The sequence below is a fragment of the Marmota marmota genome, unplaced genomic scaffold (genome assembly GCF_001458135.2).
Source record: "Marmota marmota marmota unplaced genomic scaffold, marMar, whole genome shotgun sequence".
In the NCBI taxonomy this organism is placed as follows: Eukaryota; Metazoa; Chordata; class Mammalia; order Rodentia; family Sciuridae; genus Marmota; species Marmota marmota.
In genome coordinates this window covers 20,837,364-20,909,452 of record NW_026000019.1, presented here as the reverse complement: position 1 = coordinate 20,909,452, position 72,089 = coordinate 20,837,364, and the positions used below count along the sequence as shown (strand labels likewise).

Below are 72,089 nucleotides of genomic sequence, written 5' to 3'. Positions count from 1 at the left end.
TGTCTCACTATACAGACATACAGGGTCTTGCATTTAAATAAAAGGTAAGAACAAAAGGAAGGATTAAACTTCAAATGCAAATCTCTTTTTCCTTCAAAATTGTGGCTGAGCTGAACCACAAGCAAAACCTCCCACCTCTACTACCACTTTTACTACAAATTACCTGAATTGTTGGATAAAATATAATTAAAAATTTTAAATACATTCTTGTGCATAAAAAAATGGATATTTTGGCAACAGAAACCAAAAAGGAACTCAAAGCCACTAAAAGTTGGAACTCATACCACAGCACCTCATAGAATTATCAGATGACTGTGTAGAGACTAGTAACCAAGGGATGGGCTTTTAAAGTCCTGACAACTATGTGGTCTGGTACAGAGGCCAAGCAAATGGATCCTAGAACTAGATCCTGCCTGGATGAAAACACCTAGTCCTGAAACTTATTAGCTCTGTGACCTTGGGCACACTGTATAACCTCTCCATGGCTCAGGTATTTAAGTCTATAAAATGAGGATTTAAAAAATAACTTCTCAAAGAGGTTCTGTGAATGGACTTGGTATATATGAAGTGCATAGACTGGTGCCTGGAGCGATTTTGGTACCATAGAAGGGCTTGCTTATTATTAACCTTGAGATGCCCATAAAAATGGATTAGCAAAAATTTTAAAGGATCACAAGTTTAAACCAGAACATGGGGGAACTGAAACTATCACCCTGCTGCTGGAGAAATGCATGCCGCTGTGCTGAAAAGCAGCTTCGCAGCATGCAGGAAAGAAGTGGATGTCTGTAGTTATCCACTTTGGGATGGTTGCTCTGGAGTCCTTCTCGTACATGGAGCTGAAGACCTTGAAAAGGATGTTCTTAGCTTTGCAAGCCTGGAAGCCACCCAAATGTCTATCCATAGGAAAAGATAAAAGGCAGTGTAGTTTTACAATAGACTACTCTATTGTGGTTAGAAGGAATACTGTGTGTGTGTGTGTGTGTGTGTGTGTGTGAGAGAGAGAGAGAGAGAGAGAGAGAGAGATCCCGCCCTTTCTCCATGGTGTGTGCTGACACTTGTAACAACATGAATAACAGATCAGAAGCATATTGGTGACTGAGTAAAGTGAATTCCAGAACACCAACTTGAGCACATTTACAAATGTACAGGCCAATTTGAATCTTATTTCTGGAAAGTGCTCACATACTAACATTTTTTAAAAATGAAGATAGGAAAGATATATTGTTAGAATTGGTAGTATTTTCTGAGGAAGGCAATAGAGCATTGGGATGGAAAGGAAGTTCTCAATTGTATTTGTAACAACAATTTAATTCTTAAAAAGAAAAAAGATCCAAAGCTCATGTAGCATAATGTTAACTGTTGTCAATATTGGATGCTGGGCTGGGGTTATGGCTCAGTGGTACAGCATTTGCCTAGCACGAGTGAGGCATGGGGTTCAATCCTTAGCACCACATAAAAAAATTAATAAAATTAAAAAAAAAATTGGATGCTAACATAAATGCTTGTATTATTAATCTCTGAAAGTCTGGAATATTTCATGATTTTTCAAAACACAGTTTATAAATAATTTTTCAAAACAAGTAGAGAAGAAAGCCTGTACTTTCCAATTTTTTGGTCAGAACAAATCAGCATCCCAGAAGTTTTTGATGCTGGCCATGTGAAGTTAACACTTTGAGAAACATTCTCTTCAATGTGTTATCTTGATATTAATATGGAATCCATGTTTCTAGCCCAAATCTGGGGAGGGGAGAAAAAGAGAAGGGAGATGAAAAAAGAAACAGAATGAATAATTGGGAGGTCAGTTTCAAAACACAAATTATATCTGGTCCTGATATAGGTTCAGTTTCAACTGAATATTGGAAGTCAGTTTAAATACCAAACTTGACCAAATCTGGTTTGCTAAATGTGCACTGGAGAAAACATGGAAAAGACCCAAGAAAAAAAAATAGGTTTAGGACAAGTCCAGAGACAGCGGAATAGAGCCAGGACAGTGGGTAGAGGGAATGCCTGGCGAGAGAGAGGCAAAGGACTTGTGATCCAGTGAAATCCTATGCAGAGTTCCTGAATAGGAAGGTTCAAGTGTGGTCCTCTAGCTTCCGGGGGAGTGAGAAGGGCAAGCCCACCTGCTGCTGCATGGCCTTCAGTCTGTAAAGACCTGTTGGTTCTAGAAGGTGGAGTTTGTTCACATTCCAATCCACCTCTCCACTCAGTCTTCCTCCAGAATGACTTGTTATTAAAGTGGGAAACAGACTTGGTACATGGAAGAGAAATGACATTTGAGGATTTCAATATGACACTTTAACATACTTCTTAATTTTTAGGATGAATACAAGAAGTAAAATTTAATTTTCTTTACCAATAATTGTCTAATACTTTCTCTCAGGGAAAACATGAAAAGATGAATATATATATATATATATATATATATATATATATATAGATCGTGTTCTATGTGCTATCATCTGTCTGAAGTCGTATTAAATATTAATTTAGATATTATATGAAATAAAAAATTTTAAAGTGTTTATTTACCTATATATGCATATATATTATTTTTTGGTACTAGGGATTGAACCCAGATGTGCTTTACCACTGACCTTCGTTCGGCTAGCCTGGAACTTCCAATCCTCCTGCCTCAGCCTCCCAAGTTGCTGGGATTACAAATGCACACCAACAGCACTGTAAAATTTTAAAGTAGAGTTTCATGTGAACTTGAACATTTAATAATGTCTTGAGTTGACTTTAATGAAGGAAATGAGTGAAGTTCACACTTGCGTGTGCACACACATACATATGCAAACATGCCAACAGATATTTTAGGCAGGCACATTATTCCTTTTATTCAAAATTTGGATGTATTTTTAAAAAATTTTGGAATGGTTGGGGAATCAAGTTCCTAATGAGAACCAAGCAGCCCAGTTGAACTCTTCTACCCACTAAGACAGGAAGAACCTTTCAAGAGCCTTTTAAGTTGAATGATTTAACCTGAAAATTATGGGTTTAAATATTTCTTCAGCTAAAAAGGGTCATTTGCCGCAGGCCTCATCTTCTCTTGGTGATGATTATGGAGTTGAAACCTGACTGCTGACCTCAGTCTGCTTGGCTCCCATACCCGATGGACAGCCTTCTGTAGTCCATGAAGCGCGACAGGGGATGAAAACACCATTTAAACTCCGAGCACGTGCAGGGTAATGGGCTTGGCTAATGACTTCAAGTTATGCTCAGGCATAGCCTTGACTCCCTGTCTGTTTCTTACACAAAATAAGACAAAGAAACAGCAAGCGCCCCACTTGCGATGGTTTGTGTGAGTCTCTGTGAAGCCTGTTGGCACTGTTTTCATACTCTTCTTTCCTTCTAAAGCCTACTTAAATGTACATTTTAGCACAACCACACATGAAGTTTATTAAGCAAGAATTATCCATACGGTAGTCTATTTATTTTCACTAAAACCTGCATACAGGAAAATACATCGATGATTTTTATCTTAAATTTAATTTCTTGATTTTGATCTTATTATTTTAATCTTCTTAATCTACCTCCCTGAGTATTCAGGAATCCCAACTCAGCTCTCAAAATGTTACTTTTATCTCAGCCTTGTTTAGGCACAAACTCTAGAAATATTTGGTCCATATCCTCTTAAGGCCATTAAGGGAAATGTCAGGCAGCTATTAGCCAAGGCAAAAGTTCATCCCTGAAGATCCCGAAGATAGACTAATGTTGGAAAAGCAGGGGTGTGAGGTGAGATGGTGCCTAAGGTCCCCCCACATCATCTCCCAAAGACACTTTGAACCAAACCAACTTCACCAGTGCTAAATGCACATGCAGCTCCCTAGACCCGTGCCCCATGTCCCAGGGGACAGACTTGCATTTCTATCCACATCAGTCAGCCTTGGAGTGGGCCTGGGAAACCCTCCTTTCTCCCCACCACCAAGACCGTGCCAAGTTCCTGTGGTTATGAGATCCAGGTGTGATCCACCTTAGCATAGCCTTGGTGGCCAAAGGGACTATCTCAACACATCACCCCCAACTTTGGGCAGCACAGTCATCTTTAGATCAGCAGAGACCTACGCCCTATGCCCTGCTGGGTCAGACTTTGTTTCAGCCTGTGTCACCATCATCTGTGGGCATGGGTGTATTCTTGAGGCTGTGCAGGTCCTTGTAGCTGTAAGACTTAGGTGTAACCCAGCTTAGCATTAGTCTTGGTGTCCAAGGAACTGCCTTCAACTTCACCACCCTGACTAACCCTGGGCAGCACATCATGGAGGAAGACCCCATTCACTAAGGATAGGACAGGGCAGTTGGCACAGGCCTTAGTCTTGGAACTCAGTGCTGAACTTATGAATGCTAACACTGAGCAGATCCTAATGGTCCCCATTTCTGGGCTTCTGCCCACATACAGAGGCTCAGGCACAGGTCCCGTGCTAGAAAGAGATGCATGTCTTCACCCTTTCAGACTCCTACTGTGGCCAACATCACCTGGTTATGGCTGGTTAGGGCAGTCTTAGCTCATGAACCTGGGTTTTACCCGAGTGAGACACTGGTCTCAGTGGACTGTGGGTTCAGGGTATGACACAGCAATGAAGCACTGGAGACCATAGGCATGGCACAGGACCTCAGGGCCAATTTGTGTGTGTGTGTGTGTGTGTGTGTGTGTGTGTGGCAATTCTACCCAGAGTTGCACAGAGCCTTGCAGTACCTGACACTGGTTGGTGACTGGGTAAAAAGTATGGGTCTACCCTGCCATCAGGAGGAGGCTTAGGATAATGGGTTACTCTTTTTAGATACACCCTCAGTTCATGCTGACACTATATAACTATGGATTTGAGACAAACCTGGGCTTAGATCACCCTCTAGTGCTAAAACAGTGACAACACACCAACAAAGAACTTGTGGCAAATCTGGACTGTGGGTGCCATCTGGTGCTGATATGGCAGAAGTAAACAGATTCAGAGAAAATAAGCATGCTTAGAATTTCTGGAAAGACAGGCAGAAACAAAGCCAAATTATGAATACCGAAATAGATACCTAATCCTTCAATGCCCAAATGATGTCAAACACAAACAAGTACCTAAAACTTTCAGGAAACTTTGATCTCATCTAATGGTCATAATAAGGTGCCAGAAACTGGTTGTATAATAACCACTAAAGGAAAACTCTCAGATGGAGAGTTCCACACAACTATTTTAAGGGAACTCAAAGAAATTCAAGGAAACACAGAAAATTATTTCAATACTCTAACAGGAAAATTTTATAGAGAGATGAGAGAGGGAAGCATTTTAAAATATCAAATTGAGTTCCTCAATTAGAAGAAATAACGAAGTGAAATTGGAAACAAGATAGAATAGCAGAAGAAATTCAACAGAAGGAAGACTTAGTGAGCGCAAAGGCAGATCCTTTTGAAACCAGAGTTTTGAGATGAAACTCCTCTGCTGGCAGGTGGGGTCTGCACGAGCTATAAGCCTCTGCAGCAGAGAAGTGCTGCAGCTCTGAATGGTGGGCTGTGCCCTCACCATCAAGTTCTTCTGTGCAGGTTTTTGTCTCATGAATTTGAAGAATGAAATCCAGAGAGCAGGCTGAGTAAACGTAAGAGTAGGATTTATTCATAGAGACAGAAGTCTCGCAGGAGGAGAGGGAACCCGACAGGAGTCGTGGGTGAAATGTGCTAGTCTAGGGGTTTATATTGCACTTGGGTCAACACTATCAGTCTAAATTTATGCTGATTTGGGCTTGGAAAAGTAATAACGCTACTGGTTTGCCCTGATTCCCATTCAGGTTTTTCTTACTTCCCTTTCTCCCTGTTGGGGAAAGGGAGGGAGTGAAGCCATTGAATTGCATGTGCTCAGTGTGCGTGGGGGAGGGGGCAGGAGCTGCTGGGATGGTAGGAGCCCTGGAGAGATGACAGGCAGGGCAGCTTGGCGGGTCCACCCTGCCTCAGGCCCGGGCTTGCCACTCCTACTCTAGCCCATCCAGGTCATTGCTTCTCTGCTCTGCTGCTGCTTCTTGGTGGTGACCAGCGGGCCGGCTGTGCGGCTTGGTGGCCAGGGAGCCGTGTCAATTTGAAAATACAAAGTCAGAGGAGAAAGAAGATAAAGAAGAATGAAGAAAAGTTATGGGAACTTTGGGGAAGTATTAAAAGAGCAAATATTGGGGTGATGGGATTCAAGAGGACCCGAGAATGTCAAGAGGTAGACAGCTTCTTCAGAGATAGTAAGGAAAACGCCTAAACCTAGGGAAGGACACAGGAATCCAGACACTGGAAAGCCAAAGGTCTCAACCAGTCTTTCCCAGACATTGTATGAAGCCCTCAAAGGGAAAGATAAAAAAGGTTCTGAAAGAAGTAAGAGAAAAGAAACAAATAATCCATATGTGTGTCCTGGTCCGCCCAACAGCAGACTTCTAAGCAGAAGTCTTACAGGCCAGAAGAGAGTGACACAGGATTTTTACAGTTTTGAAGGAAGAAAAAAGAAAAAAAAAAGTTCGACCAAAGAAACTACTTGGCAAAGCTATCCTTAGAAGGAGAAATAAAGACATTCCCCAATAAACAAAGCCACAGGAATATATCTCCACCAGACCTGTCCTGTAAGAAGTGCTCAAGGAAATTCTTTGAACTAACACAAAGAAATATTAATGAGTAAGAAGAAAATGTGAGAAGGCATAAAATAGGTAAAAGTAATGATACAAATTCAGAATGCTCTAGTATGGGGAACATGGTGAACAAACCATTTGTATCTTTAATATGAAGACCAATCCGAACTCAGGTTTGTCCCAAATACACGTTGGTGTGAGGTTCAGAGAGAACCAGGAGACACCTCGAGAGTACAAGGAGAGCACCTGGAGATAGTAGTGTGTCCTCATAAGACCCCCCTGGGTCTCCTGGTTGGAGTGGGCCCAGATGTCTCAGCCATAGTCGTCAGCTTGTGATCAGGCCCTATGGGATTCTACCCAACTCTGGGTAGATCAGTTACCATGAATGGATCAGGCCCCTGTGTTACATCTGTAACCACAAGTGCTGCCAGGCTGTGTTGTGCCCTGAGCCCACAGCCTGCCAAGACTAGCACCACCCTGGGCTAGGACCAAGGCCCACACTGCTGTGGGCTGCCTACTACTGAGGTGGACTTTTGGCCTGAGATCCCTGCAACCAGCTGGAGTAGGTCTGAGAGACTGGAGCTACGCATCTTCCCTGTCACGGGAGCTATTCCCGAGGCTCTACCTCCTGGTCGGCCTGGTGATGGAGACCATTAGGACCTGCCTAGTGTTAGGTTCCATCAACCCAGCAATAAGTTCCTGGGAAAGTCCTGCACTTACTACAAGGTCCTAGCCCCACCAAACACTATCTTGTGCCGTCTATGGTACTCAGGGTTGGGGTAATGCCAGTGACGGCAGTTCCTTGGCCGTGTCGGCAATGTTCAGCTGCTCATGCCTGAGTCTCACAGGACCTGCAGAGTCTTGGGGTGTACCGGTGACCTCCCTGCAGTTGGCAGTTATGCAGGCTGAGGAACAGGCCCATCCCCCTGAGGTGCAGGTCTACCTACTGCTGAGACAGCTCTAGGATCCTGTCTAGAAGCACTGGCCTGATAATAGCTGTGCTGCCCAAGGTTAGGGGACAGGCAATGAAGATAGTCCCTTGGCCAAAGCTGAGGCTAACAGGTGGGATCAGAGTTTCACAGCCTTCACAGTCTTGGAAGGGGGTTGGGTGTATCCCATGCCCATTACAAAACTCGGAATGATGCTGGCTGAAACTTGAGTCTGTCCCCCTGGTGCACAAGTCTCTGCCTGATGCCAACTTGGTCTAAAGGCTCAGTCTGTGAGCCCTGGCTGATGTAGGGGGCTTCAGTTTCTACCAGGTGCTGGTTCTCACCATGGTGGGCCTGCCCTGGCTCCAAGATAAAGCTCTGTGCTAGCTTTCTTATTCAGCTCTTGCCCTGATCTCCACTTGGTAGATAGAATCTTCTTCCATGCTCTGCTGCCTTAGGTTGGAAGAGGAATGATGGACGCAATCAGGTGATTGGCCTCATGGGACCTCTGCACAATCCTTGGCCACTGGCCTAGAGGTAGGGGTCGTGAGACTTAGCCCAGCGTTGGGTTTCATCTTGGTGGACATGGTACTGGATCTGAAATCTAAGACCTGGCTTTAATTCTTTCTCCTTCCCCTAAGGAGGAGGAGTCTCTGCAGGCTGGGCTGCTTGGAATTGGGGGAGAGATATTGCTGGCAACTCTTTTCTTCCTGTCTTGTTCAATGCTTCTTTTTGTTTTGATCTACTGAAAGCAGCTGCAATGGTCTCTCACTTGGTTTCTTTAGCTCTTGTGAAGGTATTTTGGTGCGTAAATAGCTGTTCAACTTGGTGAGTCTGTGGGGAGAGGATCACCAGTGGATCTTACTCAGCTGCCATCTTGCTCCATTTCCCAGTACTTTTTGGTTTTTTGCCATACTGAGGATTGAACCCAGGGCATTGTACATGTGAGGCTAGACCTTTGCTGATGAGCTACACCCCAGGCCTCCAATTCTTTTTAACTCTGTAGCTTATGCTCCCTCCACTCTAGCATAGGAATAATTTAAGAGTATGGACTTTGGAACCAAACAGGACAAAATTAAACTGCTGGCTATAATTTCTTGGCTGTGTGGCTTTGAGCTTAAACTATCTAACCTTTATTTTCTGCATGTGTAAAATAGGAATATCATTGTCCTACCAGGATTGTTCAAAGGATTAAACAGGCATTATTTAGAGCACTTTGCCATTATTATAATGAAAGTATCAGCAAGTTAATATCATTGTATCAGCCACAAAATAATACTTGATTTTTCACGAGGAGTCTAATACAGTACCATGTATGAGAGCGATGGGATCATTGGTTGGGTTGAAAATCAGGCACTCACAATTCCTTATGAAAAAAGAATTCTCCAAGAAGGAAAAAGATTGTGGACAAGGTAAGCTGTTGGTGAGTAGAGGCTTGCCTGGAAGTCATCTTACTCCCAAGTCTCTAACGAGTCCTGCCACAATTTTATCTGATCCTAAAGGAAGCTGAGTCAAAGAAGTGGAAGCCCCTAACCTCTATGACTTTCTACACTGGATTAATGGCTGTGGCCTGATATAGTGGTTATAGAGTAGAAGAGCAGAAGAGGAAGAAAAAGTTTGAATGTCACATGTTTCATATGATAGCCATTGAAGAATTTTATACAGGAAGGTGGGAAAAATTCTGATTCATAGGTATTATAACCAAGTAGCATTCGGCTTATAGAACATTGGTGTTTATATTATTGCGACTTATTTCCACATGTGAAGGTTAGCTTGCTCAAGCAATCTCCTGAAGACTGATCTCCCAGAAGAAGAGCTGACCTTTTTTAAAGCTCCATGTGATCAATATGGTACAGTTTTTTGCTTTTATTTTTTCTCTTTCTTTCTCTCCACCCCCTACCCCTACCTCCCTGCTGCCTAGTAGGGGGGATTGAAGCAGAGGTGCTCTACCACTGAGCTATATCCCCAGCCTTCTTTTGTGTTTTTCTTTTTAGATTTTGAGACAGGATCTCACTAAGTTGCCTGGAACCTGCTGTCCTCCGCCTCAGCCTCTCGAGTAGCTGGAATTACAGGGTTGCATTACCACACCTGACTGGCCCAGTTCTTAAGGTGATAGGGCCTAGCCAACAACAGGCATAGACCCTCAGCCTCAGGCATGCTTAGGACTATGGCTGCCCCAGCTATGAATATTAACCAGGCAAATCCTGCAGCTGGCTTACCACACCTTATAGCTGCAACCATAAGACTAGGATCACAGTTTCTGATTATGGCAGGAGAGGGGCTAATAGCACCCCTCAAAGAAAAAATTAAACTGGAGTCAAGCTTCTATAATGTCATGTTGCCATTTTGTTTTCCCTGATGAGGCCATAGCATGAGCTGCTGCTTCTCTAATCATGCAGCTTAAAATCTCTCCAATCCAAGGGTTAGTGGGGCTCCCCAGAATATAACATCCAGCCCAGACAGGTGGCTGTGCTCTGCTTTAGAAAGGAGAAGCAACGGGAAGCTGTATTCCTGTTATTGTTATTGCTTCCGTGCATTTTTTCCAAAAAGCACTGCTCCAGCAGGTCTGGGTGGGGGTTTATGACATTGGTCCATTTACCTGTGTTTGCATGATTATTTAATACAAACCACTATATTAATGTACAAAACTAATAAAATGAATATATTTGTGTTCCCAGCTTAGATGAGGATGTAAACATTGCCAATCCATCAAAGTACCATTGCATTCCGCTCCAGATGCATCCTCTTCCTGTATCTCACAGTTGATCAGAACTATCTTCATTGTATTTATGAGTCTTTTAAAATCTTACTGCCTAGTTTTCTGTTTGAACTTTTATACAAGCAGTATATGAAGTTTACCCAGAAAGTTACGTAACAGAGAGTCAATACACTCTTGCAACTTGCTTTTCATGTACAATTGGTTTCTGGGATCTGTCTACATTTGCAGTGTTGGCAGCAGCCATTAAGCACATATGACAGGACAAAGCCAAGCTGATTCAGTCACTTGAGACATAAGGAGCCGTTTGGCTCAGTTTGGCTGTGGTTCCAGCCTGTGTGGCATATGTAGATTCTCCAAGGGGGCTGGTGTATTTTAGTCAGCTTATTTGCTGTTCTAACCAAAAGATCTGACAAGAACAGTTCTAGATGAGGAATATTTATTTGATATTCATGGTTTCAAAAGTCTCGGTCCATAGACGGCCGACTCCATTGTTCTGGCCCTGAGATGAGGCAACATGGTGGAGGAGCATGGAGGAGGAAAGAAGCTCAGGATGCAGAAAACAGGAAGCAGAGAGACTACGCCCCACTCATCAGGACAAAATATAACCCCAATTACCAACTTCCTTTCACCACACCTGCCTGCCTACAGTTATCTTCTAGTAAATTCATTCTAGGGATTGATGCACTGATTAGGTTAAGACTTGCATAACCCAATAATTTCACCTCTACACTTTCTTTATTGTCTCATGTGATCTTTTGGGGAACACTTCATATCTAAATCATAATATGGCATTTAACAGCTGAGCCGTTCCCTAACAGCAGTTCATTAATTTTTGTTGCCGTGTTTTGACTTTGTATTCTATAAATATGTTATTTATCAATTTTGATGTTGTTGGACATCTGGATTGCCATAGAGTTTTTGCTTGTATGTTTGGTATCATAAATAAGACCATTCCAAACATTCTTGTACATATTTGCTGGTTCAGATGTGTGAGAGTTATTTTAAGGAATATGCCTACAAATGGAATTGTTTGGTCTAGGATACAGACATCCTTAACTCTACAGGATAATTCTAAATTGTTTTGCAAATTGTTTGTGTGAGATTTCATTAAAATACACAGTTTGTAATTACTTCTGCTGCTCCATATTATTAGCTACTTAGCCTTAATTTTTGCCCATCTTGTGGGGCATCTAGTTACGAGGAAAATGTGTACACCCCAGATGATAAATGAGTGAAAATTTTTCAAGTGTTTAATTAGCATTTACATTTACATTTCTGTATGTATATTTTCTCTATTTTTCTATAGGCTTTTCTGTATTCATATTCATCTGTAGGAATCACTCATGTATGCAGCATGCTCATTTTTGGTTGATTATTGAGGCCACAAATATTTCTTATGAATTTGTTTTGCTTTTTACTTTATGGTTTCTTTTGATGAACAAAATTTCATTATTCTAATTTTAAATCGTCAAATTGATTACTCTTTATGGCTTTTGTTTTCTCATATTAAGAAAGACTATACATTTTTTTACATAAAGATATTTCTTTAAATGTGTTCAAAGAGTTTTGGAATTTGACTTCTCATATTTAAATCTCGAATCTACCTGGGATAGGGTTGTGAATGACGTGATGTCAGTCAGGAATCCCAGTATGCCAACACCAAGACCATTATTGAGAATATCTTGTCTCTGTCTTCTATCACGTTACAACATGTGAATAGATTTATTTGGGGGCTCTGTGCTCTGTGTTGTTAATCTTTTAACCTATTCTTCTGTCTCAATTTTTTTCCCTGAAGTGGGTTTTGCAGTCATTCTTCCAGTGAGCCTCTGAAGTGGTAAATTCTCTTTGTCTGAAAATACCCTTATTTCCTCCTGTTCGTTGAATTTCTGTTTAAAGCCTTATGAAATTTTAATTGATGTGTATTTCACACCGAGTGAATTTCCACAAATATTTATCTTATCACATCGCCTGAGGAGTATGCTTTTTACACAGCCTTTCTTCCCTATTCTCCTTACTTCTGAGTCTCTCTCCCTGATCATTGGTTTTTAACAGTTGTCACCCCCCACCCAGGGATCCACTGTGAGAAGGCAAACCAGGATTGGTAAATTCAGAGTTTCTACTTTGTTCGGCTGCATCGTTTTTCTTTCTCCTGCATTCATTGTTTTCCTATCCTGCCTGGAAATGGGATGCTTGTGTTAGACTTGAGATCTCTATCACCTCACTTGGCATGAATGTGGCCAAGAATGGTGCAGGGAGGCAGCAAATAGAGCATTTCAGTGTGAGAGAAAAATTATAGTCTTAAGGAAACAAATGCAATGAGCCAGAAACTGGTTCAGACCATGTCGCTATGAGAAAGAGTCGCAAAATCTAATGTGACCTACAGAAACAAACACAATTTGACAAAGCCGTTTTGTATCAACCAGTCTTTCACCCCTGTCAGGAATTATAGGCCTGAAATGTAAAGATTGTAGAACACTTAATAATCCTTGTCCAAACACAAATAATTAATGTCCAATTTATAGTGGAGGAAAATTAGTTGCGTAAAAACTGAGAAACATGCCAATATCAATTGCCAAATAAGCAGTACTGAGTAGCGGGAGTCAGTCAGTCCTCTCCTAGGACCAAACATCCTGACCCTTCCCCATAGGAGGGGTTATCAAAACATAGCTAAGTCATTGGGGTTAAGAACCAGCCTCCCGTTAGGCACAAGGAGAATACCAAGCCATCTTCTACTTAGCTTTCCCACAAGACAGAAAACGCCAAAGGGCAGAAGCATGGGCTCCAACAGCTCACTTCCTTTAGATGTCTTTCCTTTCCATTCTTTAATGCACAGAGTACAATTAAAATTTCATAAGGCTTTAAACAGAAATTCAACGAACAGGAGGAAATAAGGGTATTTTCAGAAAGAGAATTTACCACTCCTGGATATGTTGTGAATGGAGAGCCTGTAATTTGTTATCATCAGCTTTCTTCCAAAGATTGGAATGACACTAGCCAGCACTTGCTGGCCATGTGCTGTGTGCTAGGCACGGGGTGGTGTCTCACATGGAGTATTTTATTTAATTCTCACAACAGTCAGACAAGATACAACAACATTTTCATTTTACAGAAGAGGAAAGTGAGGCCAGATGGACTAGGAAATTAATTTATCAAGGTTACCCCAGATATACATGGTAGAAATGCATTTCTAACTCAGTCACATCTGTTTCATTCCAGCTAAGAGCCAGCCTTCTTACACTATGAAATAATCCCACTTGAAATTTCTATTCAGTTTGATATCTATTCAATTTCTATTCTTATGAGAATTTCCTGAGTAAATATGATGCTGGATATTATTTGCATTAGACATTACTCTGTGTTGTTAGCACAAAACAAAACAAAACCCAATTCAAGCTGACATTAGCAATAACAGACTTAGATGATGTGCCCACTCGAGCCAGGAGAAGAGACTGTGTTGATTGGCTCAGGCCTGAGGGATGCATCTATCCATGAACCACAAACGGACAGAGGAAAGTTGATGACTCACTTTATAACCTGGGCAATTCTTGAGGCCAAAGATGGGGACATTTCCACTAAAATTGAATGGCTGTCCCTTCTTCTGGGAACAGGAGCAAATGGGAATACAGAAGCTTAGAAAAATGAAGGAAAATAAATCAGAGTCAAACAGACTCTCTACTCCCCTTTCCAGGAAAAGATTAACACATATGTGAAACTTAAGGAAAGATTATGGTTAGATGTCACATCTTAAAAATATTTCAAGGATGATAGATAAATTAGGTATCCGTGGGTGCATTGTGCCAAATTATCCTCAAATTTAACTGCTTTAAAGAATAAAAACAGCTTGGTGGGTTAGTAAATTGGGTGTGGCTTAGCTGGCTCAGGGTCTCTCATCAGGTTGTTGCTGAACAATTGGTTGGGGAGGGATTTGCTTCTGAGCTCACTCACATGGTCGTTGGTAGATTCAGTTCCACTCAGGCTGTTCCATGAGGAAGGCAGATCCTTGACATGTGGCTCTTTGTGGGGCATTAACAGGCAGCCAGCTTTCCTGAGAGCAAATAAGAGAGAAGGCGAGATGGTGGTGTGAGGACAGGGGGAGGGAAATAAGATGCTGAAGGCAGTCTTTATATAACCTCATCTGGAAAGCCACATCCTGTCACTTGTGCCATTTATTATCCTTTAGAGTTGAGCCAGTCCGTCCAGCTGGACTTTCTTCAAGGAGGGGGTGGCAGAAAGGCATGAACAAAGAGGCAGGAGGAAGCAAGGGTTTTTAGGTGGGGATGAAGACTTCCTACATTGAAAATCTAACCCCTAATGTGATGGGATGTGGAGATGATGCCTTGGGAAGAAATTAAAGAGATAAGGATGGAGCCATTATGGGTGGGCTTTTAGAGAGACCAGAGCTTGATTTCACTCTGTTCTCCGCCATGTGAACATACAACAAGAGGAGGGCCATTTGTAAACCAAGAAGAAGGCACTCGCTAAACATGGGATCTGCCTCCACCTTGGTCTTGGACTTCCCAGCTTTCAGAAATGTGAGAAATAAATGTTTGCTGTTTAAGTCCCCCAGACTCTTGTGATATGTTACAGGAGCCTGAACTGACTATATAGGGGTCGTCTTAGAAGATGCTGACAATAATGTGTGATTTATATGGCTTGTACACGTGTACATTCAGAGAGTCGGAGAGTGCACAGGGTACGGTGCTAACAGCACCTTTTCTACTAGGAACATTACAGGAGTAAAACAGTAGTCATGGTCCCTGCAGGCAGCAAATGACAATCACAAGTAGGTAATGTGAGCTGGATCACCAAGAACTACTTCCAAAGAAAGGGGAAAGTCTAGGTAAATCACAAGACATTGAGTTCCTAACAGCCTGATACAAGAATTTTTGAGATAAAACTCGATTCTCTACTTCTGCTGGCACGTGGGGTCTGTGTAAGTTTGGAGACCTCTAGCAGCTAAGAAGTGTTATAGCTGTCAAGAGTAGGCCCCAACAGCTCACCGTCAACTTCTTTTTTGGGTTCTTACCTCCTGGAACAAGATGATGAGTGTAACCGAAGGATTTACTGAAAAACGGAAGCAGGAACAGAACTCTTGCAGTGCAAAACAGAGTCCCAACAGCTGCTTTCTCCATCCACGGTGCGCTAGGAATTTATATAGCAATTGGATTACTGCTATTGGTGCAAACCTATGCTAATTAGAGTTTAGAAAGGTGCTAATGCCGTTGGCCAATTCTTGAGTCCCGACTTCCATTCAGCCCCACTTCCATTTTCTCCACGCAGGTCAGGAAGTGGGAGGTTGAGGTGGCCGGGTGGTCTGTGCTCCCGGGTTCCGGGCTGCAGCGCTGCGTGGAGCAGGCTTCTGCAGCAGGCGACTGTACAGCGCCCAGGCCTGGTAGCCCAAGGGTGACAGGTCGGCGCATCTTGGCTGGCCTGGGCTCTGGGCTGCGAGCTCCACAGGCCAGGGCGTGCTCGCGCCTGTGTTCCAACCCACCCGGCCGCCCCTCTCGCTGCTCCAGTCTCCTGCGCTCCTCTGCATCTTCTCCGCAGGGAGCAGAGGCCTGCTCTGCGGCTTGCAGGTGGACAGCCATGTCACTGACACTCAAGCAATAAGGAGAAAGGATCGGAACCAGGAGAGAGTATTTGCATGAGCAGACCCCAGCAGGAGATAGCTATGCCTTTCTGTTAAAGCATGTGGTGAGCCTATGGCCTCTCTGCAGGAAAGGTGCCAAGGGGACTGTCTACGGCTGAACCCAGCTAGGAGGCAGAGTAGGGTGTCCGCTGATGTAGTCTGAAGGTCAGCCTCCTGGGCACAGAGTGAAGTGAAGGGTGGAGAGTAGGTATGGAGGGACAGAGAAGGCAGTCCAGAAAACAAATGCACTCTGGAGGAAATCATACCCACATTGGGCAGAGAGGCCTGTGGGTAGGGTTGTTTAGAATAAATGCAAGAGCTTGCTGATAGAGCAGGGTATCTGACATCAAAACAGGCTTTCAAATAATTGCATCTCTTGAAGAGCCTTAAAAATATGAAACACATATCCATCTCTATGAAGTGATTTGGGGAAAATTGTACTGATGAAAGGAATCTGAGTGGCTAAGATGACTTTGAAAGGGACCTTGTAACTTGAGGACGCAGTGTTCCAGAAGGAGCAATGGAAATCAGGGAATAGGATCTCCTGCAAAATATTCACAACTCTTTGAAATGGAAATTAGGCTATTTCAATTTAGGAATCAAATTAAAGCAAATATTCAGGGTGTTGGCAGGCTGTACTGGAGCCTGTTTGAAGCAGCAGCTAACGAAGGGAAGCGTGCTTTTCCCCAGATGGAGCAGGATCTCATGCAGCCTGTTTTCATCTTAGCACCTGCTGGCTTGGAGTGGTGTCGCCCAAGCAATCAGAGGGAGTCTGTGCCAGGAGCCTGACCTCCCCACGTTTGCTGCCCTTCCCCCACACCCCATGACAGACTGTCCTGATATAGATGGACAGGGGACTGGTTTAAAATGACAGTCTCGAGTTCTTTTAGGAAGAGAAGGCTAATTCAAAGAAACAGTCAGACAAGCTTTCTTTCTCTTCAGAAGTCGTCATTGCCCCGCTCCTCCATGGCCCATCTGGGAGCCCATTTTGCCTTTAGATCCCGCTGGCAGAAGACCGATGGTGAACTCTGCCGGCACAGCATGTCCTTCATCCTTCACCGAGCCATTCGCAATGACTTCTTTCAGAGCTACCTCTACCTGCTGGAGAAAATTCCCCTGGGTAAGTGAGTCAGAGCTGCCAGATAAGGGACAAGGAATGACTGAAGGGACAATATGAGGTTGTGGGACACCTGGAAGAGACACTAGAAGGAGGAAAGAATTGCAGCCAGTGTCCAAGGGATGACACGTTTCAATGACATTCTTGTACAGAGAGGCAAAGATCAAGTGCCGGTTGATAAGCAGGACTCTATTTTGGGCTTTCCGTGCACCTTCAGGCACAGTGATATGCTTCTGTCGGTGTCAGCTGCCTGTACTCCAGGCTCATAGAAACTCACTTCTTGAGTTTTGACAGGTCATTTTAATATTTGCAAAAGTTTTGAGGGAGACAAACTTGGTAACTCAAAGATGAGAGTGTATTTATATATGTATATGCACACATATATTCAAGAGTATATACAGTAAGAATTAAAAAGAGACTAAACAATAATAGATGAAAATGTGCTTGGTGTGTGTGCATGTGTGCGTGCGTGTGTGTGTGTGTGTGTGTGAGTGTGTGTGTGTAATCCACTCTGGTCTTCCTGAGTCTCATTGGAGAGCCTAACAGGAGAACATTTTAGATTGGTCTTTGAATATTAAGAAGAAAACCTGGGCAGTCATCTGATTCCATTTTCGTGATTTCCTCCAAGTTTCAGGGATTCTGAGAGTGGAGCAGTAAAGAGCTTATCTGCTTCATCGAGGCTCCTGTTGGCAGCCTCTGTGCAGGTGGTTACTTCAGGGCACTCCAAACTGCCTGGAGGAGGAAACAGCTTACAATTAGAGTGAAGGGCCACCCCCCACCCACGCCCCTTCCTTGGTTTATATTTTCTCCCAAAGAAAGCAGGAGCACTGTGTCTCAGCCCCAGTCTGTTTTCTTAAGGTTGTGTGAAAGCCCCATTGTGCACGGGATGTGGTCAGGGTTTCCAGCTATGGAAAGGGCTACATAATTCTTTGTATTACATTCAATAAACTACATGTTGGTAGTCGACCAAAGTCTCCTTTTATACCCCCGTTTCTGAGGAATCATTAATTCTAGACATATAAATACCTTCATCTCGTATTTATAGAGCTTTCTCATCAAAGTGTTTACTCATCTGACTTCATTTGATTATCATAGCTATACATAGATAGGGTAAATATTACTATTTTTTCTTCTCATTTTCCCATCTCCTTCTCCAATTTTATTTTATTTTTCCAGCAAGGGAAAGAAAGTTCAGAGATGATAAGGTCTAATCTGGAGAGAGCAATACCAAAGCAAAATCTGAAGCCCAGGGCTCTTTCTGCTAGATCACCCTGCCACAAGTATTATTATTATTATTTTACACATATAATATATCTCATCTGTATCCAAATGGGAAGACGAGAAGGTGATTATGTCCTGGTCCCTCTATATATTGACAGCATTGCTTTCCTGGGGCTGTACCCCAGTAAAAGCAGTTTGGTAGCTGTGGTTGTGTTAGAATGGATAAAGCTATCAATTATAACCAAGAAGAGACTCACTAGAGGGCAGGTGATGGCCACACTTTAAAAATAATTACTAGAGAGAAAAAGAACCTGTTTTTGCAAGTAATGGAAGGTGACTTAAGAACAGAACAATCTCTAGGAAAAATTGGATGACGATTAATTTGGGACAAGTAGATTGTAATTTGTATTTGGCCCTCATCCTTTTTACCCAATATAATCCTTTTGATTTTATGGTAATTTTGATTTTGTCTGTTTTTCTCCTTGTGAAAGTGCTGATGTTTTGCCAATAATTTCTAATCTTTTTTTAAAAATCAATATTTTGATAAAATATTCCTTGGAAGGAATAACAAAGGAAAAAATTAAAATTTTCTGCTTGGGATTAGATGCAGGGTCCTCTTCTTGTCCTGTCCTCTTTGTCACACCATTGGCTTCTGAGACACTCTGAGGGTATCTATAGTGTTCCATGACAGTTTGAATACCATTAGACTATTCCAAGCCAAAGTTGATTTCATATGCCTTAGTTTCCATTTTCCGTGAATGAACACTGCTTTATTTTCTCTAACTGATAGTTCAGCCTAGGCATTATTTTCCCTGAGAGCCACTGAGTGAGCCCTACCCACAGTATCTCTGATGATAGACATGGAGGACTCTATTAGTTGGTAAGGACTAGGCTATACTGCAATAACAAAGGAAACTGACATCTCAATGGCCAAACACATCCACTCCTGCTTCGTCACTTCAATATGCATCATTGTGGTGGGCAGGCTGTATTCCACTTAGGCATGCAGGAATCCAGGATGATGGAGTCTCCATCAGCTACAGCATCGTAGTTAATGAGGCAAAGGGAAAGAGCAGCTGAAAGCTTATCTACTCACTTTCAATACTTTGACCCCCAAAGGAGGTATATCACATCTGTTTGGAGTCCACTGCTCAGTTCCATGGGATTCTGTATATTTTGTCATTCCATGTTTCCGCTACAAGGAAGAAACTTGGCTCTTTAGAGATGGAAGCATCAGATGCTTCATAATCAATTCAGGTATATTCAATGTAAGAGATATTTTATGGAATTCTTATTATTGTAAAATTTACTGTGCACTGGGCAAGATTCAAATATTAATAAGACATATAATTTCTCTTTTTTATGGTTTTATAATCTAATAATGGAAGCAATCCTACAAATTTATTTTATTTATTTATTTTTAAATTTATTCTCAAAATTTTTAAATTAAGGGTGCAAGGAAGGCAAACTATCAGCTCTCAGAATAGATGAATAGACTTTTTCAGTTTTTTCTTCTCATGGCAGAGCCTGAATGTTCAGAAAGGAATCCTCTGGTGAGTCCCATCTGCCAGTATGAACTTATAGGCAATTAGAAGTCTGCCCTACCCAATTAACTCTCTTAATCCTTGTGTTTGGTCTTAGGAGGTTATAACTGATATTTATGGGATGTGTTTGCATATACTGGTTCCTCTATTGGACTCTAGTTCTCATGAGAGTGGAGGATCATCTGTTTTTCTGTCTTCCAGGTCTGTGTATTTAGCATTTACCATAGTTCCTGGAACATAGAAATAACTCAGTATATATCTGTTATATGAATTAAATGGCCTCATACTAACAATTAATTGCAGATACTGAAGTCCTGAGTTCACATTCTTGCACTGTTACTAGTGGAGAAGTGAGCTCTGTCATTTTCTAAAGTCTATGTGCATCATTTTCCTCAAAAGTGTCGGAGGAAGGATTAAATGCCATATATATGTGAAAGTCATCAATCTTCAGTAACTATTAGCTTTGCCCCTTTCTTCCCCTGAGCCAGGCCTTTTTTAAAGTCACCATGTAGCCTTTTCTGGAACAGACATTACCAAAGACAATAAACTTAATTCAATATATGAGAGTTTGCAGGCTGGAGCGGATATTATGCTTTTCAGGTTGGAAATAAAACTTAGCCGGCTGAGATGCTCCCTCCCCTGCTCTGCTGAGGTGTTTTAGATTTGGCTTCCCCTACTCTTGATGATTTCAAGACTTCATAGAAATGAAAATAAAGCCCTTCTTTCAAAAAGGTTGGGGAACCCCTCCTGGAGAGTCTGCACAGAGAGTTTGTTGTTTGCGGTAATTATGGAAAGAACTGCGGCTAACCAGACCCTTTGACTCCTGCTTTCCTTCTAACCCCCCACCCCGCCTGGGCCAGGCAGCCAGTCTCACTTTAGCCCGCCCTGTGGCCATGTTCAGTCATGGGGGAATTTGCTGACCATCCCTGGCTGGCTTCAGAGACTCATGGAACAGCAAATACATTGGTACTGAAAGTCTCCAATGGATGATTCTGCATTGCCTGTGACCAAAACAGAATTCAGGAAAAGGGACACACACTTATCACTATTTCCGGTGTTTTGCATCTACTGTCTCAGTTCACCTTCACAACATCCCTGTCGGTGTGCTGTTATTTTCCACATCTCTGTTTGAGGAGCACAGGGGAGTGAGGTCATGTGCAAGAGAATCACGGTGGTGAGAGCAGAGCAGGTCTAGAACCCAGGGGGCCACCGCAGACTCGTTGTTAACCACTACTCACACCACCTCCCAGTGTAAGTGGAAACGTGACAAATGTGGGCAGCAGTGAAAGTGTTTCCATAGGCTTTCATTTGACAAGAATAGAAGATTCTACATTTTATCCACATATCCACACTGTGTGAAATGCCTTTCCTTGTAACTTTTTGCTAACCCAAATAAAATCATCCTTGGTGGCTGAGGTCTTTTGGAATCTTTCCCTAACTGCTCCTACTTGCAGGCATCTCTGATCCCCCAAGACTACTAGTGCTTGTACCATTCACTGGGCACGTAGTGATGTGTAACTCAACTGCCCCTTTCTAGTTTGTAATCTCCGTGAGAGAGGGATTGGGCTTTGTCTTCTGTTTCTTGAGGGTTGTATTGGTGCTTTACAACTAAGTCATAGATGAACCGACTCTTGCTGAACATCCTCTTGGATAGTCACCTTTCCTAGAAATTTCACAAAATCCTTTTTCTCTTTCAGAGCAAATGAATGTGTTCTCTGTTTTTGTCCTTGGGAGTTCAGTTTGTAATGTAGGTCAAGAAATAAGTATCATGTTGTACCAAGGAATAATAGTGTCTAGTCTCTGTCTTAGAGTACCCCACGTTTCACAAAGGCATTACAATGCTACAAGAACAAGCCATTACATGCATTTCCATATTTAAAGGCATGGCTGTTGACCGATTGCCTTATCTGAGTCAACATGCACAGATATCAGAAGGGGAGAACTTGGGACTCCCTGTGACACCTCATATATCTTTTTTAGTGAAATGCACCTGTCAATTCGGTGAAAATGAGAACCATAAAAGCCCACCTACTGAGGCTGACACCTGCTGAGCTTGGCATTCACTTGTGGTCTAAAGGATGCTGGCATAATGGACCATTCCCATTTCCAGATAAAAGGTTTTAATAGACTGCACCAACTAGTGGACTTAAGCAGGTGATGATGAGTGTGGCTGCTTGGAGCTTTGCTTGGATAAAGGAGAGCCCTGGACTGTGGCTTGTCAGGGGCCCCAGAGCAGCAGCATTCAACCTTGGGCAGAATCTGGGAGCTGTACTTTTCCAGCATGATTTTTGTGAGATATCCAGAATTTGTAACAGTCACATTATTAGGATGGCAATGCCTGCCTGTTTTTGACATCCTTTTGGATTTAATAAGCATTTACTGAGCTACCTGCTATTTACACACACTTTACCAATTGCTAGGAAGGGGGATTGGTATAGGCCAGTAGTTCTCTCTGTTTTTGAACTGGGGGATCCTACTTCTAATGTGTTCCCTCAATCAGTAGCTAATTTGTATATAAAGTGGCAGAAGCCTTCTATATTTGTTAAAACTTCTTAAAGATTTGTATTTTTAAAATGACTTTTTCTCCTGCTCTTCGTCCCTACTCTGTTCTTAGTTACTCTCTTTATATCAAAGGGATGAGAGGTGGGAGGGAAAGGGAGAGAGAAGGGAAATTGCATGGTAATAGAAGGAGACCCTCAGGGTTATACAGTGGAGGAGGTAGAGAGAGAGGAGGGGAGGGGAGGGGAGAGGTGGGGAGGAGGGATGGTGGAGGATGGGAAAGGCAGCGGAGCACAACAGACACTAGTATGGCAATATGTAANTAAATTAAAAAAAAAATAAAACTGATCAGAAAAACATTAACCTAGGTCTGTATGAGCTCAAAAAATAAAATAGAACTTTATGATGTGGAAAAATGCAATAATAAAATAGATGTTGAAAAAAGAAAAAAAAAATAAAAAAAAAAATAAAATAATAGATATTGCTTTTCAAAAAAAAAATAAAAAAAAAAAATAAAATGACTTTTTATGCACAGTAGTCGACATGTGTGGGGGAGATAGCAAGTAATATTGTTAGTCTCCAGAAAATGGCATACCTGGATGCGGATTCTTGCAACTCTTGCAGCAAATTCAAGGTCACTGAGGGTTCAAATATGGCTCCAGTGTGCTTAAGTTGGAAAATGCTGGTGTAAATCCAAAGATGGAACATAGTCACAGTGATATAAGTGGTGTTTATTGGATTTTTAACTTTTAAAATCAATTTTCAATTGACTCTTGAATTTAAGTTGTTCAGTTTAGAAGCAATTAATACACTAGTTGAATATCACAATTTTGGGATTATCTAAAGAAAAATGTTGTTAGTTAAGGTTTAATAGATTTTTTCTTTGATTTCCTCTTCTCAAAATTATCCCATATTTTGCTTTGCTTCATACCATGATCATAATATTTTTGAATCTAAGTGTTTTGCTTAGAGTTTTCAACTGCTTTTTAAAAATTTTTGGTGATTGATATAAAAACACATCTTCCTTAGAATAATACTGATGTCTCCTTGCTTTTTGCCTACTCTCTCTATTGCCTAGAATCCAGTCTTTCTCTTGTAATGTAAACTGATTTCTTTCCAGATTTGATAAACAGCTGTCATTTGGGTATTCCTGGGTTAATTACATCACCTTCATCATGCGTCTTCTCTTGATTTTAACCCTAATTGGTCTAGAATATAACTTCAAGAAACTTCGGAAGGATGAATCCATGGGAGGTAAATATTCTTTTGATAGTTTAACTGGGTATTAAAGTTATTTTCAAAATAATTTTTCTTCAGAGTATTGATGGCATTTTATCATTGTTATCTAGCATTTCTGATAAGATTTGTGGTATAAGCCTGGTCTCAGTCTTTTGAACATAGGATTGTGTTCTCTAAGATACTAATTACTTATTGTTTATCAAAAATTCAAATATAACTGTGAGTACTATATTTTAATTTGCTATATCTGGGAAAAATTGAAGATCAACCAATTTTACCCCTCAAAATGGCTTTAGGATCTTATTATTATTCTTTCTGTTTTGAAATTTCTTCAGGACAAATGTAAACGTTGCTTTTTCAAAAAGCTATACTGCTCAACACTTGTTGGATCTTATAATCTTTTTCAGTCTGGAAAGTTTTCTTCTAGTATTTGTCTTTAGTTGCTCTTGTTCCTCTATTTTATTAATTTCCTTTTAAAACAATTTTATCTTACTTAGCTTGAATTAAGTCTTTGTAGGTTTATACATTTGTCTTTTTACTTCTGTTTTCATATCTGTCCTTCTGTTTTATGTTCTGGAAATGTATCCAATATTCCAAAACTTTAATTTCTAAGAATTCCTTTTTATTCTTTGAATTATCATTGTCATTTTCTTTTTTGGATCTTACCTTGGACTGATGAATGCACCTGTTCTTATGTTTCTTCAAAGACATATGAGATTTTGGTTGTGTTTTGACTTAAATTCTTATCCACTTCTTGAATCACTTCTATTTCCTTTTGGGTCAATTTTGATGATTTATCTGAATCTTTTTCTTTCAGGCTGACATTTTACTCTCATGAGTTTGGAGATCATTGTTTATCTACATGTAGGAATACATGACAAGGTAATGAATAAGGTTTCCTCTGCTGTGTAATCATCTCAAAAATAGAAAGGTGACATGAAACTCCACACGTACAGGTAGCCCTTATCAAACTCTGATGAGTGTGAGGCGTGTGGAGTCTTTTACATGCTAAAGCAAGTAGAGTTCTAGGATTCTGGTGCTAAAAGCTAGTTTAGTTTTTCCTAAGCAATTTATTTATTTTTGTATTTTTAGAGAAGAGACATATTTTTCCATGGTGAAGGCAGATGTATTGCCTGTTGTGTTTAAGCGGTGCATTTGTCCCCTCACCTAGTTGTTCTGTAGATAGGCTTTTGATTAATTATTATTTTTTCAGCTTTCACTCCTATTCTTACACTTTCCTCTGATTGGCTCTAAATCTGGAATGTAATTTCCTCTTGCAACTATTTTGATGTGCAAATTATTGAGCTTTATTCTATCTGACTTTGCCTTCCATAAATTCATTGAAATCATGAATCCATCAGTGATCCCCTCTTATTTTCTTCACTAAGTGGATTGACTCTAGTTCAAAACTTCTCGGGGAGTATTGGAGGCACAGAAAACAAATGTGTATACTTGGTCTGCAATCTTGAATTGAAAGTTCTTCCTTTTCATCCACTTTCAATCATTTCCTTTTGAATATCCTCTAATGAAAATATTTTATATCTGCATGGGTGAATTTTGGTTGTCAAAACACACATAAATGCATTCTCATTCATGGCTTGGAAGTTAGAGCACATGTTTTTCCAAAAATAAATGTCTTAAAATAATACTTTGTGTGTTTTGAAATAATGAAATGACAGTGTGCCTATGGTACAGAATAGCTGCTCAATAGATATTGTTTCTTTCTGCATTTTATTTTCAGAAGGTAGAGCTCAACTACATTTCTATAAGGTGGGTACAAAGACATATTGGGATATGTGTTGCTTTAAAAAGAAATGAAAATGATTTACCCCTGCTTTGTGATTAGAAGCAAGAACTAGTGAGAAAAATTATCATAAAACATTTGAACTCAGAGATAAAACTCACCATGAAACTGATGAAATTTTTACTGCAGCCAAAAAACTGTTAAACTTCAAAAACACAATGGTAACTGTGTTTATTAAATAACAGAGTTACTCATGAATGAAAATGTCACCTGTGATTGACAGATGAAATCTCCTGAGATCACAGAGTTTTAGAAGACTCACAGTATTATATAGCATGTAAGTCCCTGAACCAGAGCTCAAACCCAGATCCTCTGACTTCACTCCAGTGCTCTTTCTTCCACACACAAATTCACAGTCTTGAAAGAGGAATTTCAGTGCACAATAAGACTGAGTTGTTCTATGATATAATAACTATTAATAATGTTTCATTTGCAGTAAAGTTGTATGCCTTAACAAGCCAAGTCATCAATGGCGAGATGCAGTTCTATGCTAGAGCTAAACTTTTCTATCAAGAAGTGCCAGCCACAGAAGAAGGCATGATGGGGAACTTCATTGAACTCTCCAGCCCAGATATCCAGGCCTCTCGGGAATTTCTTAGGAAATTTGTTGGGGTGAGTTATCTAACTGCAGCTTGATGAGAGGGCAAAGTCCCTGCCAATACCGAGCTCAAGTGCTTCTGTGTGGTAAATTTAGTCGGGTTAAAGCCGTGGGCTCAGCTGAGTTCAGCCTGTCTTAAGATGTTCACGAAGGATGGACTTCATCAGACTCCTGGCTTGTCCCACTGGACATTTTGCCCTCCTAGCATTAGCTAATCTTACATGCTTCAAGGGAAGGTGCTGCATTTGAGGATTAAGAAGACATTTCTTAAACATCTCAGCGATAAAAAGTTGACATCCAGATAAATAATGAGATATACCTTTGGGAACTTGGGTTGATTTATTGAATTTCCCATAATAACAAATTGGTTGTCGAAAAGAAATGTACGCTTATGTTCAGTTTAATAGTAAGGGTGGCAGAATCCCTTTGTATTATTTTTTTTACATAGTTCAGATTTCTCCTTGAAAGAACATGATCCCTTTGTAGTCTGGTTTGGGGTGAGCCTCCACTGCCCTATGTCCAGGTCCTGTGGAAATTGCAGAGTATAAGGGTCAAACCTTGGGCTCTACAGTCATTGAAGTCCTCCTACTTAATGCAGAAGCAATCCTGGGCTTGTTACTTAAATTTGTGACTCAGGCATGACCACAGAATCTGCTTCATAGAAGAATGTGAAGATCAAATGAGCTCACACATGTCAAGTTCCTGCTTTAGTTCACAAAATGAGTACCCGCTCCATCTAACTTACTGCTACAACTACTAACATGACGTCATGGAACGTGTTTAATAAGGAACTTTGTGTAGTTGTGAGAGTAGACTTCACCCACCCAGTAAAGCTGCTTTTGGTCCTACTGAGGATAAGACCATTTGCAAATGATGCTTGTTCCAATTCACTACAAAGTCATAGGTTTGCAATTCAGACCCCATTTTGTTCTGATAGAGGAAACATCGTGGATATTCAGTTTTGGAGTTAGGCTGTTGACCTACTTGGAAGCATGGTGTTGTCACTAGGTTTGTGTCACTTCCAGCTCCTGGAGCACCCAGGTCCCAAGCCTGGTGGTAGAGAAAATGTGATGAGGGTGGAACATTTCCTGGGGCCAAAGTGTCTGTCTGGACCCTGGCTACAATCAGAAAGGACTGGGACGTGCAGAGACGAAGGTCAGGCCCACCACGTCAGTGTTTCTGACCCACTTCACGGAAGTCTTTTCTAAGATGGTCAGTCACTCTGCCAAGCACTGTAGAAGCTCTGTCCTCTTTCCTCTCCACAGCAGTTCTTAAAGTAAGGACTGTCCTAGCTCATTTTTATGGTTGTGGAAACTGAGGCTGAGAAGGTTAAATAAGTTGTCAAGGTTACACACTGGTAAGAGACAGAGCTGACACTAAGCCCAGCCAGATCTGTCTGACACCAAACCGCCTGCTCTTAACTCTGACATATTTTTTCCATTTGTCTTGCAAAGTAGAAAAATCCTTGCTTTTTTTCCATGGACCAGAGAAACCTCACCTCTCCAGTCTGGCCCAAAGCAATCGCTCCTGCTCGCCTGGTGGTGAGGCCGACTTTGATCCTGAAGCATTTCAGAAGCTTAGTTAGTAATCCAGCTGTCTTGTCACTCTGTGTGGAATGCCAAGCTGACCGCAGGGATGCTGGTCCTACAGAGCCCTTGAGCATGTCCAGGACCTGGGAAAGGAAAGCGTCTTGTGCTCGCGTGTTTATGTTGGAAAAGAGGCAGACTGCTCCTCTCAAATAAGAAGGAGCTCTTCTTAGCAGACAAGGCTCATTGTAAAGCTGTGACCTCTCACTAAGCACAAACACAGTCTTTTTTAAGGAATGATATTTTTAGTACTTTGACCTTAATAATCTGCTAAATTAGTATCCAGGTCAAGAAACAAGGACTTAGGGAATATGAGTATCTGACATGATTTATTCTTGTGTCAACCGAGAAAAGGCAGATTGTTTAATTCAGAGTTTTGCTTTCCTTTCAACACCCAGTGACATGGGACAGTGGGAAAAGGTGTTTAATCTACTCACAAACGTATTTACTTTAGCAAATAGACAAAGGGTATCAATATGACATCAGTGGCATAACTGATAAATTTCCTCAGGTTTAGATGTCTATGGAGGGGGAATTCATTTTTAAAAAATCAGTATTTGATGACCTTTTTTTAAAAAAAAAACATTTCACAGAGATCGGATGACTAAAAAATCACAATCTAACTTGTTGTAGTTCGTTTCGTGTGTGTGTGTGTGTGTGTGGTGCTAGGAGTTGAACCCAGGACCTCACACATACTAGGTAAATGCTCTACCACTGAGCTATACCCCAGCCCTTTTTTTTTTTTTTTTTAAATTTTTTATTGTTGGCTGTTCAAAACATTACATAATTCTTGATATATCATATTTCACACTTTGATTCAAGTGGGTTATGAGCTCCCATTTTTACCCCAAATACAGACCCCAGCCCTTTTTAAAAAAACAAAAATATTTTTGAGACAAGGCCTCACTCGGTGGCCCAGGCTGGCCTTGAACCTGGGACCCTTCCGCTGCAGCCCCAGTTGCGGGCATTCCAGGTGTGCACCTCTGTGCCCCGTTATTTCATGGATTTTAAGCAGTGCCAGGAAGTGCTTTGACTTTAGTTCTAGATTCTTCTGGATGAGCTTAAAGTAATGTTCTTTGAAACGACATACAGAGGCAGAATCAGAAGTAACATGAGAGCGCTAGTTGTATTTTACTGTTCTCTATGAATCCATAAATGAAAGAGAGTATATTAAATGAAAATGAAAATGCCAAAATATCTCGTTCTGAGGTTGTGCGTTGTACAAAGCTCTGGCCACATTCACCAAGGGCATCAGATTCCAACGCGATCACAGCGTCTGCAGCCACAGTGTCCAACAGCAGAGGTGCAGTCCCTGAGCTCAGGCTGTAAACATTCCTTCTCAGAGGAGCTTCCTGTGAATGAGACGTTGTGCCAACCGTATCACATGAAGCAGAGTAAAGAATCAGGCGACTGCACCGGAGGCCTGGTGCACAGCGTCTGGGAGAAAGACAGCCTGTGTGTTTGTAAACGACAACAGTTTCAAGAATCTCTGCTCAGATTTCACGTACTAAATGGATCTCACTACTTAGAGGATAACCATCTCCAAGGAAGGTTTATTTCAAACATTTTGCCTCAGTTTCTTTGTGTGAAATAAAGGAATTAAACACGTGATTTTAAAGCCCCGGGGTTTTAGTGAGATTCTGAAGGGCTCCTTGGAGAGCTGTGGGAAGGTGGAGTGGCAGGGCTCCGCCTCCCTTGAACCAGAGCAGCCTCCTGTCTCTCTATTCATGGAAAAACAGATGTTCACTTGTTCTAGTCAAATCCTCTGACATGGATCTCTAAGGTCTCTCGGCTTTATTGCTCCGTAGCTCTCCTTCTGAAACCACCTGCCCCACTAATGACAGCAACATGACCAGTAGACTCATAGAGCCAAGTAGCTAGGAGATAAATTTGTAACGAGAATTGCTGATTGAGCACATACATTTCTAGTAAAGTCATTTCTAGTAGCTTAAAGTAATTTCCTTATACTTTATCCCATCTTAGGAAGTTACTCAGAAATGCTGCCTTTACAATGCTGTGTATGTACAGCACAGACCTTTAGTCTGGGCCTTTTCCTGAATTCATTTAGTTCAAATCATCACATCTGAATGAAGAAGGCAGCGGAGCACAGCAGAGATGACCAACAACACGTGGCTGAGCACCACCACCTCCCCTTCCTGTCCTCAAGGCAGACACCACTCATCACTGTAGATCCCTTTCCTGCTGAGTCTGGCCGAAGCCTTAGTTATTCTGAATATAGCATTGCATAGACTCTACCAAGGGAAAATGCTTGCCAGTTGAGGTGATGTCCTAATGTTCCTAAAACTGACTCTGGATTCAGGCAGTTCCTGTTCAAATTCAGTTCTGCCATATATTGGGAACCTGAGTTTTCTCATCTACAATGTGTTAGTCAGATTTTTATTACTCTGACCAAAATACCCAACAAGAAAAACTTAGAGGAGGGAGGTCCACGGTCACCCAAGTCCATTGCCCTGGGCCCAAGGTGAGGCGCAGCATCATAGCCAAAGGGCTTGGGGGAGGAAAACTGCTCATGGTAGCCAGAAAGCACAGAGAGCAGGGAAGATGCCCCTGCCAGGGCAGCCCCCAACCACCCACATCCTCCAGCCAATCCCACTTGCCTACAGCTACCATCTAGTCAGTCCATTCAAACTAGGATGGACTAGGTTACAGGTTTTATAATCCAGTATTTCACCTCTGAATATTCCTACACTAACAAGAGCTTTTGGGGAACACCTCATATCCAGAGAATAACATTACAACAATAATCATCTAATGGAGTGAGTATTATGGAGTTATAATTATTATAGATACAGTTTGCTACATGTAAACATCAACTTATGATGGTCACTATCCCATTTGAAAAGAAGCTATGATTGCTATACTTTTTGTTCTTCATTGAACCTTTCTAACATAAGGGGAACATTCTGGATGGAATGGAAGGCATATTTTTTGATATTTCCTCTGTACTACATCTGTGATCCAGAGCCAAAGGTTTTTATTTTACCCTTAATTCCTGAGAAATCAAGAATTGGCTTTCTTTTTAAGACCTTTGTTGGTAACTTCACACATCTTGTTACTGTGATTTCTAGCACAAAACCTATTTAGCATCCATCCCAATTATGTCCAAATAATTTAGACCAGCTGACTCTTCAAAAATCAGAAAACTTTTTAAAAAAATTTGTATAGAAGCAAGTTGGAGAAAGTTTGCATTGGCTAACTTCCTGCCCCCACCACCTCCTCAGCCACTCACCTTCAGTTGATTTAATTCACAGACTTACTTTTTAAAAAAAGTTCCTGGTAAACCTGATGCTTCTGGTGCAAAAAGCGGAACACAATTTTTAGCATCAGAGGGGACTGCTGAAATTACCCTTCATTCACAGCAACATGCCGGGTGCCATCAGGGCTGGATTTGAAATAAAATCCTGGCCAGAGAATGGGACAATTGCATTTCCCAACTAAGGTCCCCAGATTTACCCCCTAAATCCAGTTTAGAAAAAATAAAATTTCAATTATCCCAGTATGAACTGGAATGTTTTCATGGAATGAATTTTTAAAGTAATTTTAAAACTCAAGAGAGACTCTCACTGTTTGGCTCCTCCCCCTGCCCTATTTTACAAAGTAATCACCTACAGTGCTGGTCCCTTTAGCTGTAGGTTTAACCTAAATTGTAGATACGAAAATTCTATTTTTATAGAGCCAGGGTTGGCTCATTTCTTGGGGAGAATTACCAACTGCTTAAACCTTAGATATTATTTTAAAATAAAATAAGTTTGCAATTCTTTTAAACACCCATATTTGAGTAAAATAAAGTAGAACTAGAAATGTCTGGATTTGGGGGGGGGGAACAATGAAATATTCTGTATCTTGATTGTGGCAGTGGGTACTTGGCTATTCACATTTGTCCGAACTTGTTGAATTGTTCACATAAGTTGCACATTTTACCCAATAAAGTCGACACAAATGCAGCTGGTCTAAAGTGGTGATTGGAGTGTCTGAGGCTCGGGGTGAATCCCCTCCTTGAGAGTCCCACAAGGCATCTTCCCACAGGGGCCCGGCAGAGCTGGAACCGGCTGCGCCCTGGACTGTGGCTCTGGGATAGGAAGGGTGAGCAAGCACGTCTTGCTGCCGGTTTTCGACAGCGTGGAGCTGGTGGACATGATGGAGCCTTTCCTCCTTGAGGCCCAGAGCTACCTGCAGGTCAAAGCGGACAAGGTAGAGAGCTACCACTGCTACGGCCTGCAGGAGTTCACGCCCCCCTGCGGGAGATACGACGTCATCTGGATCCAGTGGGTCTCAGGTTAGTCTCGTGTGGCCTGGCCTCTGCCCTCCCCGCTTCTCAGCTGCACAAGACAGACGTGGGGCTCACAAGCACTCGAGGGGCGTCTTCCCTGGACTCCTGTCGAGAGCAGTTAGCTAGCCCTGGGTGTCACGAGAACCCCACAGTCCCTGCTCCCAGATTTCTCCCCGTGTTCTCTGTACAAGCTGGACGGTTCATCCCCACCCACGAGGATGGAGCAGGTGTCCTCACAGCAACAACCTAAATCCTTGAAGAAACATAAATACTTGAAGAGATTTAACAAGTGGGCCCCAAAGGGTTAATCCCCATATACTGGCAGAATAGTCATTCTTAGACTTAAATTCCGAGGAAACAAGACAACAGGGAATTAGGGGTGTCTGTGCGTGCACGCATGAGCACAGGATTCACTAAGGAGTGGCCGTGGAGTTGGGTTGGCCAAGGAAATTGGAGGGACTCATGGGATAGACACCAGTGTCTCTCTCATTCTTGTGAAGTAGGTAGGCCAGGTAGTATAATATGTACTTTAAAGACAGGGACTTGAGCAAAGAGGATGTGTGTTCTTCATCTAGATTTTCAAAGACTCCTGCAACTACAACGACTTGGGTTATTAAGTATTCTGTGACTGAGCCTTGCGTTCTTCCCTGCTCTCCTCCCTCCCCACTGTTTCATCCTGTTTCCCATCAACTGGGCCCCACCTGTAGGCTACCTGACTGACAAGGACCTTCTTGCATTTCTTTCCCGATGCCGAGATGGCCTGAAAGAAAATGGTGTCATCATACTGAAGGACAATGTGGCCCGGGAGGGCTGTACCTTCGATCTGTCTGACAGCAGTGTGACTCGGGACATGGACATCCTCCGGAGCCTCATTAGGAAGAGTGGGCTGGCCGTGCTGGGCCAGGAGAAGCAAGAGGGCTTTCCGGAGCAGTGCGTGCCAGTATGGATGTTTGCACTGCACAACCACAGACACTCCTGAGCGGCAGTGGGGATGAGCGCCTGCACTGGGCAGAGGTGCTTTGGGTCTGGGGAGCTCCTCCAGGGTGTCCCCGAAATGCAGACAGAGATGGAGAGAAGGGATGCAATGCACATCTGGAAATGACTGATGATGCTGTATGTACAGGTTTCACTAATGCAATAATGCACACACTGGTGTGCACAGGACGGTGGGCACACTCTGTGATGGTTGATGATGTCATATGTACAGGACTCACTGGTGGGATAATGCACACTCTAATGTGCACACAATGATGGGCACACGCTGTAATGGACATGTGCGGACTCTCCATGGGCTTTCTGAAAGATGGAGTGGGAACATCCTGAAAAACCCTATAAGAAACAGCTTATAGACACCTCACCTGTACAAGTGTGAATGAAAATAGAAAAGGAAACAGTACTTATGAATTCTCAACTCTCTTCCTCACTGATTGTTTGTGTAATAGAGTTGTCCAGCATGGGTGAGAGAAAGCTGACACCCGCTTCCTTGCCCTGGGGTCAGTTACTCTATTCTTCTTCCCTCCTTGATACTACTACTTCTCTTGAACAAACATCTCCCCCTAATTAACAAGGCACTGAGTAAATAATCTTGTGAAAACATGTCAATTAATTTTGTCTTTAGCCCTTCTCTTGGCTGAAAATGTATATGGTTTCACTTTCTATTTTGGGTCTCAGTTACCCAGTGATGTAATATGGGTGTAATTTGATAACAGAAGTCTGCATTACAGTGATGGGGAAGTGTCTCCTTTCATAGAAAGTGCTGTACTCTGAAGTTTCAGCCTAGAACATACAAGTAAATGTCATTGAAAATCTAATTTTAGCCACTGACTTCCAACACTGCCTGTTCCCTGCGGCTGCTCCTGGTTCCTTGATTGAAATGAAGGTGCACTGGGAAAAGAGGCATCAAAAGAAGTGGACAAAGAAATGGCCTAAAACCTAAAATTGAACTAGCTGGATTAACATAAGGCAGAGGGTTAATTTAAAGATAACCCGAAATCTTTCGAAAAGAAAAATTCTGATATTTATAAGCAGAATGTTTACATGTTCTTGCTCTTGTCTTTAAAACACTCCAATATTTTCATTGTAGAAGTTCATGTGTTTTGATATATGTTGAGTCTTCCATGAAATTCTGATAACCAATTAAAGTCAAGAAGGCCTACTCCTGTACAGCTAAGCTACCATAAACATCACATTCCAAGGCATGGCGCTAATGCAAGAGGAAGACTGTCCCTATAGAATCTTTACAGCTACCTGGGTAATTTCCTCTAGTGTGCTGGAAATTGGTGTCACTGCCTCTGACCTCGGCACCTCCAGGTATGGCCGTTACTCATTGTAGCCTGGAGTCACATACACGCAAGATGAGTTGGCATCTGTGTGTGGTGAGCAAGCCAGAGGCCAGACCGAGTCAGATGGTGAACCATTACCAGACAGCCTATGTGGGATAAAACGCGGGTGCTCATGCTTTAGCCCACTATGAGTTTTGGAGCTTTTCGGCCTGTCCTGGGAATTTTCTATTTCTTTTACACCAGCACGCTTTATTCTCTCATCTTTCAACTTGCTCCTTTTGTAGCACCGTTATATAACTCTCAGACCACACATTGCCATTCCATTTAAGCCTTCAGTGCTGGCAAGTGGCAGACACTCTGGTCTCCAAAGAACGAGATTAGAGTGGTGTGCCCACCTTTAGTTGGCCTCATATTTAAGCCAAAAACCCACCATAGGGATGTTTGGGGGTTTAGCCAATGTAGGCAAGCAAGTACAAAAGCTGAATTGGGCAGTTAACGAGACAATGCAATGGGTACATTGGTATTTCCCACGGGACTTTCCAGGTTGGCATAGTAGCAAGCAAGCAGAAGGGAAGTAGGTCAAAATGACCCTAGTTGAGTACAAGTTAGAGAATCGTTACTAACGTCTAGACAATCTCTGACAAGGTACATTGCCCAAGAAAAAGGGAAAGCAAAGAGAACAATTTTACACTGTCTAAGATTGCTATTTTGTATTGCCAAGTATGTTATGTTAGGTAACTATTAATGGGCACAGAGGCGGCGCTTTCCCATGGGAGAAGCATTTCTTCCATGTTACGGAGTCTCAGGCTAAAATGGAGTCTGTTTGGTCATTGCCCATATAGCCTGGCCCATAACAGCACCTAGAAGCTGCAGGTATGGCTGCAGGGGTACATCTGTGGGTGGTGACATCTGTGGGTGGTGAGCAAGCCAGAGGCCTTCTTTGTTTCCCTTCCTAAGTTGTTCCACTTAGATCTTTATTGCTCTGCACAAATCCCCCAACTCCACATCTATCCTTGATTTAATGGAGAAAATGGAGATTGGAAGTAAATTGTGTCAACACCACTGACCTCTGTATTTTTAGGAATAGGTACAAAGTACAGAGAGCAAGTGGTTTGAGAGGAACCAGAGCCAGATCACGGGATCTGAGCCTCATTGAGCATGTGGAGGCGTGGACATGCTACTCAAAGGACACACACAAGTTCTAGAAGGATGTAGGTGGGAGAGTGGTTTTTTCTGGCCTTGAAGGTAGATAGATACTGTGGAAAGAAGACATTTAGGTGACCTACTCCAGCTGTCTTCAGTCTAATTTAGGAAGACAAACTTGTGATTATCAGGACATCTGCAAGCCAGTGGCATAAGTGGTAGCCTTCACTAGTTCCCAAAAACCTGTCCATGTCAGCTGTCTCAGAATCATAGAGATTCCCAGCCTTCATCCCCAGGAGGGTTTGGTTCTAGGAAGTGGGATAATTTGTGTTTTTTAAATAAGCCCTCAGATTGATGCTGGGATTATTTTTGCTTGAGGACACTGGTGGGGAGGAGGTGTGGAGCTGGGCTCTTCAGAACCGAGAAGGACAAGGTAGGCAAGGGAATAGCTGGGTGGGGGAACCATCCTGCACACTGCTGCTCTTTATGGATTGTGTCACATGGAACCTGCCAGTGATTCCCCATCACCTGTAGCATGACTTCCATGCCTTTAGAATACCTTAGGAAGCCTCATGATCTGGCCCTGGTTTCCCTCTCCAGCCTGTACTACTGTACCCCTGCAGCTATACCTGACTGTAGTTCCCTGAAGGAGCCTGATATATGGCCCAGGACATTAATAGACATCACTTCCTCAGCATAGAATATATTGCATTATTTTTTCTGGCCCAGATTCCCTCGATGTTGCAGACTTCTGGAAATTCCCTTCACCCAGCGCCCAGCTGGTGGGGAAGTGCCCAGTTCTGTGCCACCCTCTGCTTACCCTGTCATAGACATGATCTCTTGGCATCATAATCCTCTGCTTACTGCCATTTCCTTGATTAAACCCTGAGCTCCTTGCAGGAGTATCTGTGATGAGAGTCTCCGTCTCTATCACAGGCCTCATCACACTGCAGGAACTCAAGACTGTTGTGGGAAGAAGGCAAGGTGATGTCAAAAGCAGATATGCCCAGGGCTGTCTTGATTTCTAGAGGCATCGGACAGGAATCAGCAACACAACAGGAAAAATCAAGGGCTTCTGAAGTTCCACGAGCAGGGGGCTATATGAGGCTATCCAGAACAGAGCAAGCAGTGAGAGCCAGGAGAAAATGTCCAGAAACATAAGGCCGGTGAGCTCAGCGGCCAGGCAAGAGTGTGGGGAGAAACCAAAGCAAGATCAGGTCCTGAGGTCAAATCCTGCTCAGGTGGGGAACCTTGCTTGCTATTTTTAACAGCATCCAACCCAAGGATATGGCCATCCCAGAGCCCGTGGTTTCATTAGGTTGATATACACTGGGTAAGAAAGACATGTTAAAATTAGGGGCAGATTATAACAGAGCGAATCCTAATCCTCACCCATTTCCCATAGAGCAACAGGTCCAGAGAAACTCGGTTATAGATAAAGTCAATCCTTCTGTGAATGTTGAACAGAAGTGGAAGAGGCTCACCTGTATACTTCACAGATAGATTAACTGCAAGCATGCCTGAGATTCTATATGAACTTTGCAGGACCCCTGGGGTTGCACAGTGATTCACGGATGGGTGCAGTATTCACCTGCCTCCTCTTTTAAAAATCGGAGTTATACCTCCTGAAAGCCATTGATGAGTATAAAAGCATGATGAGTTTTGGTGGGTCAGACATCGTATAGATTTGGGACCAGCATAAAAACCTTAAACAGAAAGAATAAGGTCGCGCATATGAAAGACGATCTGCTTTGTGTTATGGACACAGTGTGGCCCCTTCTTTTTTTCCCTCTCCACCATTTTCTGTAACTGGCCTTTTCTGAGTGATGGACTGGGGAGAAGGCCTGTGTCAGATAGATTCAGCTGCCTGTCATGAGTAATTAAAACCGTTTGTGTTATTGCTTTCCTTAGTTCCAGCTGACTCTGATGCGTTGGTGTCCATGCCAAAAGACTACCTCCTACAATCATCAGAGGCCAGTGTTTCTGCAGAGGTCACTGCATGTTAATTAAGCAAATATGTGAAAAATAGTTTTAAATTATCTCAATTAGTGGAGTGTGTATGTACATTGTATTTACAGTGGGGGTTGGGAAGAGACTTTGAAACAATAACTGACTTTCAGAGCTAGAGATTTGGAGTCAAGGAACTGTGTGTGTAGCATCTTTGCACATTCATTAAGTTGGCATGTTTTTGGTTTATGACAGACACTGTACTGGTTTCTGCAAATAAAGGTAGTGAGAATGTTCAAAGGATCAAGGCTCGGTAATGCAAAAGACAGGTACATAAATGATAATAATTCATAATAAAAAGACTAAAAGAATAATCAAAGAGTTAATATAGAGAAAAAAAACCTCACTCCATCTCTGGGATTTGAGGAAGCCTACGCAGTTTCATTCTATACATTCAACACAGTTTGTTTGAAGGCCTTCTGTGTGTGAAGCTCTAGGATCTCTCCTCGGAGAGATTGAAATGCAATAAATATAAATAAGTACATCATTTTAGTGTTAGAAAGGTAACATTTTGGAAAAATGAAAAAAGTAGTCATGAGAGAAGATTGTAATTTCGAATAGCAGTGGTATTGGCTTCATTGTAGAGGAGCCATTTGAACAAAGAAGAGAAGTGGGTAAGGGCTTACAATGTGTGGATACCATAGGGGGAGGCAGCAGCCAGTGCAAATGTCCTATCATGAGTGCCCCTGGCTTGTTTGAACAACGGCAAGGTGAGTGGCACAGATGCAGCAGAGGTGGCCAGGGAGAGGTGTACTAAGGCATAAGAATTAAAGATGCTCTTAGGGCCAGATCATGGAGGGTCTTTTTTTTTGCACTTTTTAAAAAAATTAGAACTTTTTTTAAATATTTATTTTTTAGTTGTAGTTAGACACAATACCTCTATTTTACTTATTTGTGTGTGGTGCTGAGGATCGAACCCAGGGCCTCGCACATGCTAGGTGAGCACTTGACCGCTGAGCCACAACCCCAGCCCCTGCACTTTTTTTTAATATTTATTTTTTAGTTGTAGGTGGCTTTGGTTTGAGGTAAAACTAGAATCTTCAAAAAGGATCCTTATAAAAAGAGTTGGAGCCTCTAGATTTCATTCCTGGTTCCTGAAGGGCTCCTCTTAGGGCCCTCAGAGGAACCTCAAGTTCAAGATGAAAAGGAAACAGCCTAATTCAGAGCTGTCCCCAGAATGTAGTTGCCAGATATATCTCATGACAGGGGTTTCTCTTGGGCTTTGAAGACTCATATGGAAATTCAAGCTCAGAATGAGCCGCTGCTTTCTCCACCCTGAACCTGTGTTGGAAGGCTCCAAAGTTTCATTCTGTACATCCAGCACAGTTTGTTTGAAGGCCTGCTGGGTGTGAAGCTCTAGGATCTCTCCTCGGAGAGATTGAGATGCAATAAATATAAATAAGCACATCATTTTAGTGTTAGAAAGATAACATTTTTGGAAAAATGAAAAAAGGAGTCATGAGAGAAGACCAGGACCTTTCAGATGTAGGAGGAATCTGTTTATTTCCCATGGAAAATCATTTTCTTTTTATTAGCCAGCTCCAGGGTTCGTTTCCTGATGACCCGCAGAGCTACGGCTTCTCTGGGGCAGTTTTGGGGGCATTCCTGGCAAGCATAGAAGCCAGAAAGACTGGAAACCTTATTTGGTCGCGTTTTTGTGCCTGGCTTTTAAAGTCAGAGATGACAAAGGGTCCTGGTAAGTTCAGCAACACCTTTGACTGCATTGCCCTGGTGTCCTGCACCGGCCTGGAGACGTCAAATCAAGCCAAACTGAAACAAACGAAGAGTAAAAATACAAAAACGGAAGACCTTACCACTCACACTTTGCCCTTTCCTCAGTGTTTGACCAGGAGCAGGTACTTTTCTGATCCCGTCACCTTCAGAAGAGCCACACAAGACCTTCCTCACCACTCACCTACTGGATGCAGGGTGGGGAAGGGGACAGGCGTCCTTAGTATTTTCAGTCCCATGTCTTTCTTGATGTCACCATGCCCACATCTGCCTTCTCAATGTTCCCTGCTTACCTCTGTCCTGGTTTCTTCTTGTCTCACCCCCTCCCCACCAGCGACCTCCTCTAGCAGGTGTTGAGGTTCCTGTCCACAACCATCTCGAGATTTCCAGGGCCCCAGTACCTACCGCCTAAATCCAGGCATTGTTCCATCCACGTCCCCAGTTAGTCGAGCTCTTCCCAGCAGCATCGGACTTTACTGAGCTGTGAGACCACTCCCAGCTCCCCACTCACAAGCCCAAATCCTTGGATCCTAGTAGACCCTCGGGTCCTGGGTTCCACCACTGCCCACCAGAGGCTCCTCGGCTGGCTCCCTCTTCCTTTCCAACGCCCTTATCTGCACCTCCTATTCCTCTTTACTTTGCATCCAGGCCACCCTGCTCCTGTTCTGTAGCCTCCAGCCCTCCTTGTGCCAAGTGGACCACGCGTTGAGTGATCCCGTCAATCACACTGGCTCATTAGGAGTGGCGAGGGCCCTAACCCCCAGGGCCCCTTGATGTCATTCTAAGTGGGCTCCTTGTCTACAGCAGGCAAAAGGAAACACGTGCTGTCCAAGTGGTGCGCTTCCCATTGATTCAAAGAAAAGGAGTGGGGTCTCCAGGAGGACCTTCCCACCAACTGGCTCCTTCCTCAAAGGAGCTTCCGGATTGTTACTGTTTCTCAATCAAATAACATAAAATTCCTTCTTCTGGATCTTGATTTTAGGTCTTCAGACCTGCTCTCCAGACAGAACTCAGCAAGTGAGAGCGATAATTTTTATCTAGGTAGGTGCTTCTGGCAAAAGAGGAAGCACTCAGAGTTGACCTGCTTGGTATTTAAATTCTTTCTTTAAGGTTTTTAGGCCGTAATACACAAAGATTCTGAGCACCTCAGAGTGATGGACCTATGGGTGCTCACAGAGCTAGTGAAGAAAAGCAGAACGGAAAACACACACACACACACACATACACACACACACATCTCAGACCTTAGGACCCTCAACAGCAAACCCAGTTTCACTTGGAGCATCTGGTGAATGTTTGAAAGAGGGAAATGTCCTTCAAGTAAGTCCTCAAGTTCTTTGGAATTCAAGAGAATGGAAGAAAAATATCTTACAAACAAGAAGACATTGGAAAAGTAGAGAGATGCTCGCCGGTTACTCTCTGTCAGCATCTGCAGCGCCCCTTGCGGAGGCTTCGGTCTGCACCCCGACTCTGAGCTGGGCGTCTTCCTCTGCACCAGGACCCAGGAACAACTCTGTGTGCCCTTTAATCCAAAACCACTGCAGATCGAGTTTCCTCTTTGAAACAACTTTTCTTTCTCTGGCCAACCAAATGAATTGAAATTGATGTAGTTAATTGTTTTCTAAATTGCAATTTTTCTCCCACAGATGTTTTTTATCAGTCTTGAGCCCAATGGGCTCTGTCAGTCACATGGGGAGATGAAGTCATGTGGTAATAAAAGAGAAGGGGTGAAGGGAGGGGGAAATGCCATACTGTGTATCGTCTAATTGAAAAATGTGCCACATAAATGCTGAACTTGAAATCTCTGCCTCCCCAGGGGCTCTTCACAACAAACAATGCACACATCTTCTGGACTGGAAAGATCAGACTTCTCCCCGTTCTCCATTATTAATTCAGGCCAAGGCAAGAGTTTCCTTCCTTTGCTTTCTTGGGTGAAGTCACTCTACTGGAATTGGGCTGCAAGGTAACAGGATTCGGAGCTGAAAGCCAAACCCTGGAAGGTGATGGCATCAGGGTTCGGGTGACGTGATGGAGGTAGCATTTGGCCCAACTGACTTTATGGAGGGAGGATGAGAACCAGCCACAATGTCCACGGTTGTGCCTGAGAAATGGCCGCTGATGTAACCTAGTCTGCAGTGGAGGGTGGCCTCTGGGCAGGCAGCCCTTGGGAAGTCAGAAACGCCGAGGCTTCGTGCCCACTCGAGAGCGGGAAACCGCGTGGCGGAGACCAGGCTGCAGGAGGGAACTGGGGCCTAGAGCATCCTTGGAGAACTCTTCCCAGTTCTCTGCTACCTGCATCAGACTGCAAAAAATGAATCCAGCTTTTTAGATTCTCTGCACTAAGTGACATGTGACCAGTGGGATGGGCACCCTGAGGCTTGTTTTAGCCTTCCTTGTTAAGACTTCCCTCTTGCATCGGGGGCAAAAAAAGGCTCTTTCCTTCATCCTGTCATCACTGAAGAGGAGGACACCTGGCCATTAGAGAAGAAATCCAAGGAATCACGTTTTTTCTTAACTCATTTAATTGAGCTGAACCTCATATTTGACTAAACAAACCCCAGGGACTTCTCCAGGTTCTTTGATTGCACCGGAATCTTAATGAATCAATCACTTCTTTGAAATACGAGGATGACTGCCCAAGGATTGCAATCCTTTTACTAAATAGTAATTTACTCTGTAGTGATATTTGGAGTAACTAGATTCAAACTCTAGGAGACAGCGTCAGCCGTGTACCGAAGCCCCGGGGGGCATCGCGGGGCCTGAGGAGCGGACGGTCAGCCTTGCCGGGCTCTCAAGTGTGTCAGCCTCTCTGCCTCTCACGTTCTTCTTGGATCACAGTGACCACCCCCCTCCTCCTCATGGTCACCTCCGTCCTCTCACGTTGTCCCTCCTCCTCCTTCTTTGTCTCTTTCTTCTGCACCCTTGACCCCTCTTCCCCTGAGGTGTTTCTCTTCCTTTTCTTCCTTTTACTGTTTTACTATTCTTCTCCCCCCTCTTCTTTCTCTATTTTTTTTTTGAGATTTTATTTGTGCCAAGGTTTAGTGAAGCATATTATATGTGTCCTCTCATTTCGTCTTGGTAATAGACCTAGATATTATTTTGAGATGAGGAAGTGAAGTGTCATAGAAAATAAATGGTTGGGTGGCTCACACGGACAGCAAGTATGACTCTGGGTCTCCGTGGCCCTGAATCAGTGCTTTTAGTCAAAGCCTCTCTGGTAAGGGATAATGAATGTGGGTGGGGGCATCAAAAACGCAAGTTATAATTAAACTATAAATTTATGATTTTAGAGAAAATAAAACAGAACTTTGTATTTGTGAAAATTTGGGGTTAATGGAGGCAAGATAATGATGACATTTATATGATAAAGTTTTTAATAGAAAAATCATGTAAATATTTTTAATGGAAAAGTCTGTATGAAGAAGTAAGAGGAGTGGGAAAATACTTTGAAATATAGAAAAGTTTTTATAATTAATTATTTTTCAGGCATATGTGTTAGATATTTCAGGGGGTGGTCCAGGATTAATGAATGTGCTGTTATAAAGCACTCTGTATTTCTTGCAAAATGCATGTTTGTATTAGCTAGGATTAACTATTAAGTACCAGAAGATCAAATGACATTAGCTTATGCTTTACAAGAGAGATGATCCCAGGGCAATCACAGTGACTCAATGAATGATGTCATCAATTTTCCCATTCTCTCTTTCTACGCCACCATTTTCAGCATATTATGATAGCATGGCTGCCACAGCTCCTGGCAGCACATTGTCATCTAATTAAATTTAGAGACAGGAGGAAATATTCCCCCCCCCTTGCAAGTTTGCATGTGTATGTGTGTATAAAGAAAGAAAATCATTTCTAGAAGTTCCTCCTACCTTGCTCCCTAACAGATCTTCTTTCAAGCTTCATTAGCCAGGTCTGAGTCACACACTTACCTCTGATCACTGGCAAAAAGAATGACATGGCCAGTGAGGCCAGAGAAGAGGCTAAACTTCTTAAAAGTATGCAATCTCTGTTACCTAAATACATTAAATGTACTTGGGGTTTAATTAGCAAGTCCAAGGGGGAAGCACATGTTGGGCCACAGCAACGGTGTCTGCTGTGCCACCTCACTTATTTCACAGGACAAGGCATGGTCCTGGGGTCCCTCAGTGACAGCAGACCCGAATGAGACACCTGACCTCCGGGAAATAGGCGGTGAGGAGGCCAGGGTCCCACAGAAGACTGCAGTTGGTTTCTCTCTCCCCTCAGCCTGCAGATATTCTGTTAGTATTCTAATCTAAATATCAGGGCATTTTGGACAGGAAATTAGAGGAGGCTGATACAAATGAAAGACTGAGACAGGCGCTTTATTTTTTTTTCTGAGAGGAGAGGTGGACAAGTGAGGGATAGGTATGCAAGTGGGTAAACACGTGTCACTAGAGACAGATGGCGCCTCCTGTGCGTGTGGCCCTGCAGCACATGAAGAAACAGCTACAGCCCAGCAGAGACACCAAGAGGACCTCTGGGAGGCCAAGGGGTCAGGAGAGCATCCTGACGCTCTTCATGCATCCCACACAGTGTGCTGGTGGCCTTAGGGTAGCCTCATGTCCAGACCTCAAGAACAACAGTGACGAGGATGATGTCCACACCTGGTGCTCGCTGCCTGTCCGCCACTGCTCTGGCATCCCACCTGCAGCAAGCCGTTTAGCTGCCGTGCGTGCACAATACCGTGGGATCTCTCATCATCGCGTCTCTCCCATGGAGCTGTGGCTCAGGCTGAGAACTTTCCCAAGGTGACACTTGCAGCTAGTCAAAGGCAGGTCTGGGATTTCTTTCTTTTGTTGGTTTCTTCCATTCTTCTAATATGTTATCTGTGCAGGTACATTTTATATACAATGATTTGATGCACCTTTCAAATAATCCCATCAAGAAGTCTAATAACATCTCTTTCCTTAAAAACAGATTCAGGAATACGTGGTTATGTGTGCTCCTCGCTCTTAAATATAAGAACTCCTTGGAAATCATGGCTGACTTCCTCAAGGAGTGGCCTCGGCCATAATCATATCATATGGAATCACCATAAAGTGAGTGCAGAAGTAGGTTAAAATAAATACAAGGGGTCTGAGCATTTCACAACATCTCTCACTTATTTTAGAGCAATAATTTGAATAGAAAATTAGTGTCCACATCCCACAACTCCTTAGTCACACCACAAGAGCTGTTTAACGCCCGAGGCGATTCCTGAGCACTAGGTGACCCATGGGGTTCACCCACTGGCTGCTTTCTCCTCCACCTTTCCCCTTGTGGGTCCTTTTAGGCTCACTGTCTGCAGGGCTGTTGGACTGCATCGTCTGTTGGTGTAGAAAAGTGTGGCTTTCAGGGAGCCGGAAGTGGGTTCCTTGTCAATCTCCGAGAGTGGTCACAGCTTCTTGGCCATTTTCCTATGACCCACACAGGGGAAAATGAGCTCAGATGTTGTTGAGGGCCACAGCCGAGTGGGGATGACACAGGGCATTTTTGCCAGAAGTAGTGGTTGAGAGGCCACGCCAGCGAGCCATTAAGATGATGACTTTTGAGTTCTCACGGAGTTCCCGTTTGAGTTCCGGTTGAGCTCTCGCGGGGATTCCTGAAGCGTTTGCGTTGGTTGCTGAAGTTCCGGTGGTGGGAGTTCCGGTTGGTGTGTGGTGTGTTCCTGGAGGAGCCGCGTGGGTGGCGAGAGTTCCCGGGGAGTGTGCTGGTGGAGTTTGGAAATAAAGTTTGTTCCTGCTTGAGTTGCTCGTGATTTGTGCCCAGCCAGACTGCGGCAAGATGTCCCTATCTTCAGGTTGGCTGCCCACCCAGCAAGTTCCTGTTTCCCTACCTGTGAGGAGAGTGGGTTGATGGGCTGCCCTCCTGGGAGCTCGCTTGCCCTTCTCTCTCTCTCCATCTCTGTTCACGAGGACCCTGAGGGCGCCACTACGGTGCTCTAGCAGAGTGCGCTGTTCTCCCTGACAGGGACACAGTTCTTTCTGATGTCCCAGATAGCTATGGTGGGATGGAGCCCGGGAAGGGGGCCTTTGTTTTAGTGGTGTTGGCTGTCTATCAGTGCCAACCTCTGCCCTGAGATAATGGGCTTGGCATCGCCCCCTCCATCCCAGTCTTGGGGCCATGCCAGTCTCCAAGGCTGGGCTCACAATGCAGTAGTTCCTTCTGCACAAAGGTCTGGCTGAACAGAACGCACTTTAGGAACCCTGCTTGTTTTTGAGGTTTGTGGTGAACTCTCCCCCTTATTAAGAAGTCCAAGTATCCACAACAACGGAAGAAGTCAGACAGAAGGTAGTTTGGTATTTGCATTCACCTGAAGGTCCAGTGGAGGCATGGGGGGAATCTCTGAGATGCCTGCAGCAGGTCCTAATGCCACCCACACAGAGGAGATGGTGACCATGTTTGTCAGAGATCTGTAGAATTTAAGGCTTGGGGTAGGAGGTGCTGGCGATTGAACGCAGGGCCTCAGCCCCAATTTAAGGCAGTTTCAGGTAGTGCATCTCATTCAGATCTTTCCCTTTACAGATGAGAACACTGTGGTCAAGAGAGAAAATCATTCACACGGTGAACACAGAGAATGTTGGCACTGCCATGTGCCGTATGGCCAAGGCTCGGTGCACTTTCTCCCAACTACTGGGCTTGGAGGTGAGATGGGTAATGATCACTGGGCGAGCAGCACATCAGAGCTGCAGAAGCCTCGGCTTGTTCAGAGCCGGGAGCAAGCCGGTTTGACTTGAAACTGAGGCTTCTTGGATGTTAAAATGCGGGAGGCTCCATCTCCTTGACTCAAGTCCTTGTTGGGGGGTAATCTTCTCACCCACAGGAGAGTAAGGAATTTCCCCCCTTCCCTCCTGGAGCTCTCTGCTGTCGCTCAGGGGAGTGGCTTTTGTTCTTTTTTATCCCCCCCCACCTCATTGTGGGTTAGCGTCCACACATCAGGGGTGACACTTGACCTTTGGTGTTTGGGGACCGGCTCATTTCACTTAGCAGGATGGGAGTGGCTTTTGGAGATGGGACTGTCCCAACAGTGAGCCACGTCCTCAGCTTTACTCTCTGGCTTCCTTTTTCACTCCCCTTTCTCATTACAGTTCTGTGGGATTCTACTTAAATTAAAAACTGTCCCATGAAGGCAATATGAGTTCTTGGTTTAAAGAGTTCAAAAAAAAAAAAAAAAGAAAGAAAGAAAGAAAACCCCCCAAAACATGGTGGGAAGATCTCCACTTGAACTCTGACCCAGGTGTCTAGTCCTCTTCTTTAAAGGAAACCCCTTAGACAGCCTCTGCATTCTTTGACTGAGTCTTTTTGAGTATAAATTTCTATGTAGATGCTTCTTTTCCTACACATGGCAGCATAATATTCCACCAGACTGATCTTAATGTTTCTTAAAGGTCATTTCCTGTTAGTATACAGAGATTCACTTCATTCTATTTAACTGGCTTTACTTCTTCCAAGGTTGATGGAATAGGTTGTGTTTCACCCTGTCTTCCTGTCAGGTGGCCAAATCCAGGAGGAGTGTTTCAGCCGAAGTTCACAGGAATCAGCCGGGAAGGCCTGCTATTTTTAGGCCCAAGCACCAGGGAGCCCTCTCCTTCTGGGAGCTTCCGTGAGCACCCCACAGTGAAACCCTTTGTCCACTCAGGTTCAGAGATGACCTCTGGGCCGGCTGAGAGCCTGGGGGACATGGTGCTGGGGAGAGGACTGGCCTTGGGAGGAGCGTTGAGCTGCTGCCTTGATGTTTCTCTGAGTGGACGCTGGGTTTCCCTGGCCGCAGAGCTTTGGGCCACTCAGCAGAACCTCCATGGTGCTGCAGCTGCGGGAAGAGCCAGGAGGCCGTGATTCCCGCCAAGGAACACACTGCTGCAGACTCAAGACCGCGGCTTGGCGGGACCACGGGCCGGACAAGAACAGGGCTCCTCCTGCCCCTTTCTGACTTGAACCCCTTTTCCCACTAAAAGTGAGTGGAGGACGGAGCCACCGGGCATCTAGTTTATTCTCTGGCACAGGGCGACTGCCTGGGTGGAACGGTCCCGTCCCATTTTGGTACAGTAAGAAAGACAAGTGCCCGGCCATCTGGGAAGGGAGGAGAAGGAAGCCAGGGTCGAAATCAGCATCTCGCAGCAGTCTTGGTCGTTGTGCTTAGACAAATAATCTCCAGGCGACCCCCTCCCCTGTTCATTGTGAAAACAGACAGTGCCAGCGAAAGACAGGATTAAATTGTTTCTCTTTTATGGCAGCTAAAGTGTAAAAACCCTTCTATCCCGACCTTGTGGTCAGAATTTCCTGACACCTCATAAATTATCTGGAGGGCTTGGCTGGGGCTGTGGGAAGGCTGAGGTCCACGCAGTGGCTGCCGGTGGCCAGGCCTCCTCCTCTCCCTGAGCGGGAGCGTGGGGGGCGTGGAGGGTTAGGGTTTCCTCAAAGTCAGTCTTTCTGAATCAGCACGAGCACCATCCCTCTTCTGTGTGTTCAGAGCTGGCCGTGGCCACAGGGCCCACTCCCATGAAGGGCTTGTCAGGGAGCAGGGAACGCACAGCGAGAGCTTCCACCTCGGGCACCTCCCAAGGAGGTTTTGCTGGAGTGGAAAAGAGAGGAAGGAAGGAAGGACAGGGAGGAGAGACACACAGCACAAGATGAAGAGCCAGGGAGGAAGAGTGGGCCAGGGGGAGGAGAAGCAAAGTCAGGAAGGGCACACGGGCAGCAGGGGAAATGGCCTCTGGATTTGGGCACTCCGTCCCCCCTCCCACACGTACGTGTCTCCCACAAGAAAACAAGGGGCCTGCTCAGCAGAGTAGAGCGCTCGCGCTTCTCGGCCTCCTGGAGAGCTTCCTACAGCCCCTACATCCATCGGTGCCTCACACACAGTAGGTGCTCTATAAATGTTTGCCCAGTGGTAAGAGCCTTAGATTGGTCCCCAGAGAGGGAAACTTATTTTGGGGTAGTCCAAGTGCGTAAAGCAAAGTCGTCTGGAGCAGCAGTGTTCCGGGACCCTGAGGTTGAAAGAATCCGGGTCTGTGTGGGTGTGTCTGGGAGTGTGTGTGTGGGAACGTGGGTGGGTGGTCTGGACGGGTGGGTAACAAGTGACAGGGGGGCCCTTGGAAATGTAAAGGGCTCCATAACTACTGTAAAAATAAAACTGGGAACTGCATGCCCAGACCTCCAGCCACGCGTGACCAAAGCTGACCTTGGCGGGGATGAATAATATTGTGGAGATGGATTCAAGAATTATTAGTCAATGTGTTCGGTCCCAATGGGCTTTTATTTCTGTTTCTTTTTTTCTTTTCTCTCTTTTTCTTTCTTTCTTTTCTTTAAGAATTTCTGGGTGGGTTTTTGGCAAGGAAAATGACAGCCGCAGCCTGTGGAATTCCAGAGCCCTTCCAAAGCTCTTTCTAGGCTCTTCTGCAGTAAAGCTTTTCACTTCTGGTTCTTGCCCCCCCCCCCCCGCCCCCTTAAGTGAGATGTGTCTTCTGGTTCCCTCTTTGGACAAAGGATTTGATTCCTTACTTTCCTCTAGTCTTAATCCCTCCCCTTCGCGGAAGTTATGCCTTGAGCTCCTCACTGACAGTCGGCCCTCCTGGTTCATTTGGCCTGGAAAAGCCACAACGGAAGGTCCAAGAGAGCCCACAGCTGAGGACCTGCTCATATCAGGCCTCAGAACGTGTCACAGTGTGTTCTGCCACTGTCCCAGTGCACAGAAACGTACTCACAGAATGCCCACCGTGTGATGGTGTTTATGGGCTTCAGAGGGAGAGCCTACACTGTCCACCACCGGTGGGTGACAAGTTCAAGTTGCTGTACACTTTCATCATACATATTTTTGCTGTCACACTGTAGTAAACTTCCTCATACTGAATTATTATTATTTTTTTAATTAGAGAAGTAGCAATGCACAAGAGTTGTTAATCCATTCTTAAACTTAGTAGTCATTTTGGGTACTGGGTGGTAAATGTATGTTAGAAACAAAGTTTCTTGGATACTGGAGATTGCATGTTACAAGTTTAGACATTAAGAAGTGTCATGGAAGTAACATTCTCTCTGAAAGCACATTGATAACCACCTGGAATCCCTATTTCCTTTACACATCTTTTTGAGATTTACCTAACCATTCTTCAACTAATCAGCTTGATTCTTGGTTCCATAGACCATCTCCCGCTTGTAATTGCTGTGCACATCTGTATGTATTTATGTTGATTTTATGTATTTATTTCCTTCCCATTAGGCCTTAATCTCCTCGAGGACAGGAATCAGTGTAATCTTTGTTCTGCATCCCCGAGTGCCTGGGATTGTCCTAGGATTGTCCTGTGTGTAGCCAGTAGATGAAGGGATCGTCCACTCTCTGAGGGGCACTTCAATGCTGGGTTGGCGTGTTTTACTAATCCTGCGTCCATCTCTTTATCAGCCAGTGCATGTCAAGAAATGCTGATGTCAGCCACGGGATGGTACAATTAGGAATGAAATATACTTCTGAAAATGTCTAATACACTTCAAAGTCAAGAGTACACTACTTATGGATTTTCCATGGCTTTGTAGGTAGTGAGATGGCATTTAAATTGAGGGTCTAAATTTCTGATTATGAGCAATTATCCATCTTATAATCAAATATAAATTTTCTAGCTAGTTCTTAAATGTTTTAAAGTATGTTTCTCTTGCCAGATGCTTTTTAATTCTCCCTAGAGCATTCTGTTGGGCCCCTCACCATCATCTCCTGGATTTTGAATCTGCTCCCATAGTCCAGGGAGTTTCCCAGGGACCCCCTTTTGGAACAAGGTTCTCTGTCCTCTGGTATTGTCAACCAGTACTGCTGACTCTTAGGTCCAGTGCTTAGATCTTGCACAGTCATAGCTTTAGCTCATTCTTCAGTCTTCTCCTCTAGGCCTCTTGCTGGGTTGCAGTCTGATTATACAGTCTGCTTTTCTCCCATGGTTACCTTGGACTACACACTTGGGAAATGCATTTGGGAGCTCTCCTCCTCTTCCCTCTGCCTGTGGCTGAATGCAGCATGCCCACCTTGCGTATGCTGGCCTCTGCCTGCTCTTCTCCCCTTATGCATCCTTAGCAACCCACCTACCCGAGCTTGGCACTCTCAAGAGCCTCCCTCTATTTAGTGGTCTTCGTGGACTACCAAATGACTTCAGAATGAATTACCAATTAACTAGAAATGCTATATTTTGGAAATATACCTTCCTCTTTTTTTTCTCTCTTGGAATATAAGTTCTTCATCCTGATGCTCCAGATGTATCCATCTATCCATCCATTAGTTTGAGGGAAGATTATATATTTTTGCATAAGGAAATCAACATGGAAAGAATAGCTGCTGACATATAAGATAGATTTTGAACAAAGGAGTAGGTTTGAGAGCCAGCCAGTCATTGCTGAAAAAGGTGTCCTCTAATACCTTCTTTGTTCCCTTTAGCAAATGACCAATTTAGCATGAAGGGTGCTGAGAGAACCCCTCTGGCATGGAGAAGATGACTCTCATGCTGTGTTCTCCAGGTCGGCTCCATGGCAGCTAAAGAGGAGGATGGAGGGGCCCTGCAAGAAAAGCTGACTCCTTCTAGCTGCAGAGGTTGTGAGATGGAGAAGAGGGAGAGAGAGAGCAGCACAGATGTCCCCCTTCCCAGGTACTTACTGCCAGGGGCAGTAAACTCCAAGACACAGCTTGGGACTGGGCAGGAGGCACACAGGCCTTCGGAGCCAAGCTGGGTCAGGGTTGTGCCTACCAGATAACACAACAAGCTCGGGCAGAGGTAGCTGTGAGGCCTGTCATCCCTGAGCCAAGCTTGGATCCTATGTAGATAGGTTCTGGAAAGAGCTGACAGCACAGTTAGGAAACTTGGCAAAAGAGTGTCACCGTGCTGGGGTCAGATGGCTCTGCAGCACAAGTGCACATCAGACCTCCAGCCAGGCCTGATGGCAGTCACAGCCAGACCTCAGGGGGGTCTCCAACCCCAACAGCACCTGAGGTGAGGCGGTCAGCCAAGGGTCACTCCCAAGCCCTGCACAGCCCCAGCCCCAGCCCCAGCCAAGAGCATGGAAATGGCTCTGACCACAGACCTCAGCTGTTGGTGCCAGCAGGGCAAGCAGCACCTGTGTGGGCAGGGAGGGGGCCCTCAGGACAGGGAAGGGGACTTGCTCCTAGAATGTGTATGATCCTTGAGGTGCCATACATCCTACCCACTCCTCCTCATTCACACATACATCACTGTCACTGAGCAGGGGAGGGGAGGCTTTCAGATACTGGGAATTTTAAACAAAATGATATAAGACATTTATTTGGGGAAGGAGGTATTGGAGATTTAAACCAGAGACAATTTACATGGAGCTACATCCCCAGCCCTTTTCATTTTTTATTCTGAGACAGGATCTCACTGGGTTGCTTAGGGCCTCACTAAGTTGCTGAAGCTGGTCTTGAATTTGTGATTCTCCTGTCTCAGCCCCCTGAGCTGCTGGGATTATAGGTGTGCCCCACCACACCTGGATTAAATATTTCTTGAGTAGACTGTTAACATTATTGGATCGAGATAGATTTTTAAGTTCAACTAGGTTTGCATTAGTCTTTCTCATCTAACTTTTGAGGGACCAGATCGTTTACTGATGAAATACGAATCTCGTTGTGTGAGATAAATTTTATGATTCTTGACACTTGGAGACTGGCAGTAGTTGAATAATTTGCCTTTCCTGGGATATGAACATTATAATAGCTTATTCTAAGCAGTTTAAAATTGTAAATCGAAGCACTTCATTTTCAAGTCTGAAACACAGGTTGGTAAATGATTGCCTGTGGGCCAAATCTGGCCCAGTGTCTGTTCTTATAAATAAAGTTTTATTGGAACACGACCATGATCGTTTGTTCACATGTTGCCTGTGGCTGCCTCAGTGTTGTGATAGCAGAGTTGAGTGGCTGCATTCAAGACCATGGAGCCGAAAGGCCAAGAGTGTCTGTCACAGGGCTCTTTGTAGGAAATGATTGCCAACGCCGGGTGTTGAACATGGGATTTTCCTGAGAATCTTGCTCACTGTCCTCTTTAGACAGGTGAGGCCACTGAGGTTGTGAAAAGCCAGGCGACACATCTGAGACCCTACAGAAAGTAAGAGGAGGGGTTGAGACCGCAGACCATGGGACCATAAAACTGGTAAAAGGCAAGTGGGTGAATCTTTACAGAGCAGAGTACTTTTGAACATCCTCCTCTCAAACAACACCCTCCAGCCTGCATGGTTATTAGGAATTAAATGTACTGATAAACCCAAGAGGAAAATTAAAGTAATGATTGAAAATTCCCTTCAACCTGTGGAATCATCTGGGTTTTGTAACAATGGAAAAGACCCAGTTCAAATAGTGGCTCTGTGCTCAAATACACATAAGACCTGCATTTGGGGACACTTGTATGTTTTTACATTAGATAACTAAGCCCCCAAAGAGGATCCGGTGTACCACTTTGCTTAGTTTGGGGATTTGGAAAAATAACCTAAAAATTGAGAGCTTAAATCTTAAATGAAATTCTGCCTGAGGGGACATCTGTCACCCTGATCTGCTTCAAGAGGCTGTCAGAGAAACCAGGGCTGCAGGACTCCATGCCGCTTTCCAGTCTCCTGGAGAAACACTCGGGCAGAACAGAACGGTAGCCACGTTCTACCTGTGCCTGTCGTTGCTCAGAAGACTCTTCATTGGCTCTTTCATTTGATTTCCCAACCAGCTTCCACTTCTGGGAGGAGGAGCTGGCCCTGCATCTCCACTGAGACCGGGAGGAACTCGCAACCCTCACCTCACCTCACCCTCTGAGATGCCTGACACGTCAGCCCACACCCTTTGAAACATTGCTGCCTCCTCCCTTGGCTTCTCCAGGTCCCTGCTCATGCAACTCCCCCTGCTTGTCCTCAGCTCATCTTTCCTCTATCCCCCACCCTCGAATGTGACCATCCCGTGGGGTTCCCATCTCTACTGTCTCTCCTTCTTCTGTACATCCACTGGTAGTCGTGACTTCAACTACTAACTGACTGAGATTAGTCCACGACCCTCTTCTGAACCACAGACTTTATTTCCTTTACCTATAGAACGCTCCTATTCAATGTGCCTCATATCTCAAGCTCAGAAAGTCCTGAGCTGAAATGCAGTGCTTCCCCTAACCCTGAAACCCCCTGCTAGGCTGCTAGGCTTCCTTCGGCGGCTCCCTGGATCTTTGAGGAGTGAAGGCCCTGACTTTCCTCTTGGACTTTCCCACCTCTGCGATTTCTTGCCTCCTCCTTCCTATTTTTCTGTTCCTTTGTCCTACTCATTGTCATTCCCCCTTAGTTCAATGAGAATATGATTGGCTTCCAGGATTCAGGTCCAGCAGCTGCCTTCTCCATGATAAGACACCGGCAGCAGGAAAAGAAGGACAGGATGCTTCTTCCCCTCCGCTGCACACGTGTGGCCCCCAAAGTCACCATCTTGAAGGAGCAACTTTGGCAGTGACCCCTCCCCTTGGATAGGGCTCTAGCTGACAGCAGTTGGTTGTGGAATTTTCCAGTCCTCCCACCCATCTGGGATTATCTTACTAGCCTGACTTTAGCAACTGTGGGCCAAGTGAGTGGTAATTCTTGGAGTAATTTATCAGAGTGCTGTTAGGGAAAGTCTTCTAGAGAAAACAGTGCAATCGTCAGAATCTGAGTGAGGTCTTATTGGGAGCAGAACACAGCACACGGCAGAGCATTTCCTATGTTTAGAGGAGGCGGCACAGTGGGGTTGAAGGGCGTGGTCTGTCAATTCCTGACCTTGAATTCTGGCACAGCTACCTTTTAGGTTTGTAACTGTGGGCGAATTTCTGAACCTGTCAGCGCCTCAGTTTCCTTGTCTTTGCAATGGAGACGGTAATAGTGGTATCTTCAGGATGAGATCATGGTGAGGGTGCATATAAACATGTGCGTGATGCACACACAAACACACATCTTTAGAACAGTGCCCAGCCTTGAGGGAGTGTTACCTGTTACTATTTTCAGCTTGTTAGATGACTAAAGGAAAAAACCAAGGTTCAGTACCACTGGAAAGATCATTTCCAACTAGAGTTGAATAGTTTCCCTCTTTTACACCAATAAAACCAACCACCAAACTCTCAACTCTCCAATTACATTGTGCACTGAATAACAAGCTCATGTATCTTGTGTTTGTTTAGGTTAGCCCTTTACACTAGGAAAATCGCTTTCACTTACTGTTATATTAGGTAGCAGTAAAAACAAGAAAAGAACCAACAGGCTTTTTGAACACGCAATTCTTTACTTTGTGTGCAAATACTTTGATGGACTTCTTCTTAAATAGCTGGGTCAAGCAATTATAGAAACTTCAAACACCAGGGAGCCCTATTAACAGGAGCCACTGTGCTCCTCTGAGTTTGTGATCTCTCTGGCCTTTGCTTCTCACAACAGTGAAGTCCCAGGAGGTAGGAGGACTGGGTATTACTGCCCTCATTTTATGTATAAGAAAACAATAAAAAGGTAACACACACGTTCTGTGTCTGCTGACTCCCTGCCCTATCACATTCCAGTGGGTGGTTTCTAACTTTATTTTATTTAACTTTTTTCTTAATGTCAGGCTGTGCTGAACCCATTCAGACCCTGGCGATTTTGCCTAGGGGCCACAAAAGCCCTTCTGATGACGTTTTCCAAATCCAGTGACTTCTTTAGGATGATTCTGATTCTTTGTTTTTCCTGCTGCTGCTCAAGAAGCCTAGTGATGCAAAAGCAGCTAAGGCGATTCTGGTAACGGCAAGGAGAAAACAGCTCAGCAGAGGAAACGGGCCCATTCTGCACTCGCTCTTCCTCCTTGGTGTCGGTTTGGTGCATGGAGCTGACCTCCTCCTCCTCCCTGGCTCCAGCACCACCCGCCATTCTGCTTCATGCCAACAGGATTCCAGCCTGGGTTGTTCTCATGTCCTTGAAACCCATCTCCCTATAACCAACCACTCCTATATACTTCTAACCTCTACTCCAATTGGGTGCTAGAGGATTCTTTTCAAACTGCAAATCCAGTCACATCTCTGCTCTTTACTTAAGTCCCCTCAGTGGATTCCCACTGGTCTTGGGATCAACTAAGATTCCTTCACCAGGGCTGCATCATCGGACTGCCCCTGTGTATGGTTGAGGTTGCGAGCTGTTCAGTTATGCCTGTTCCTCTTGCTCTTGTGACACAGATGTCTACACTTCCAGACTCCCTTACTATTAGGGGTGACCATGTGACTGGAGTGTGACACTGTGCCATGTTGAGGCCTCCAGGGAGTGTGACGAACGATCCTACCAGGTGCGTGCATAGTAATACTCACCATGACGTTGAGGGCCACGTGTTCAAGACCGCAGAGGGGGATGAGAATTACTTATTGTGTATCTGAAATTCAAATTTAATTGGGTGTCCGGCAGTCTTTTTTTTTTTTTAAAGAGAGAGAGAGAGAGAGAGAGAGAGAGAGAGAGAGTTTTAATTTTTTAGTTATCGGCAGACACAACATCTTTGTTTGTATGTGGTGCTGAGGATCGAACCCGGGCTGCACGCATGCCAGGCGAGCGCGCTACCACATCCCGAGCCCTGCAGTCTTATTTGGTAAACCTGGCAGCCCTACATTGAGTTCAGCCACTTACCAGATTCTTCACCTTAGGTAAGAACTTTACCTTGAGAGAATTAAGGAACTCTACTATTTCAGATGCCTAGCATAGTGTCAGCGCTACACTTAGTGTCCCCAGAATGCTTCCTCCCTATGAGAGTTCACAAACAAGCCTGCCCTTTCTCGTCCTTCCGGGCCTGGCCTATTGCATTCACCATCATGTCCTCCAGTTACATCCACATCATGATGAAAAGGTTGAACTCACACAAACAGAGAGCAGAACAGTGGTGAGGCTGGGGCCAGGGAGAAAGGGTAGCCATGGGTCAAAGTGCAAAGCGTTGTGCATTTCAAAACTGCAAGCAGAGTAGATTCTTGGTGTTCTCCACACACAAGAATGGTAAGTATGGGAAGTAATGGGAAGTTAAGTCACTAGATTTAGTCATTCCGCAATGTGTGTGTCAAAATGTCCATCGCACCTCCTAAACACAGACACTCAACGTCAGCTAAAAAGTGAAATGGAATGAAGAGATTCCAATGGAAAAAAAGATATAATTATCAATGTTTTAAAAGTTTAATCCCATTATTCACATTCGTGATAATAAAAACTACTGTTATTGCAATAAAATATTCCATTACTGTGATAAGAGCCACATCCTTTGTGTGCCCCGTTACCTACCAGGTACGTGCTAAGCCCTTCATGTATGTTGTTTTATCCATTTCTTCCAGTGAGCCCGTCAAAGAGGTATGACATAATTTCCACTGGACGGACGTAACATACAGAGTCTGGCTCACTGCCGAGGGTCACCCCATGGAGCCGAGCGGTGGCAGCCTGCTGTCGGACTCCTGAGTATGCTCTCTCACCCAGAACACCAGGACATCTGTACCTGGCAAGTGAGTCCAGGCCTTCACCCGTGAGCCTTCTTTCGTACTCTACAGGACGACTTTCCTTAGCCCCTCTGTAAGCCTGGGGAGTTGATTTTGCTGCCCAGCCGGTAAATCAACCATCCCTTTTGCACCCAGAGCTGATTTTATAGAAATCTAAATACACTTTACTAGTTTTACATGTTAACACTAAAAGGAAAAAAAAAAAAGTTCTCTGTTTGCCTTTGAGTCAAGGCGACCCTTTGGTTTTATGGGCTTGTTTTAGTAAGTAGTTATCCTGGTAATGCCAAGGCCTCCTTTATGGAGCCATAAATGCGTCCTGGACAACTAGGCTAACGAGCAGGCCCTTCATTTGAGGCCCGCACGCCAGCCCTGCTCAGCTAACTGCGCCCGCCAGCCCCTGCAGATCGCTCTCTTTCTCTGGAAACCTCCTATGAAACCATGTGAAGGGGGAAAGAGGATCAGATAATTGGGATCTTTAAGATGGTTATTATGAAAAATGTTCTGGAACCAATTCAAATACCAATCAGAAACCACATTGTTCAACTAAATCACTTTCAGATGCCACATAAGATACAAAATACAATTATTTCCAGTTTAAAAATATAATGTTCCTTTAGAAAAACACAGTATTTTATTTTATTATTTTTTAAAAAATCTGCCTTGGCTGGAATTCAGGCCCCTCACAGATGATGTACAGACAGGCTTTGTGCTGGTCCCTTTAGATTCGGGGCCTATAGACCTCACTGTAATGTATTTAAAAGTTCCTTAAAATGGATGTGACGGCTGTTTTCTTTGTGTATTACAGAAATATACAGAGTTCAGAGGCTCCACGGCTACACTTCGGGCATGTATGTCATTAAAAGAATGAAGAAAAGATGATGGCAGAGCTGTATTAAACCCCACTAGAAATGCTGGCGGAGTTCATGGCTCCAGGCTTTTATCTGACAGGCATCAGTTTGGTGAAGCAGTTTCCTTCTTACCTTTTCTACCTCTCTCTGTCTCCCCCTCCCCTCCTCTCCTTCCTTCCGTCCTCCTTCTTTCCTCCCTCCCTCTCTCCCGCTGTCTGTCCCCCCTCTCTTCCCCGCTCTCTCTCTTTTCCCCTTTCATTGACTTCGTCCTCTTCTTGGCCACGGAATATCTGGGTGTTGTTTTTACCCCTGGAAAGGCCGATACCACAAGGTCTCTGTCCCTCTCTGCTTCTCTTGACTGTCTTCTGCACCTTGGGGGTAGACTCTTCTTCCTTTGCCCCGACAGACTCTTTTCTCTCTGGCTCAGGATTCCCTGAATTCGCCACTGTTTATCTGAGCCGTCCCCGCTGTGACGGGGAATCCGGGGTCAACACACAGTGTGACCTCAGGAGTGATTTCAGTTACAGCAGCTCCCACGTGATCCATCAGACTCTGGGCATGAATTTTAATGGACTCAGAACCCCTTCTCCCGCCTGAGGTCACTGGCTCTCAGAGCAAATCTTCCACAAACTGACATGGACCCTGGAGAAGTTGTCTGCTCTGTCAAGAGAGGTATGGATCTTGCCTTCAGATCTCTGGGGCATGCTGTCCCCCTCCGTGGAACTGGAGGGAAACACCAAGCCATTAGAGAGTATAGAATTACTATGGTTTAATGTGGAAAAATCCAGCCCACTCAGAGCCGAGCCGGTGTCTGACAGCAGGGGCGGGAGCCTGAGGCTGGGTTCTGCTCTGGCTTTGCCATTGACAAGCTGCGTGGCTGGGCAAGTCGCCCGCTCGCCCTAGGTTCAGGCCATGAGCTGTCCGGAGGGCTGGTGATGAAACCCCCAGTTCTGTGGGGGCAAGCCGAGGAGGGCAGGGAGGGAGGTGAAAACACTGCAGCGAGCCGTCGTCCTCAAAGGTACAGAGCCCAGTCTCCCAAAGTCCCTAGCGGTGGGAGAAGGACAAACAACGGCGCTTCAGGGTCACTGGCAACACAGGCAGTGTGGTCCAGGGCTCTGTTCATCTCTGCTGCCAGCCAGAAAGCCACCTGGGCACAAGGACTGTGCCTCTCATCTCTGTGTCCTCTCCTCTGCGACTGCTTGTTGAGTGTGGGGAAATGGGAGGAGCCTCGGTGACACTCAGGAAGAGCAGGAGGAAGAGACAGAAGGAGGCAGGGATCAAGCAGAAGAGCACTGGGGAGGTGCAGGGGCCACAGTGAGGAGGGCCCGGTCGGTGGGCAGCCCCAGGAGGGGAGAGTGGCTGCTCACTGTCATGCCCCCACCTCCCACACCTCTTATAAACACATAAGCAGAGGCCTCTCTTTTTCCACTTTTTAAAAAACTGGAATACTATGTACAACTTGCTTCCTGTATCTTGCTGTCTTGCTTTCAAAATGCTGTAAAATCCCTCTAGGTCAATTAGGAGCAATCCACCTCTCTAACTCCATCTTTTTAAACGATGTCATTGACAAGTAAAATTCATGTATTTTCAAGATGTTCAACATGATCATTTGATATGCAGATGCACAGAGTAACGATTACCACAATCAAATCCATGACCACCCATGGTAACCAGTGTGTGTGTGTGTGTGTGTGTGTGTGTGTGTGTGTGTGTGATTTAATATCCAATTTATTATCAAATTTAAAGTAAACGATCAGAAATTTAAACCATTGTGAATTGTGTAATAAGCAGAATAGTGAGAAAGTCAATCTTTAACCAAATATTATATAGCAACAGAAGACGTGTTAAATCTATGACCTATCTTTCAGAGCTTGCTGTAGACTGTCTTGCATACTTCTTACTAATGTGAGATGGACTGATTAGTACAAAGGGACAGAATGGTCTAGGAATGAACAGAGAGTAGGTTCAGAAACACTCAAGCACAGCCTTCCTCCCAATAAGATCCTTGAACCAAGTGAAAGGAAGAGCTTGAGTTACTTAATAGAAAAGAATTACTGGGGAGCCGGGGGGCAGAAGACTAGGGCCAGTAGAAGATGAGAAATGGAAAATGTGGACCTGATCATTACATCCAAATGGCCACCTCAGCTGAGCATTCTGCATCTAGAAGGAAAACTGGCTTAAACCAACCTGTTAGGATGGGTGGAAGACCACCCTCAGATTAGAGACTCAGCCCCAACCCCAGGAAAGAAAGTGGTTTAAGCGGCACCATTCAGAGAATTTGTGTCTGTTTTGAGGACTAGAAAGATGCCTTCTGAGAAACATACTGGAAAACATCTAAAAGATAAGGAAATCATGAGCTGGAAGTATGCGTTACTGTAGGAAAAATTGTGCCAGGAAAATTATACTCCTCTTTTTAGAGAAAAACTTCATAATATTTAGGAGAAAATAAAGTAGAATCGATGTTATTTGTTAGAATTTTACAGACTATTTGGTTCAGAAATTGCAAAATTGTGTTTTTTAAGTTATTTTGAGAGTTTGTTTCAATTGGCACAAATTATAATATGTTGCAGAGGCTGCTTGTGAGACAACCAGGGGAGAGACAAGTTCAAGGCTGCAGGCCGGGAGGCAGGACTGTTTCTCTCTCTTTCTTATAAATATTTTTATTGCTTTCTGACAGAAAAATAAAATGGAACACTAATGAAGTTGGCATTTAAATACTTAGTTTGGGAACGTGAGTGAATACTAGAAGATGGCAGTATTAAGAGATGAGGTTATTTCTCATCTTTCACTGGATTCTATGAGAAGCCAGAAGGAGATAATTCATTTATTCAGGCAAACATTTATCTCTCCATAATCATATCGATCCCATAATAAACACAACAGGAAGATATGGAAAACAGCAACTCTCTATTATTAAGCTTGCTTTTAAACTTTCTCATCCTTAAAATGTAGATAAATGCAGTTAATTCCAAAGGTGCATATTGGGTAATGATCCCATGAAGCAGCATAGTGCTTAGCACAAAGTCAGGATCCTTAGGGCAAATGCATTGAGCACCTACTATATGCTAGGTACTCTTTAATTGTTTTATGTATCAATTTGTCGGATGCTCACAACAACTTTCAGTCATCTCAATCTCAGTTTATGGGTAAAGAAACCAGTTCACAGAGTTTTAAGTAACTTGCTTGAGCCTGGAGCCGTGTGGCTGAGATTCAAACCCAGACAGTCTGACTCCATTGCTCATGCCTGGGAGCTATTATGGTCATTACGACAACTACTAGGCTGGGCTGAAATTGCAGCAATAAGAATTTAAATTTAGACATAAAGTTCTTAACTATAGAGATTATACCAAAAAGTGGAATGGAAAATTTTAAAATATGAAAATCCTTAGAGATTTCAAAGCATATCCCAGGTGTCAGTTGGGGTCCTACCATCCTTTGGAGACCTAAGCCAATCTGTATGGGTTCAAGTTCAGAGCTATCTCTAGACTTCTCAGTGACTTCCTTCCTCGTCGTTTTCTCTGCCTTAGCATTACGAACTTCCTGCCTTCATCTTTTACACGAGAGCAAATTCGCTTGGCAAATGTGCCAGTTTCACCCATCTAGCAAGTGGTGGAGCCAGGACTCCAGGCTGGGCCTGCCGGCCGAGGGGCCCATCAGCCAGTGCAAGGAAGAGAGAGACGGCTTCATTCCTGCAGCTATTCCTTGGGAGGCCTGCATTTGCTCTCCATTAACAAAAGTAAAACAGGAATCACCAAAACGAATGTAAACCAGTCCCAGGGAAAAGTTCTTCTAGAAACATGAATGGGCCCCAAGTAAAAACAAGACAATCACATTGAAAGTTAGAAATGTTTCTACAATGTCCATTTGTATGGAGCACAGGGGGTCCTTGCCATCTGACCTCTGGTTGGGTTGGGCCAGTGGCAACCTGGCAGGAGGCTGGATAGAGGAGGTCAGGCTGCTTAGGACCTCAGTTGTCTTGTAGGGCACGAAGTGATCACCAACCTGAGGCTCGAAGCCTAGTTAATTCCAAGGAGAAAATTGGCAGAACGAGAGGCCTTGGGGATGCCCTAAGCTCCTGTGGGTGCATAGGCAGAGGTCAGTCAGTGTAGCCAACTCCATAGCCAACTCAATTCCTGAACTTTGAGACACACAGAACTTTATTTTTTGAAAATGTTCAGGCTAAAAGGAATCTTAGAAATTATAATTTTTTTTTTCTTTACAGGATAGTTGCCTTTACAAGGGGTCCTCTTTTCTGCAGCAATCTGTACCAAAGCAAACAACATGGATTTCAGAACTAGAGATCCAGTTTCCAATTCAGGAGTGGTACCTATTAAATCAGTAAGAGGGAGGCTGACTTTGTCAAGTGAGCCAGTGCAACTGTCATCTAACATACAAGTATTGGGTGTCTCCTAGGGTCAGACACTGCTAGGCATTGAGGATATAGCAGTGAAAAATTTCTGCTGTCATAGTATTTACACTTTAGTCGAAACAAAGATCTGTGATGTGCTCATGAGGCAGGGTAAGGGGGTCAAGAGTTGTAGGGGATGGGCCCTGAGATGAGATGACCTTGAACAGGGGTCTAAATGGAGGAGGCAACAGCCAGTTCAAAGGCTTCGAGGCTGGAGTTTGCTTCATGAAGACATCAGCATGGCTGGAGTCAAAGAGGCAGAGAAGGGTGGAAGATAAGAGAGAGGTAAACTTGATTTCCTTTTCTAGAGAATTAGGATAGTTTTATTTCCCTCCTGGATTGCTATGAGGACCACATTGGCACAGACTCTCATGGGAGGACGAACGGTACTGATGTGCATTTGGGGTCACCAGTCGTTTCTACATTCATCCATATTTCCTTTCCTATACCTTTGCAATAGGCCCAGCAAAAATTCATATTTTTCAAAAAGACCAGGACGTATTTCCTTTTTAAGTCACTTCCCAGTTTGTAATGGAGTGGATCTTTTGACTTCAGTAGAGGCAACTTTGTTTAGCCCCAAGTTAGTCTCGGCCCCTGGTGTTGATATCATTTGGGTCTGCATGGCCAGGCTCTCTTCTCTCACCTTCCATCGCTTCTCTGGATCCGCAGTTTGACTGCAGCAGTCCTATCTACTGTAACATAAAGAACTCTTGCAGATTTTTAAGGAAGTTTTTCACTTATAGAAAGTAATAAAAGTATTAATTTCCTTTTCAGATTATTTAAATGGATCATAAAACAGCCTCATTTACTGAACTTACCTTTACTTGTGTCCCAAATAACCAAGAAGGGGTGTAGGTCAGGACACTAAAGCACTTATGCGCCCTGGTGGTCTGAGAGGTTTAATGTCTCTTCCTGGAGTGATTAATTTCAAGCGGGGCAAGGCTGGCTCCGCATTATTTCATCTCAAGTGCATCTGGAAATTCAGAGAGTGAGCCCTTGTTTAACTCTGTTCAACAAAAAGAAACGCATGTTCGTAATTCTTACCCATAACTATGGCAGTTCCACAACTCGTACCCCAGAGGCAGAGCTCAGGGTACCACCTTGAGCAGGAGGCAGGAGGCCATGGCTGTTGATGAGGCGTGAGCTTAGGAGTCAGAGAACAATGGGGTTCAGAGAGGCACCAGGCTTCTACAGTCTCAGGAATTAAGCAAACACCTGAGGATTTTTGAAGGAAAAGAAGCCCCAAGAAATAATAACTTTAAAATAAACTGACCAGTACTATAAATATCACAAAATCAACAAAAATAACAACTTTTTTCCCTGTAGATGGACACAATACCTTTATTTTATTTATTTTTATGTGATGCTGAGGTTTGAGCCAGGGCCTCACACGAGCTAGGCAAGTGCTCTACCACTGAGTTACAACTCCAGCCCCCAAAATAACATTTTAATTAATCTGCCTGTCATAGCATTACACTTTCTCCCAATGTTTTTACTACGAGTCCTTTGAGGATGTTTCCATATTAAAATATTATGTCATAGTTTCTAAACAGAGAAGAGAAAGATGTTTCGGTCTTAATCCTTTAACGGAGTCAATTGAAGTTTATTTTGCATTTTTCATAGTTGGGGGCCTACGACTGTGGCTTATGGTACAGACATACCTGCTGTTTTTAGTAGTGCATCCAGTTTGTGCTCTGCAAGCACAGGAATTCAGACAATTTTGGCATTCTATTTATCACAATTTCCATTAGTTGAGAAAAAAATAACATATGAAGTATTTCGAACTACATGCTGTATTTTGTTATTGTCAGGACAGAACATGTTTCGTGAGCAGCCATTTATGAAAAGGAAACATGGATGGGAAATAAGGTTTATGCTCTGATGAGAGGAAGAATTTCCTTCCAGCTGACTTCTGGCTCCCTCCGTCTCACGCTTCCCTCAGCACCGGGACCCTAGAGGACTTCACGTTGCAGTATGACCTTAGCCCTGCACCTCTCAGTCAGGAGTGGAGTGGAAAACTCAGACAACAACAGGAGTTGCCTTGGATGTCACTCTAGCCAACACAGCTAGCAACAACTTCACACACACACAGAACTGACTGTGGGCCCGGACACCACCTAAACCTAGGTCACCCCCACAAGAGAGCAGGATATGGGAGGGGGAGTCAGAAAGGAAAGGGTGGTCTTCACTGATTGTGGTCAAAATATCTTACTGTTACAAATCTTACAAATACAGGACTGCGTCCCAGGCCTGGGATGGGCCCCTAGGCTGAACAGGCACCTGGGAGCTTCATTAACTGCCCTGTAGGTCTTCCTCCAGGGCGTACCCAGGAACAGGATCTACAGAGCATGAGAAGAGCTGTTGTGCCCCATGCTAGCTCTTCACTGAAATCTAGTTGCCAATACTTCAGTCAGCTAAGGAAATCTGCCAAGACATTCTCTATAACTTTGTTCTAGTGGTTTATCAAACAAACCCAACAGATGGAACTGCCCAACTGGAGCGAATGTTGAGTGGCCAAGTGAAAATAATGATAGAAGAGAGTAAAATCCATTTGCTTTCTGCCTACCCAAATAACACTAGGCTTTCTCTCCACAGAGGTTGTGAAATATGCTCTCATGGTTTTCATTTTGATTTTTCCAACTTTTCTCCAGGTATCGTGCCTTTTTTATTCCCCTTTACTATCCCCTTCTCAAGAGCTCACTTGAGAACTCATTCTGAGAGAATGAGTTCTCCATCTTATGTTACCAACAGAGCTAAACCTGGAAGAGGAAAGAGTGAATCAAGTAGATTAGAGCACTGATCTTCGGGGTACCCTGAGCTTTGGGGAATCCCTTGCTGCAGAAACTAAGGTAGGCAGAGAAAAGTACCCCCTACCACACTCACACACTCTCACCTCTGAAGGGCCTCATATCCTGTCAGGGAATCTCGTGTGTGAGTGCCTCTCTTCCGTGGGTACCATTCTGACTGATTTCTGTGTTTATTTCTTCTTTCCCATTCAAATCTGTCCAGGATGTATATTTTAAATTGATTTTATTTAGCTAAGATGTTAGTACCCTAGATATAAGATTCTTAGCACCACATAGAAATAAAATAAAACAAAGGTCCATCAACAACTAAAAAATATAAATATATAGCTAGGTGTAGTATTTGGTTGGTGACTGCCATTTGGTCAAACACATGGGAAGCACAAGCTTAGTCCAATCTCCTGGAAATACTGGAAGGTCCTTTTGACAGCAGTGTAACCTAAGGAATCCACTTATGTATTATTGCCATTTTAGAAATTTAACTCTGCTTAGGCTGGAAGGGAAATAAGTAAATCTGAATTTTCTGTTTTCAGCAGGAGCCTTCTGATAGGACAAGACATCACCTGTATGAACAGGTAACACCGCCTAGAACTCACCCTATCCTTCGGAGCTCTTTGAGGAACATAAGCTTCACAGGCAGAGAGGAATCTTCTTTGTTACGTTCTCATACCCCTGAGGAGGATTTTGACAGATTCAGTTCTCTCTTACATTTATTTCAGTTGACCACAAAAATGTTTAATTGGAAATTTACTAGTTTCAAATGATAGAGTTTTTTGCAATTTAAATGGAAATTTTGAAGTGAAACTGTCACCTCACTTTTAAATGTACCTAGAGCAAATATTATATCCACTATCATCTTCTTTTTCTCCATATTGTAGATGGAACCCAGGGCCTTGAGCATGCGAGGCAGATGCCCCACCACTGAGCGCTGGTTCCCTATCATCTATATTTGAAGGCATACACATTTCTTTAACAATTAGACATTTTAAATATTTTCTTCTCTCCTTGAAATTACATTTTTATTCCATTTGTACCTTAGAATTTTATACCTATGTAATATGTTTTTATATTTGTAATATACTTTTATATTTGAAAATCCATTTTTTTGGTTTCTCTTTCATAAGCCTATGTAGGAAAAAAATTTTTGAATTCTATTTTTTAATAATCCTTATCCTCGTGGCTGGGGTTATAGCTCAGTGGTGGACTGCTTGTCTAGCCTGTGTGGGGCAGTGGGTTCGATTCTCAGCACCACATAGAAATAAAATAAAGGTCCATCAACAACTAAAAAAAAAATTAAAAAATTAATCCCTATCCTCAAAATTCATGTCTAAATTAAAATGTCTTTTCCTACAATTGTGGCTCAGCCTCACAGCTGCATTAAAGTTTTCTGTAGTCTTTGAGTGTGAAGACACACAGTTTTCTTCCATTCACCAATGCAGTCATTTTCAAGTGTAAGTGATGAAAACCATAAACATACATTTTAATTTTTATGATTATGAAGTATAAAAATAGAATTGCCAGGGATGCATATTTTAGTGTGATATATGATGAAGGTTTATGGTGTTTCCATTAAACAGGATGACTGAAATATTTTAAATTGTTCCTTTGTCAAACAATTTTGCCAAAGAATGTCACACCTCGGGACAATGCACAGCTCCCACTGGGCCAGGGTGTGTCTTTGATCTAGACGAAGGCAGGCTTAAAGAGGGAAGAGAGAAGGGGAGGGAAGGGAAGATTCCCTGCGTGGCACCCAGCCAGGCAGACTGCTTTCAGGAAAGAGCAGATATGGAAGCTGAGTATCTAGAAATTAATTTCCTGAAAACTATTTGTGTTCGCACATCTTTTGAAATGTTTTGTGTACTCTTGGGAGTAAGCATACCTGTTTGAAGATATATATATATATATATTCAATATGTTTCTTAAAATTTTAACAAACGTTTTACCCCAAGTGGTAAAACAAAAGTGCAGCCAGAGGCAAGAGTGGACGTGAGGGCCAAGGCCACTGAGACTTGGCACTGGGTAGGCGCACAGTGGGAGAGGTTCTGTGTAGATATGTGTCAATCATCAGGAATTCTGTTCCAATAGTAATTTCACTGCAGTGTAAACTTCATGTGACTTCCATTGCCAAATGTTCTTTTCTTTCTGAAAAGTGACTTTTAAATGAATTACTTAAATTGAGTGAAGATAACAGAAGTCATTCATCTTAGCTCCAGTGACTTCTCCTAGTTTAGGTTGTTCACACAGGAGGCCCTACTCATTATGAAATATCACAAGACTCTTTCACTTTACAAATAAGAGGAGAAAATATGACCAAAACTCTTAAACAAAATGCACTGGGTTAATTTACATGGATGAATGTCACAGGCTTCAAATTATTCCTAGAATCAATTAAAGATTTACTTCAAAAGTCCTAAACATATTAGAGTGTCCAATAATTCAGGTTATTTAGTAAGGAAACCTTGCTATTGAAACAAAAGAATCAGGCCTTTTATCTGCATTTCAGAAAAGTGGAAAATAGCAAGATCTCAGTATGAACTAACGATTTGTTTTCAATTATTTGGCATGAAGTCTCACATATTTTAAACCTCAGTCTTAGCTCTCAGAATACCTTGCAGCAGAAGTTCTGGACATTGTAAGATAAATGGTCCTCGGAGCACCCCAGCAACCGGAGGTCTGCCCCAGTGTGTTCCACAGCGCCCCCCCTGCGTTTTAAGGAAAGCTGGACCAGTTTTAGTAGCCTAAGCAAAGCTGGTGGAGCCAGAGCCTGGTCCAGACCTCAGAAGTGTTTGTGGGAAAAGCAAAGCAGAAGGAAACGCAGGAGAGGAAAGGAGGAAGGAAGAAAGGCCAGGGGGCAGGGCGGGGGGAAGACGTGTCAAGAGAAAGACAAACAGGGCTGTGCGGTGCTGGGCAAGCAGCAGGCACCGCTCTGCCTGGGTCTGCCTGGTCTTCCTGCCGGCGCCATCGTTACCTAACTCTATTTAGGGAACTTTCCAAAACACAGAGAAGCTTTGTGGGTCTGGCTCTGAGAGCTTATGCAACCAATTGTTTTGGGAGCAGCCTGGAAACTTCACAAGAGAACTGAGTTCTCAAGAGATCAACAGTTTGACCAAGAGATCAAAGGTTTGGTGCACTGGGGCTGATGTCCAGAAAGCCTTCCAAATGGTGAGGATTCTCCTCCTTGTTAGGGCAGTTAAGGCATAATAAAATAGCAATTGGAGGCCCTTATGAGCAGCTTTCTTCATGGTTCACAGTGTTGCCTGAATGTCAGTGCCCTCTAAACTCCTGGAAACAGAGTATGCGACCAGCATGATGATCCCTGAAGCACTGATGAACAGAGACACAATGCGAGTGGTTTGCAGCACCAGAGACGTGTGGTTTCAAGACTCTGTCTTCCAGGTTGACAAATTACGTAAGCAGCATGGGGAGGGGGCTGTGAGAGATGAGCAATAGTTTGGTGGGGTACAGAAAGACATCCTAACTTCCTAACACTCACTCCAGCTCCTGAGGGCTCCAAATATATATATGAGAGAGAGAGAGAGAATTTTTAATATTTATTTTTTTTAGTTTTTGGTGGACACAACATCTTTGTTCGTATGAGGTGCTGAGGATCGAACCCGGGCCACACGCATGCCAGGCGAGCACGCTACCACTTGAGCCACATCCCCAGCCCTCCAAAAATATTTATCAAACCCATCAGAAGATCCAAAAGCCATACCATGAAAATAGACAGTAGTTAATAGTATGGTGCTATTGAAAATGTAGCATGGTAATTAATAGCAACTCACCCATATTTTTATGTTTATTTAACAGGAGAATATTTAAATGCTAATTAGCAATCCTTAATAACTAGGAGATGCTTAAAATTTACTGGAAATTTAGAGTCTGGAAGCAAAAAAACAATTTCCCCAAGACTTTATAAATCATTGTTTTGGCTGCTGGGACAATCTCAGAACACAGGACCTGCAGAGGTCCTCCAATTGCACCAGGGCTTTCTGGTTCCCTGTTGCAGTTGGAATTAGATTTCATACCCGGGGCTTATTAGAGTGGGAAGTCAGGCAGTTGGCATGTGTTTTTATTATGGTGAAATGTATCTGGACTTAAAAAGCATTACGTATTTTCTGATTTCTTTCTTTTCCTTCAATAGTACAGGAATGTTTTAATTGGGTATTGTGACTGAAGGCTCCATTTGCATTGATTACCTGTGGGGATCTGTTTTCATCCCTCTGAATATTCCTCAACACGGCCTTCCCCTCAAAAATCCTTAAAGCCAGAGCTTTAAGCCTAGATCTGTGGGCCCCTGAGTCCCTGCTTGAAGTTGTTTGGGCTAAGTTGTCCAGGTTAGCTCTCCCCATTGTTCAGTTTCTCTGAGAACAGCTGGAGCCTGGTTTTCTCTTGTGCTTCGTGGACACTCATCTTTATCCAAATTGAAACAACAAAAATTCAAGTTCTTTTGCTGAGATGCATTCTGGTATCACATAGCTCCTTTTCTGCCACAACTTAAGACACTTAGCCATGATACGCAAAGCTTGTTCTGAGGATAACTACGCAATGGTAGCTGAGGGGCTTGGTCAGCAGAAGAGCTGACCAGGCCAGGCAATGGTCCTCATCTGAACGTCACTTGGAGGATGCCTGCTTCTCAGCTGCAGTTATACTGCGATGGGTTTTCCAGAAGGAGTATGGGTTCCGACGTAGGAAGTTTACAAGGGAGGCTTCCCAAAGTGACATGTGTTTCTCCTCACTTACTCCCCTCCTAATTTCAATTATGAACCCACTGATTAACCCCAGAACACAATTTATGGGAGCATCTTATTTCTATTAATTTCATGAACTCAGAGAAAAAGGGAGATGCTTATAACTCATGATGGCAAATTATGCAGGCTGACAGGCTATATTTACTAAAAGATATAGACTGGCTCCCCACCCCCCCAGGAATGCGGGAGCTCTGAATTTAAAAGCTATTTGCATAACCTGACTGCTTCAGTACTGCCTTATAGATACCCTCTGTTCAAGCAAGAGAAAATGCTAAGTATCTGACTGAATTTTGTCAGCACAGTAAGGAGTTAATTAGCGAAGGATGTAAGAAGGAAACCGTGGCCACCATTCATCAGAGAACACACATTTGAATGTGATAAAACACCAGGGTGCTGAAAAGTCAAAATAAAATGGAATGAGCGAGAAAGTAAATTTTCCCAGAGGTAGATTGTATCACAATGTTTATCCATCTTGAACCCATCCGTCTTGACCCAGCTTCTGCCAGCACCGCTCTGGCCAACTTGCCTCACCACATCTCCACTTCCACTACTGCAACCCACAAGCCGTCCTCCACACAGCTGCCAGAGCGATTAAAAAAGTTGGATCATGTTTCCCTGCTTATTTAAAATTCATCAAAATTCCCATTGCATATGAATAAAACACAGATTCCTTTCGGATATTATTTCATTTTTTTTTTTTCCAGATCTTCTTTCCTACTATGTTTTTCTCAGTCATTTTCCTCCAGCACCAAGGCCCTTCTTTCTGGTCCTGTAGAATATACTGCCTCCAGACCCGAGGCCCTGAGAACTAGCCACGGGCCCAGTCCTTTCTAGGCAGCTCATCAGAGTTAGCACGTAGATTATTTTTTTTACCACATTACGTTGTTTCATTTTCCGTGTAACACTTGCACTCTGCGAAATTACCTTTGTATGTTTAATGCTTTTCTAGAATGGAAATTCAAATATCAGGAAACTGTTCTATCCTGTTTGCTGTTAAACTGCCAGGATTTTGAACAATGTCTTTCATATATTAAGTGGTCAATAAATAAATGTGAAAGAAATGAGTGCTCTGTTCTCCATCTGTTCTTGCAGATTGAGGCTTTGATGTCTCTCACAGAACCAAATGTTGACAGTGTTCTCTGGAGGTGTGGTCCTTGGGTCTATGCTTTATAGGTGAAACAAAATCATAATGAGAACTTTTTTTGTATGTGGTACTGGGGATTAAACCCAGGGATGCTCTACCACTGAGCTGAGTCCCAAGAAGCCCCTGTTCTGATTTTTATTTATTTTGAGATAGGATCTCTCTTATTGCCCAGGCTGGCCTCAACTTTTGATCCTCTTCCTCAGCCTCCCAAATGACTGGAATTACAGGAGTGCACCACTGCACCTGGCTAAAATCTTTGTTTTTAAAACCTTCTGGGTAGGGTTCCATGGAATCTCATTTTAGAGGTAGGTGGAGTTAGGGAATTGGGAAGTGGTGAGTTAAATTGGTATCTTCAATGCTTATTATGATTTAGGCACTGTGATAGGTATTTGACATATCTAAATCAAGATTTCATATGACTTAGATTTTAGAGAGATAGCCTTGTGATTCAAACCACATGAAGTCAGAGCTAGCCAGATAGGCTGAGGGATGACTCAGGGACAGGTGGTAAGACTGTGGGCAGGATGACATTGTAGGAAGAGTGTGAACTTCAAATCAAGAATTAGTGCAAATTCTAACCTGCCACTCATTAGCTGTGTGACCTTGGGGGAGGTACTTAAAACTTTAGTGAGGTTTACTTCCTTATTTATAAGGAATAGGGGACAAACGACATTTACAAACAACTACTTTACAGTATTATAAAGACCAAGTGATGTCAACGACTAGACCTGCTCCTTTCCACATAACTGGTGTACAGCAAGGGCTCAGTTTGGGTGGTAGACATTGTTTATTTCCCACCCCACAGCTACACTTTTCCCTTGACCACAGTGCCCTGGTTTTGTTCAGGTGGTAATGCATAGGTCTCGTGACAGGTCATGCTTAACCTAAGACAATTGTAAGCAACCTGTTTCCCATTTTCCCAGCTTTCTTTGCAACTACAGGTGGTCTTATGATCTAATCTAGATGATGAAATTGATGGGAAGTACACTGTGTGTGTGTGTGTGTAAGACAGAGAGAGTGTGTGTGTCTGTATGTGCACATGCATTGTGTGTGTGAGAGTGTGTGTGTGTATTGTGCTTGTGAGTGTGTGTATGTGTGTGAGAGAGAGAGAGAGAGAGAGAGAGTGTGTGTGTGTGTGTGCGTGAGCTTAGCCAACAGAACACTTAAAGATGATGGCCGCAAGCTATATATTACTTCTGCCCAAACTTAGCTAGTTCAACATTACCTGGATATTTACCAAGTAAAAGCAGGGATGGATTGCCAATTTATGTAAGGTCACACTGTAAGCGTGGTAAAGGTTAGGGACCTGGGTTTTTAATTTCATCAATTAAATCTGATGCTTAGGATACCAGTTCTTCCAAAATACTGGCTAAATTTTATTGTGGAAAAGAATAGCATGTGTATTTATCAAAAGCCAAGTTTGAAAATAAATCTGCTTTTCATTTTGAATGTTAACCTCATTTTATTTCCTTTTATAAAAACCAAACATGTTCTGTTTATATTTTTGAATATTTGAGTAAAAACTAAATAGCATTTACAAAGAGCTACATTTAAAAAGCACATTTTAAATCTTGAAATTTTAAAGTGTATATAAGAAAGATTAAAAAACTGATGCTTCTATTAAAATTTTTTATTGTACTATGTACTATATAAAATATGTTATGCTATATGGAATATATTCTTAAAGGCTATAAAATTTTAAAATAATAGTGTTAAACTAAAGAGTATTTTTTAAAAAAATTCAAATGGAACCACAC

The 72,089-nt window shown here is 43.5% G+C and overlaps 1 protein-coding gene and 1 long non-coding RNA gene across 2 annotated transcripts; both read left to right on the top strand.

The window, feature by feature from the left end:
• Positions 1-16,290: 16,290 nt before the first annotated feature.
• On the top strand, positions 16,291-33,704 carry Ntmt2 (N-terminal Xaa-Pro-Lys N-methyltransferase 2). The gene is made up of 4 exons (XM_015491847.2): positions 16,291-16,982; positions 25,723-25,898; positions 31,518-31,767; positions 32,469-33,704. Exons 1-4 carry the CDS (start codon positions 16,730-16,732, stop codon positions 32,738-32,740), a joined length of 951 nt encoding a protein of 316 aa, XP_015347333.1. The 5' UTR covers positions 16,291-16,729; the 3' UTR covers positions 32,741-33,704.
• A 16,708-nt stretch (positions 33,705-50,412) lies between these two features.
• Positions 50,413-60,764, top strand: LOC125618671. Its single transcript, XR_007350039.1, has 3 exons — positions 50,413-50,548; positions 56,219-56,383; positions 57,183-60,764. It is a non-coding gene; the product is annotated as an uncharacterized LOC125618671 (long non-coding RNA).
• The last annotated feature ends 11,325 nt before the right edge of the window (positions 60,765-72,089 follow it).

What these genes read in the sequence shown, in the direction of transcription:
- Ntmt2 (XM_015491847.2), top strand. Translation starts at nt 16,730, where the DNA reads ATGACAGTCTCGAGTTCTTTTAGGAAGAGAAGGCTAATTCAAAGAAAC. An exon ending in GCTGGAGAAAATTCCCCTGG is followed by an intron (nt 16,983 to 25,722) that starts GTAAGTGAGTCA and finishes TTTCATTTGCAG; the next exon opens with TAAAGTTGTATGCCTTAACA. An exon ending in CTGGATCCAGTGGGTCTCAG is followed by an intron (nt 31,768 to 32,468) that starts GTTAGTCTCGTG and finishes CCCCACCTGTAG; the next exon opens with GCTACCTGACTGACAAGGAC.